Source organism: Cryptomeria japonica, chromosome 8 (genome assembly GCF_030272615.1).
Source record: "Cryptomeria japonica chromosome 8, Sugi_1.0, whole genome shotgun sequence".
NCBI lineage: Eukaryota > Viridiplantae > Streptophyta > Pinopsida > Cupressales > Cupressaceae > Cryptomeria > Cryptomeria japonica.
The window spans coordinates 485,361,985-485,434,073 of record NC_081412.1 but is presented as its reverse complement, the minus strand read 5'-3'; the positions used below and the strand labels follow the sequence as shown (position 1 = coordinate 485,434,073).

The 72,089-nt window shown below is 36.9% G+C and overlaps 1 protein-coding gene across 1 annotated transcript; it reads left to right on the top strand.

Annotated features, from left to right (window-relative positions):
• The first annotated feature begins 44,518 nt into the window (after positions 1 to 44,518).
• Positions 44,519 to 57,455, top strand: LOC131857743 (pre-rRNA-processing protein ESF2-like). Its single transcript, XM_059210451.1, has 2 exons — positions 44,519 to 44,525; positions 57,130 to 57,455. Exons 1-2 carry the CDS (start codon positions 44,519 to 44,521, stop codon positions 57,453 to 57,455), a joined length of 333 nt encoding a protein of 110 aa, XP_059066434.1.
• Positions 57,456 to 72,089: the final 14,634 nt, after the last annotated feature.

Genomic DNA, 72,089 nt, shown 5'->3' with positions numbered 1-72,089 from the left:
CAATTTCACCTGGACCAATAGAAGAACCAGAGTTGATCTGATTCAAGTCAAGCTTGATAGCAGTTCCCTTGCTTCTGTTATCAAAATTGGTTCAGACCATTACCCCATCTCCTTTACTCCCAACTCTTTTTCGGTAAAGAGAAACTTCCCTTTCAGATTTGAAAAAGCTTGGCTCTCCCATCCTTCTCTGGAAGCTTGCATTGCTGAACGGTGAACTCTGAAGTGGAGGGTAAGGCTCTTTTTAGAATTGCCAAAAAACTCAACATCATAAAAGCCAACATTAAAACCTAGAACAAAGAGTTTTTTGGGGACATATTCAAGAACAAAATTCAAGTCAAAGCTGAAATAAAGTATGTTCAGGACAGAATCCAAGAGGTGGGGTTGACCGAAGATCTTAGGATGGCTGAAAATGATCTTTTATCTAAATACCACTCCATCATTTCTAATGAAGAGACTTTCTGGAGACAAAGATCCAAAGCCTTGTTTCTGAAGGAAGGTGATAAAAATACCCGCTTCTTTCACTTAACTGCTCTAAAGCATAGGGCAGCCAACAAAATATCCAAACTAAATTGCAATAAAGGCATCTTAACTAAGGACTGTGACATTAGGAAGGAAGCTCTTGAGCATTTCAGCACCCTGCTGGGTGATGTGGATATCCTTGATTTCAGCAAGCAAAACACCCTTTTACAAGCTATCCCTCCTATCCTGTCGGAAACTGACAACCACCTTTTATCCTGTATTCCCTCTAATCTAGAAATCAGAAAGGTGGTGTTCTCCTTTCAGGGTGATAAATTCCCTGGTCCGGATGGCTTCCCCATGTTTTTCTTCCAAAATTTATGGCACATAGTGGAGGTTGACATATGCAACGGTGTCAAGGAATTCTTTGGCTCTAGAAGACTTCTAAAGGAACTGAATGCCACCTTCATTGTCCTTATCCCAAAGATCCCTGGAGCTAATTCTCTTAACAAGTTTAGACCCATCAACTGGAGTAACTCTGTCTACAAGATCTTATCCAAGGTTCTGACTTCCAGGCTATTGGAAATTCTTCCAAGGATTATATCTGTCCAACAGAATGGTTTTGTCCTCGGAAGATAGATTTTGGACTCCATTATTTCCGTTCATGAAAATATCCACTCCCTGAAAGTGGCAAATAACCAAGGATTCTTCCTAAAGTTAGATATGGCTAAAGCTTTTGATAGAGTGAACTGGCAATTTCTCCTTAGGATCATGATAGTGTTTGGTTTTGGTGACAAAGTTATTCAGCTCTGCTCTCAACTCATGGAAACTTCCTCCTCTGTTGTTATTGTCAATGGCTCCCCTTCTAGTTTTTTCAAAAGCTCTAGAGGTCTCAGACAGGGGGACCCCATATCCCCTATCCTATTCACCATTCTTGCTGAATGCCTGGGTAGATTCATCCTTAAAAATGTGGAAGATGGAAATCTTAAGGGTCTGAAACCTTCATCCAATGTTGTCTGCTCTCGTGAACAATTTGTTGATGACTCTATTACTATGGGGGAAGCCACCATCTTGGAAGCTAAAAATGTGAAGATTATCCTGAACACCTATGAATCTGCCTCTGGCCAAAAAATCAACTGGGATAAAAGTTCTCTGTTTTTCATCAATACCCTGGTCCAAAGGCAACTAAGGATTGGCAGGATTCTTGGCTGCAACATCTTTGAGTTTCCCTGTACCTATTTGGGGCTTCCTCTATGTCTCAAGCATGAGGATTCCTTCCGGAACAAGCTAATTGACAGAATTAACTTGAAACTTGCTGGCTGGAAAGGGGTTGTCCTAAGTCAAGCAGGTAAAATCACTCTACTCAAAGCCACTCTCCAAAATCTGCTGTGTATGCTCTTAGCTTGTTCAAAATCCCCTCTAAGTTTGTGGAAGCCATTGAAAAAATCCAAAAAAAGTTCCTTTGGTCGGGAGTGGAAGTTAAAAACAGAATTCCCCTTATTGCCTGGAATAAAATTTGTTTCCCTAAGGCCTCAGGTGGGTTGGGCTTAAGGAACATTGGTTCTATGAATAAAGCTTTATTAGCCAAACAAATATGGAGATTCAAAGGGGAGGAAAGAGAATGGAACTCTATCTAGAAAAACAAATATCTCTATATGCAACCTTCTGAGGAAGAATTCTTTGACAACTCTTTTAATGTTGAAGGATCCACCATATGGAATGTTGTGCAATCAACTAAAAGTTGGGCTATTGCTGACAGAAACTGGAACCTTGGAGATGGGAGGAAAATAATATTTTGGGAAGATAGATGGATCCTGGACAAACCTTTGGAGGAAATCCCAATCCTTAAAAATTGGAAAGACCGACTCAAAAGCAGGTATGGAGAAATGGTAAGAGATTATTGGAGAAATGGGAAATGGATTGATTTTAGCTAGCAGTGTCCGGGACTCAAGTTCCTTCAAATTGTTCTCTCTGCTAAAATCCCTAGAGACAACAAAGATGACAGATTGATATGGAGGGAAACTATGGATGGGAAATACTCTGTTTCCTCTGTTGTGGCTATACACAATGTCCTGGTGGAAGAAATTCCCATCTGGGCTAAAGTCTGGAACAAGAAGTTAGTTCCTAAGGTCAATATCTTCTTCTGGATTTTCATCCAAAATAAGGTATTAACCCTGGACAATCTTCATAAAAGAGGTATTATTTTTCCTAATAGGTGTTCTCTTTGCTGCAGGGAAGAAGAGACAGCTTGCCATATTCTCAATCAATCCATTTTTAGCCAGGATATCTGGAAAATCATCCTTACCAGGTAGAACCTGAGCTGGGTCTTCTTGAACTCTCTTGGTGACACCTGGCTTCAATGGCATTGCCCTAATTCTAATCCTAAAATTGTGGAGACTTGGAAACTTACTCTTTTGATTGTTATCTGGAATATCTGGAAAGAGCACAACAACAAGATTTCTAGGGATAAAAGGGCTATTCCGGAGGTGGTTGCAGATATAATCTTTAGGAGTATTTTTGAATGCCTCTACTACATTGATCAGGTACTTGCTGCCAAATATGATTTTAAAGACAGGTGGAACCTTTCTACCACTACTACTAGCAAGGAGACTGGAAGAGAAGGTCTAGTCTAGTGTTTTCCCTCGCAGGGATGGATTAAGGCTAACTTTGATGGGGCCTCTAAAGGGAATCTAGGTAAAGCTGGATATGGGGGCATTGTTAGGAATTTTGCTAGAAGTTGTCTTAAGGCAGTGACCGGTCCTCTAGGGAATCAAACTAGCCATTTTGTTGAAGCCCCTGCTGCCTTGAATACCTTAATTATAGCCAAAAATCTAAATTATGATAAAATATGGCTTGAGGGAGATTCACTTAATATTATAAAATACCTAAAGGGGGAAACAGAGCCTTCCTGGTCTATTGAAAATATCATCATGAAAGCTAGGGAGATCATTGCCAGTTTCAAAGAAATTATTATTCAACATGCCTTCAGAGAGCAAAACAACATTACAGATTGCTTAGTGAATACTGGAGTTAACTTTGACTCCCAAATGATTTTGCATGAGGAGGATCTCAATTTAAATATCAAAGAGTTCATTAGAAAGGACCGTCATATGGGGGGAGAAGGACAATTTAATCATGACAAGTAAAAAGCATCATTTATGCCTTGCTGGAAAGGCCATCATTACCTAGCACTGCGGCAGATCTCCTATTATCTCTAATAAATTGTCGCACGCTTTGTGGGTTACTCAATTTGAAAACTTGAGCAACATCGAGAAAGAAGGTTATAATTTGCAGAGAAACAGAGCAGATAGCCCGTATCCAAAGATGGGAGGAGACCTAAGGCGGGAAGAACCATACAATACGTCGACCTGGAAAGCGATGCCAAAAGTCTGGGCGAAATTGGAGAAGGGATCTCTTACCAACTTCATGGAGAAACTTGAGGACTATGACAAAGGTAGGGTTAACTTAGCCATTTCCAAGATTTTCGAAAACTGGTGTAATGGCTCTTTTAAACTTTATGGAGTTAAGTTTAAGCTGGACGTTGGGCTCATTTCCACTGTGACCGGAATGCCCCACACTGGGCTTAATTTATTTCGAGACCTTAAAGTCTCCAACAATGCAGTTAACCTATTCCCGCGAAAAGAGAAAGAGAGGGCCAAAATTGGCAAGGCTACTGGGGGATACTACGAAGCTGCAAACATCAAGAAGTTGTGGGGCTGGGTTCTGAACACAATTATGGAGTACATCACGGTTGAAGGTCATTTCTCTAGGGCCCACACCTACCACTTCGTGCTCTTAAACCATTTCAGACACGACAAAAAGGTATCCCTGCCCTACTACCTTTTTCAGTCCCTCTCCAGGTCCCTCAACAAACATAGGAATAACCCTTCCAGCCTAATTCTCCACTGCGAGCTTCTGTTGCTCATCTATGAGCATTACAAATCCCTCACCTTGTTGGAAAATAAGAGGATTTCCGCCTCTCCGGGCAAGAGAAAGATGGAAGAGGGAGAAACTAGCAAGGAGAAGGCGTCCTCCAGCAAAAAAAGGAAAAGCGTCCCTGGGTTGGAAACAGAGGACATTGTGAAGGAAAGCAGCGGAATGGAGATAGACGACTCCAATGGTGAAGACAGCTGGAAAGACGAGGAGCTGGGTAACAAGGAAGAAAGTGGCGATAATGAGCCTGGTCAAGAAAGCCCTACCCTCAGTGATTGCCCTGGTAAGGACAACAGCCATTTGATGGAAGAAGCAGATCCCAAGGACAACGAGGAAACCGGTGTGAATTCTAAGAAGGAAATGAACAAAGACTCTGAGAAGGACTTGACTGAGGATAGGGATAGTGAGGACAAGGAAAGTGTTGGTAAAGGCTTATCCTGGATAACCTCAAGAAGCTCTCCGAGGCTAGAATGGATTTCGATAGATGGACCTACGAGACCTTGAAAAACCTGGATATGGAAGGGATAAAAACGGATGAAAAGAGGGAGGATGAAAACAGAGAGCAGATTAATTGGAAGCAGGAAATGGAGAATAAGGTAAAATCGCTGGAAGAGGGAAAAGAAGCAATGAAAAATCTGATGGGAGTTATCCCAAGTATCCTCTCTGCTATCACTAAAAAGCTTGAGGACATCGCCAAGGTCATTGATCATACATGCACTCCAAAACTGGTCCTGGATCTTGACCTGGAGGAAGAGACCATCCAGATTGGAAGCGGTGATGCTACTCCGGTGGGCGATATAGCGAAGAGAACCAGGGCCAGTATCAAGAAAGTTGTGGCTGCTTCAGCAAAGGATCCCCCTAACTTCAAAGACAACATAAAGAGCTGTATGAAATCAACAACACCCTGGCTAAAGCCCTGGAAAAAATCTGAATGCTGGAAGGCCTGCTGGCTTTATGGGGCTTTTTTAGGTTTTCTTCGGTTTTCCGCTGGTTTTTTTGTGGTTATGTTCTTTTTTGTTTCTCGTAGCTTTGTTGTTTAAGTTCTGCTTGTAAAGGGTTTCAGGGCCCCTTCAAAACCTACTTTTTCCTTAATAAAAAACATAATGGTTATTCTTCCTTGTCTCCATGCTTGGGGGGCAAGAATAATATTTCAATTCTCTTTCTTTTTCAAAGATTGCCTTTTCATTTGAGTCACATTTTTCATATTTGAAGTCCTTTCTTACATAGAGTGGTCCTTCATCCGTGTACATATACGTCCCTTGGTTGGACTTGTTCTTTGTTTGGATTCATGTGTCTTCTTATGAATGATCTCTGTTTAGTGAATGTGCGCAATATTTTACTAAGAATCCACTTTTATCCTAGTAATGGAAGAAGGTGTGTATTCTTAGTTTCCTTCTCCTTTTTTAAGATGTTATCTTTATCAAATATCCCCTCTATTTTTGGAGGTTAATATCTTTGGATAAGGATCTCTCCCTCTATGCATCTCTCAAAAGGATCCATTTACACTTGTTGAAAGACATCTTGTTTATAACTATCTTTTATTTTCTTATAAGAGTTATGCCTTTTTGGCTTGGAGTTATGTACATTGTTTCCTAAAGGATATCTCTTTGGTGATTGAGATGTGTATCCATGTTTCTATATTCCTTAAGACATCAACATAGGGCTATGTTGACATCTTAAGGGGAGGCATACATCATGACCTTCTTGTAACATATGTTCATTTCAAGTTGTGGATTTCCTTGCATAATGTCTTTCTTTGTTAACCTCTTTCAATTTAGGTTGCAGATTTCCTTGCATAATGCCTTAATTGGTTATCCTTTTTAAATTCAAGGTGTGGATTTCCTTGCATAATGACTTGATTGGTTATCCCTTTTTAATTCAATTTGTATATTTCTTTGCATGATTCCTTTCTTGGTTATCCCTTTTCAATTCAAGATTATGGATTTCTTTGCATAATGTCTTGTTTGGTTGTCCTTTTTCAATTCAGGATCGTGTATTTCCTTACATGATACCTTGTTGTGTTATCCTTATTACAAATCTTATATATGTTGTTGCATGTTCTTAGATGAGATGCTTAACTCCTAAAACTAGACAACGACATATATAGCGAGATGAGTTTACTAGCATAACACAACTTTCTAGACCTTTCAACTCTTCATTTTTCAACTTTTTTAATGTAGGTTGACTAGTATAACACAACTTGCTAGACCTTTTAACCCTCACTATGTTGCATTTTTGGATGAGTGGAACTAGCATAACACAAAATCCTAAACTATTTTGACTATTCCTCTTTGCATGCACCACCTAGCATAACACAACTTGCTAGCCTATGGAATACATGTTCTTTTCTTTCTCTTCCTCATGAGCTCATAGCTTTTATAGTTGATTGGATCATGGTTCATCAATAGATTCATGATCTTTCTCTTTCCATTTAACCACTAGTGTTTTTGTAATAGAATTCCAAGATAAGATTAGTGGCTGAGACATTTTTACTATTGAAGTGTTTTTAATTAGTTTACTTGGAGCTTTCTATTTTAGTACTAAACCTTTTTGTCTTGTGTCTTTTGTCTTTGATTGTCTTTTTTTGGCTGTCTTTTTTTGTGTATCCTTGCATATGATTGTAGAAGTTAAGATCCTATAAGATCAGGGGCTTGATTCCTCAAAATTAGTAACGTATTATCTCTTTGTAATCTTGTTTCTATTTTCTCATATACCCATCTCTCTCTTCCTCATCTTTATACTTTACCATGAGTATTTTTATAGGCTCACACTCTTGTTAAAGTGGGCGCTAAAGGTAGCATTGTAAATTATAACCTCTTACAATTAATACCTTGTTCTTGTGCCCCTAATTTAGTGTGTCTCATCCTAGTTCTCCCCTAGGTCCATTTTGACCCTTTTTACTCCAAATTTGATGTCACCTGGTTTCATGATTAAGTGGACCCCATCCTAGATCATTCCCTCCTATTTGCTTGCTTGTTTGCTATGTTTTGGGAGGACAAGGGAACTTGGGGAACCCTTATCTAGACCAGGAAACCCTGGGTGCCATGGTCCTTCTTAAACAAATCCTATTTCAAATAGGTCAGGGCACTTCCCCTCCCCAATTATTTTTGCTTCTCGTCACTCAATTTGACCATTGGAGGTTGTCCTAATCGGTAATTTACCTAGGGAACCCTATATAAAGGTTTCCTATCAATTCATTTTGATATCACCTTCATACCATATCATTCAACATTCACTTCTTCAAATTCTCAAGCATTCGATGCAACATTTCATCCTACCATATCCTTTCAACATCTTCAAGCATCATGGAGAAAATTTACATCAATTTTTATGCAAGCATGTGTGTTTAATTAGGTCATTCATTTTCATATCAAGTCATGTTATTCCATCAACACTTGTGTTCGTATCTAAAGAGCATTCCATCATCAACTTCAATCAACCATTGTAGATATGAGGTATATCATTTACCATTTACTTTAGAATTTCATATTTTAATTCAAGATTAATTCCTAAATCAAGGTTGACCTAAGGAAATACCTATCAATAAACCTGTTTTCGTCATTCTGTGTGTAGGAAATTGACTCAGGAGTGTGAGTGAGGAATTTGACATATTAGACTACTACAATCAAGCTCAGCTTTTGAAGGCACAAAAAGTAGAAGACCAAGATAGTCGACCCGCCTTCATCTCGAGAATTTATGACGACCTTTTAATAGTATATTCTACAAGGTATCCTGATTCAGAAAACATCAAGTTTGTTTGCCCTTGATATTCAAAGAATTAGGATGGTCCACCCCCTTGGTCCCAACAATTTCGCCCGAACTTTATGTCATAGGCTCTAATCTATTTTTAAATTCTCAGATCAAAGCTTACAACCCTACATGATATCAGAAACATTCTATTACTGTTATTTTAGATTAATTACTCATTGTTTGTCCTAGATCTAGCATTGTAATTTAACCCTAATTCAAATTTAGTTTCAACTCTGACAAGGAGGATTAATTTGACATTGTTTAGTGTGAAAATGGAATCAAGTAGTCTTAGGACCTAATCCTACTTTCCTCAACCATTGGAATACGAAAGCACCTAGAGGAGTGATCCTCCTTGATTAAATATTGTGAATGAGAGTCAAGGGATACTTGTAGGTTTCTATTCCTTTACTGATAGGAAAGGGAATGTGTAAAATTTAAAGGTGATGAAAAGCTACAATGAGAATTTAAGCAAATGTATCTAGACAATAATAACAATTGACTAAATTCTGGTGTACACCAATGATAGAAAATTGAGGTTGATCTGATAGGATTAGGGTGTTGTATGCCTTGGTCTTAGAGACAATAAAGATCTATAAATTAGGAATTATAATTTTGACCTTGTCTGTGTGTAGGAGAAAAAGTGACACTAAGCAAACAGGCCCTAATCTCACTTTCAACCACACACTTGTGGAATACGAAAGAGCCTAGAGGTATCACACAATTGGCTACTTCTTTTTGTGGAAGAGAGAGCCACGGGCTACCTATTAGGATTTCTATTCCTTTGTTGTAAATGATAGATAGAATGATGCAAGTTCAATCCCTAACCCCAAAGTGCAAGTATGAACTAATAACAAGATTGAAGAATTGAACTTAAACAATGGAAAGCTGTAAACACAAGGACAAGACAAGAATGTAAATGTGTACCTGGTGTTAAAATATGAATGAAAATGTTCGGGACGGGGGCGCGGGCGCCACTGTCCTGATTCTGCCCCTGAAACTACTTCGGAAACTGCTGTTTTGCACTCTGGAAAAGCTGTCAAAAATGCTGAAAATGCTGTCTGTCAGGAGGACCAGGGCGCCCAGCGCCCCTGTCCCAGGGACCAGGGCACCTAGCGCCCCTGTCCTGGCAGGACCAGGGCGCCCCACGTCCCTGTCCTGGTCTTTTGCTCTGAGATTTGGTGTGAAGTTCGGTCTCCGTCTGCTTCTTCCGGATCTGTAACTTGCGGCATCGTCTGGATTTCGAAACCTGCACTTATATATGAAAAGGTGTGGTGGGCGGCTATATAGGGTTTTGCCTTAGTCAAACCCCCGCTTCGGTGATTTCCACCTCCACGAATAGCCAAGTTGTATTGTAAAATGTATTGTGTGTGCAGACCTAGTGTGTGTGCAAGGTCCTTAAATGCAAGAAAGCAAACTAGAGCAACCTAGAAAGTAAACCCTAATTGCTTGTAAATGATAATGTAAATGCTCTAAATCAAGATGCAAAGTGATCTAAAGCATGAATAAAGGATATATTGAAGCTTATGCAAAGACATGAAAACAACATGAAATCATACCCAACCCTCAAGGGAGGAGTACAAGCCAATCTTCAGTCGGTAATCTCCTATTGTTCTTCAAATGTCTTCCAAGCCCTAAATGGATGAATGAAATTGATAAATGATTGATAGAAGGATGTTGAATGTTGTCGAAGTCTTCAAAGATCTGCTCTTTCGCTACATATGAGGTCCTCCAAAGCCCAAAATTCCTATCCTTTCAAATGAAGAAAGAGAGCTCTTATGTATGAAACCCTAGGTCGTAATTTCGTCTTTTGGCCGACGTAGAGATTGAATCTCCCACCAATTTCTTGGGGTTAAGCTTTATTTTATGATTGGATCGCGCTCCTAAAATTTCGGGAAAAATGTCCGGGACCATGTTGCACTCCGGGCGCCATGGTCCCGACAACTTTTCACCAAATTTTCAGGACTGTCGGATATGATGATTTTAGAGAGAATCCCGAAGTTACAGGTGATTTCGAGATGTTTTGACCCCCGAAATCAAGCCCCCAAGTTCGAAATAGGACCTAATTAGGGTTTTAGATTAAATGATGTATTGGAAGAATAAAATGAAAGGGGCACACTTTAATGAAAAGGGCCCAATTTTATGATATAGGAAATGATAAAATAGAACCTTAGACCTAATTAATTTAATTAATTAAGTGCTAAAGGGGAAATGTAATGCAAAATGTAAAATGCGCCAAGGCGGGTGCTAAACTAGGTGTGAAATTGTACCACCCTAGCAAGTGCGTACAATTTATGACGCTACATTTAGCCCCCACTTTAGCGGTCATATGAACACTACGTGCATATGCAAGCTAAAGTACAGAAAAGTAAACATTATTTGAAAAGGATATATCCATAAGTCTTGTCGAACGAAGCCCCCAGCGGTATCTGCAGTACACAGTTAGGAACCGCACCCTACAAAACACACGTTAGATCACAAAATCACCTAATGCTTACTAAGGAAGGTGATGAAAATTCGAGGGTAGCTATATGCCCCCCCTGTTTCGGCTTGCTAATTTTAGTGAGTTGAAACAGGGTATCATGTTTACCACTTCGAATTGTTAAAGAAAATTGATGACAAATGCTCACAAGAAGATTTGATATGAGATCAAAAACTAATGGAGAATCATTTGGTAAGAAAGAGGACTAAATCTCAATTCCAACACAACAAAGAGTGTGAGGATTTGAGAGTTCTCTAACACGAGATGAAGGATGTAAATGGAAACAAAATGCAAAGAGAATAAAAGAAAGGAAAAAAAAGCATGAATACACACATTGGTGATCCATGAGAAGAATAGTGAGAGAGAAAACATGGACTTCTCGGCCCTAGATCTTGTCTAGGTGATCCATGGGAAAAAGGACATGGAAAACTAGCCCCTAGAGTTTGTCTAGGTGATCCATGTAAGGGAGGAGAGTGAGAAAGTCTAGCCTTATGCCGCTAGTTCCACTCAACCTTGTGCATGTGTGTGTAAGGGAGGTTAGAAGCACCTCATAGGAGTCTATGCCCGAGTATGCTACAACCTGTATATGTATAGTACAAAAGCGTGACATCTCGCTCTAAGAGTCTGTGCTCTGGTTCCGAGAATAATCACCTTGTATAAAAGAAAATGGAGACATCTCGCTCTAAGAGTCTGTGCTCTGGTTCCGAGAATGACCCATTGCTCAAAAAGTGTAATGTTTATGTCATAAGTAAAGTAGAACAAGGATACCTACCTTTATTACAAAAGAAGATACCCAAAAAATGCAACAATGTCATAGATCCAAGCAAGAGAGTTTTGCACTCTTTAAGCAAGGATAAGATAGTTGAAAAGGGATATCTTGTAATATGTGTAAAGGAGATCCTTAGAGGAGAAGAGATCTTTATACAAAAAGACACCTATCCCCGAGAGGACAAATATAACATCTTCTAGAATAAGACAAAGAAGAGAATAAGAATGCAATACTTCCTTCTTTTGCGAGGTGAAAGTGATTCTTAATGAAGGATGACGCTCTTTTTAACCCAATCGGGAGAGTGAATTCATTATGGATGTATTTTACCAAGTTCAAAAGAGGTTGTAGTCAAGGACTTACACCTCTTGTAAGAGAGAATCCTTGAACAAACAACAACAAATGCATACAAGGAATAACATCACGTAATAAAGTTCACACCATCCACAAAATAGGAAAAAGTGGATCCTTAGATAAAAATAAGGAAAGATCATTGCCTCAATGAGAAGGACTTACACAATCTTCTAGGGAGAGATTTGGACATAAGCAAAAGAAGAGATGTATGAAATCACTCTTGTCCCCATAGGAACAAGAGATAACATAGAGAATTAGGCTATTATGTTGCTTCAAAAATATGATTGCACTTGAAATTGTACTATCATGATTGACAATGAGCCCCTAGTAAATGAGCTACCAATGTCACATAATGATGAGCAACATAATAGCCATTAATGTTATTTAAAGACATGATAGATTGAATGAGGTATTTGACATGCTAAATGCTCAACTATAAGTGAGATCAAAAACATGTATAAAGTGATAAAAATTGAAGAAGGACAGTTACGAGAAATCTTAGAAGAAAGATGCGTGTAATTTATTAGAGCCTTATCCTGGAGGAAAGGACTTTGTGATGAATAGGAGATAAAGATTCATAAGTGGATCTAGAAATTTGAGGGGAATCATAAAGAGATTTGTTCATCGCCAAGATTTCCTTATGAGGGGAATGAGAGATGATAGAAGTAGAAGATGATTTAGTTGAAGTGAGATCATCATCACTACTAAATATAGCATTCACATTGAGAGATGGTCTTTTAGATGCTTTGGTACGTTTGCAGGGATTATAGCCGAGTCCAAAGGCATAATTGTGAAAATTAGTCTCTAGAGGAACTTTTATCCCTTGTTCATGAGCACCACAACCATTTCCATGATACCCATGCTTAGCAAAAATGCGAAAACCACGACCATAACGATCAGCCATTTCAGGAAGAGAAGGTGGTTTTTCATAAGACAAAGAATCAAATTCTTCAGAATTAAAGGTGTGAGGAGAAGAAGTTTGAGAAGCGGCCACAAAATTATTGTTCATAAGCTCAGGTAAGACTGATTGATCTCTATTTTCTTCCTTCTTTTTAACTTTAAGCTCTCTAGGAGGAACCCTATACCCACCTACAAAGGTGGGATTAAAGTCAAGAGATCCCCAATCGTCTTCTGCGAGAACCTTCTCAGGATCAAAAGCCTTTTCATGTGTAGACTCAAGTCGAGAAGGATCTTCTTCAGGAGCTTTAGACTCATCCAAAGAATTTTGATTATTAGAGGGTGATGATTCATCCATAGGTATCTTGTTTAAAGAGTCATCACTAAAAGAGGAAGGTTTAGAAGAACTCCCTTTGGAATTAGATGTTTGCAAACAAGCCTGAAGATTAGTATCACCTATCAAGGTATATGTCTTATTGTTATAAATGAATTTAACTTGTCTATGCAATGTAGAGGGGACAACTTGCATACTGTGAATCCAAGGTCTCCCTAATAACAAGTTGTATGTTAGATTTCCCGACATAACATGGATAGGAGTAGGCAAAGTAACAGGTCCCACTGTGATGGGTAAGGTGATAATACCTAATGAAGACTTAGCCACATTATCAAAGCCTCGAATGGGACGAGAGTCAGGCTCAATAAGGGATGTATCCACATTCATCTTATGCAATAGATTAATGCTACACACATTAAGGCCAGAGCCATTATCTACCAGTGTTCGTCTTATAGCAGTGTCATTTATGATAACCACGATCATCAAGGGATCATATTGATGTTGAATTTCACTAGTAGGCAACTCATCTTGAGTAAACACAATTTGAGCTTTAGGATTCATCACGGAGTTAACCAAAGATACTATATTACTAGATGTATTAGGTGGAGGAACATTCAAATCTTTCAAGGCATCTTGTAACATTCCATGATGAGCGGAAGAAGTTTGGATCAAATCCCAAAGGGATATCTTGGCAGGGGTAGCTTTAAGTTGTTCTATGAGATCATATTCCTTACCAAGAACTTGTGAAATACGTGGAGCTTGCGGAAGAATTGGTTGAGAAGGAGGAAGTGAAGTTGGGATAACTGGAGGAGGATTAGGTTGCCTATTGTTTCTTGTGTTATAGGTATGAGCAACCGCATGATAACTCTCTCTAGTCAGTTGCTTAGCATACTCATAAGGGCTCTTAGAAGAATAACCTCCTTGCATAGTAATAATAGGTTTCTTAGGAGTGCAAAAAGAATCATTAGCATAACCACCTTGAACCACTAAGATAGGCTTATTTAAAGGTTGAGAATTTTGAGAAGGACAAGCACCTTGGATAGTGAAGAGACGTTTGTTAGGTGTCTCATTCACATGTATCAAATTGATTGAGGATGGTTTAGAGGAATGAACAAAAGTGTTGGAAGGATTATTGATAGTCTTCTCTTGCACTAAAATTTTATCAATTTTAGGAGAGAGACAAGGGATAGGCATTGATGTTCTAGTAGGAAGAGGAAAGGTCATATCATCCTCTATCATCAAATGACCTACATGGGGAATAAAATCTCTAGGAGAGGGATCAACATTACTCTCTAAAGTCTCACTTTTGAGAGGGAGATCTTTGAAAGAGATGTTAACCATCTTGCTTTGAACTAGGGTATCCTTATGAGTAGAACCAAGTTGAGGAGAGGGAGATGCTTTTTTAGAGGGAGAATAATTGATATTCAAGGAAGGTGAGAAACTATCAAGGGAGAGAGAATAATCTACACCTTCTTCTAATGGTTCATCCCAAATAGTGAGGTTGTTGAAAGGAATGTTTGAAGTATTGTCAATTTCGGGAGAGGAGATAACATTGTTTATTAATTCCTCATCCTTAGGAGGGAGAGCATCAATAGATGTGTTAAACTCATCCTCTTTCCTCAAAATATGTTCAATATGATCTTTAGGGGAGAGAGAATTAAGGAAAGTGCTTATTATTTCATCTTCTTTCTCTAAGGGATGCTTATGGGTAAGACAAACTTTAGGAGAAGGGTAAGCATTTATCATTAATTCATCATCTCTAGTGGGAATTTTGTTGGAAAAGGAAATGCCATCACTAGGAAATGTAGGGATAATGTCATCTTCTTGCACAAAAGGATCCTCATGAAGGGAGTGTTTTTTAGGAGGAACATGAACATATTTCTCCAAAGATTCATGCTTAGGAAGGAGATCTTTGAAAGAAGTGTTCATAACCTCTTGTTGCACTAACATGCCCCCATTGGAAGGACCAACTTTAGGAGAAAATAATTTAATGTCCATCAATACCTTTTCACTTAGAGAGGCATCATGGAGGGAAGGTGAAGTAACATTAAGAAAGGTGTTTATGATATCATTCTCTTCCTCTAGGATAGCTAAATAGGAAGGGCACATTTTAGGAGAATTATCAAGATCACTCTTAAAGACTTCATCCTTAGAGCATGGGAGAGTCTCAAAGGGATTGGTAGAAACTCTTTTAGGCACTAAAATGTTGTTATAGATGGGGGGAGGTTCTTTAGGAGAAGGAAAAACTGAAACAAGGGAAGCTAACCCATTATCACATCTATGAAATGAATGCATCATGACAATAATTTTCCTCTTTCAAATGATAACACATGAAAAAAAGAAGGAAATGTTTAATGCAAGCGCTTAGGATGTAGATTTAGAAAAATGAAATTTATGATTCAAATGAGTTCCTAAATCAGATTTGAAATTATTGATCCAATTAAGCTATCCACAAGTTCAACTTTGAATTGAAAAATTAGGGTTTTAGCAAAAATTTCCTCTAAATTTTTTGAATCTTGCAAGAAATTAAAGCTTGTGAATACAAATTTGAATTTGAAATAGCATAAACACTCAAATTTGAAAACCTAAATCAGAATTAGAGAAGATTGGAGTTCACGTCAGGTTCACCAAAATGTGTAGGAGAAAAAGTGACACTAAGCAAACAGGCCCTAATCTCACTTTCAACCACACACTTGTGGAATACGAAAGAGCCTAGAGGTATCACACAATTGGCTACTTCTTTTTGTGGAAGAGAGAGCCACGGGCTACCTATTAGGATTTCTATTCCTTTGTTGTAAATGATAGATAGAATGATGCAAGTTCAATCCCTAACCCCAAAGTGCAAGTATGAACTAATAACAAGATTGAAGAATTGAACTTAAACAATGGAAAGCTGTAAACACAAGGACAAGACAAGAATGTAAATGTGTACCTAGTGTTAAAATAGGAATGAAAATGTTCGGGACGGGGGCGCGGGCGCCACTGTCCTGATTCTGCCCCTGAAACTGCTCCGGAAACTGCTGTTTTGCACTCTGGAAAAGCTGTCAAAAATGCTGAAAATGCTGTCTGTCAGGAGGACCAGGGCGCCCAGCGCCCCTGTCCCAGGGACCAGGGCGCCCCACGCCCCTGTCCTGGTCTTTTGCTCTGAGATTTGGTGTGAAGTTCGGTCTCCATCTGCTTCTTCCGGATTTGTAACTTGCGGCGTCGTCCGGATTCCGAAACCTGCACTTATATCTGAAAAGGTGTGGTGGGCGGCTATATAGGGTTTTGCCTTAGTCAAACCCCCGCTTCGGTGATTTCCACCTCCACGAATAGCCAAGTTGTATTGTAAAATGTATTGTGTGTGCAGACCTAGTGTGTGTGCAAGGTCCTTAAATGCAAGAAAGCAAACTAGAGCAACCTAGAAAGTAAACCCTAATTGCTTGTAAATGATAATGTAAATGCTCTAAATCAAGATGCAAAGTGATCTAAAGCATGAATAAAGGATATATTGAAGCTTATGCAAAGACATGAAAACAACATGAAATCATACCCAACCCTCAAGGGAGGAGTACAAGCCAATCTTCAGTCGGTAATCTCCTATTGTTCTTCAAATGTCTTCCAAGCCCTAAATGGATGAATGAAATTGATAAATGATTGATAGAAGGATGTTGAATGTTGTCGAAGTCTTCAAAGATCTGCTCTTTCGCTACATATGAGGTCCTCCAAAGCCCAAAATTCCTATCCTTTCAAATGAAGAAAGAGAGCTCTTATGTATGAAACCCTAGGTCGTAATTTCGTCTTTTGGCCGACGTAGAGATTGAATCTCCCACCAATTTCTTGGGGTTAAGCTTTATTTTATGATTGGATCGCGCTCCTAAAATTTCGGGAAAAATGTCCGGGACCATGTTGCACTCCGGGCGCCATGGTCCCGACAACTTTTCACCAAATTTTCAGGACTGTCGGATATGATGATTTTAGAGAGAATCCCGAAGTTACAGGTGATTTCGAGATGTTTTGACCCCCGAAATCAAGCCCCCAAGTTTGAAATAGGACCTAATTAGGGTTTTAGATTAAATGATGTATTGGAAGAATAAAATGAAAGGGGCACACTTTAATGAAAAGGGCCCAATTTTATGATATAGGAAATGATAAAATAGAACCTTAGACCTAATTAATTTAATTAATTAAGTGCTAAAGGGGAAATGTAATGCAAAATGTAAAATGCGCCAAGGCGGGTGCTAAACTAGGTGTGAAATTGTACAACCCTAGCAAGTGCGTACAATTTACGACGCTACAGTCTGATTAATGTCTATGAAAATTAAAGCCAAACTAGGAGGACCAAGGTGTAGAGCACCCTAGTCCTAGAGGACTAGGGCATGGGGTGCCCTGGTCCTTGAAATCCAAGACCAATTTATGATAGTGAATTTGTGCTTATTGATTAAGAGTTCTCAAAAATTGATCACTCTGACGAGAACCTGTAACTTCACATACAATTTGGAAAAATATTGTGTTTGTGGCTATATAGGGTTTTTCCTTAGTCAAACCCCTTGTTTTGGCGATTTCCACCTCCACAAATAGTTGATAATGCAACCGAAATTGTGTGTGTGTTGATCTTGAATCTTATGTGTTTGTAAGATTTCTACGAGCTAAATGCAAACTAGAGTTCTACCCTATGTTTTTTTAGCAAAAATCCTAAATGCTTCTAATTAGAATGCTTTAAATCAAAATTTTGATGCAAACCTAAAGAAATAATGAATGTTTGAAACTAATATGATGTAGATCTGAAGCTCAGCATAGAGACACGAAAACAACATGAAATCATACCAAATGCTAAGGAAGAGGTACAAGCCAATCAATAGTTGGTGATTTCCTTATCATTCTTTGATATCAACGAAAGCTTCTGTGGTTGATGAAGACTTAATTGATGAATGAATTATAGATTGCAGATTTGACAAAACAACACTTTCATTTCACAAGGATCTACCTTCAAATTGCTAGACTGGAATCCTCAAATGAGGGAAAGAAATGCCATATATATGAAACCCTAATTTTAAATATGATAAAATGCCAACTTATAATTGATGAAATTTGATACCAAGTGGGATTTGAATATGGAAATACTACCAAATTAAGCTCCCAAAATTAAGGGAAAAAAGTATGGACCAACTAGTATACTACTTGGTCTGACCAACTTTTTTTTAATTTTATAGGGATGCGAGCTATCGTGATTCTAATGCTAAATCCAACTCGATGGAACAAATTAAGATGTGTAGATGTGTGAAATATATCTTGAAGATTGAAATTAGGGTAATATTAGGATTAAATTGGGATAATATAAAAAGGAGCACACCTAGGATCGAGGTTCCAATATATAATTAAATGCCTAAAGAAGTCCTATAATGCAAAATGCAACATGACACACTATGGCGGGTGCTAACCTAAGCATGGAATTGGACAACCTAATTAAGGGCGTACAACTTATGATGCTTTATTTAGCCCCCACTCTAGCGGTCATATGACACTACACGTATATGAAAGCTAAAGTAGACAAAAAGTAAACATTCATGAGAAAAATGATATGTCAATAATATGTCGAACGAAAGCAGCAATAGTATCTATATTACAATGTTAGTGTAGTGTTATAAAATTGCAACCCTATCAATTTTAATCATATTTGAAGTCCTCACCTTGGCGACGACACCCTCCTTTCTGACCAAGACCTCTTTCTGCATTTTCACCCCTTGACCCCTTCCTCTTTGAGCCCTAAGATAGACTCAGGACCTTGTCTGGGCCCCAAGATAGGGTAGGATAGGGGCGTGGTGCCCTTGTCCCACGCTCTTAGGGTGGCCCCAAGATAGGTCCCCCGGCCCTATCTACACTTCGAGATCCCAAATCTCCCCGATATTAGCCTTTTGTGAGATGAATTAATCTTATGAGGCATATATAAAAAGGGATTTGGTCTTCTAATTTGCAAGGACAAGGAATTCAAGTAGAAGTTCTTCATTATCATCATCAAGCATTCAAGTCTTCAAGCATTCATCAATTCTTCTTTCTTCATGTGTCTTCTTCATTCATCCATCAAAGCAACATTACAACATTCATTTCCAAGCATTTATGTGTGTGTTAAGTTTTTGTCATGTTAAATGCCATTTCACGCAACACTTGTGATTACATTCAAGAAGCAAAGCAATCATCATAAAAAAATTACAGATCTACAAGGTATACACTTTCATTATTTACATTTCAGCATTTGCAATTACTTTCTTTCAAGGTTGATTCCTCAACCGGGGTTTAACTAAGGAAAACCCCTATCCATAACCCTTATTTCCCTCTTTTCCATGTGTAGGTTGTAGGTGCGCAACTGTAATTGCAAGTTTGGGTTTCATTTGCAGAGACAGAAGAACCCTTTTTCATCGGATTTTGTGGAGGACCATGTACATTGTCGCCATGGTCCCGATGACTTTTATCCAAATTTGCAAGGCAGGTCCATATCAGTCTAATTAGCTTAGATCTAAAATTATATCATGATCCTAAACCGGTAGCTCCTCATTTCACTCAATTTCTCTCTTTGTTCCACATAGTCAACAAGTCAACTCTTTTACTTACAAAAGAGCGAAAATTGCATTGCACCCTTGCAATTCACTTGATATTCAGATCCTTATTCACTCTAAGGTTTTCATTTAGTGAATTCAATCCCTCTTTTGAATGTAAAGTATTTCCCAAGTGAAAATCATCCTAGTGATTTCCTTTCTCTCTCTTAGGTGGGGAATCACTAGGGTTCAGTTTTCCACTTTACAGTTAGGAACCATATTCTACAAAACCACATTGTTTGTTGAAATCACAAAATCTCCTAAAATTATTACTAATGGTGATGAAATTCGAGGCCCTATTTCGGCTTGCTAATTAGTATGTTCAAACAGGGTATCATGTTTACCACTTTGAATAGTGAGGGTAAAATCGGTGACAAATGCTCGCAACAAGATTTGATACACAATCAAAACTAATGGAGAACCATTTAGTAAGAAAGACAACAAAAACACAATTACAATGCAACTAATGAGGTGAGAATCAAGGCTCTCTACCTCAAGATGTGAAAGATTGGGCATAAATGCAACATTAGGTTTTGTAAAATAATTACCTTTATAAATAATGAAAACAACGCTATTCACTTTTCCTATTCACCTTTTTGTTTTGTAGTCTAAAGGAGGAGTCCACAAAGTAGAAAATGTCATGTAGATGACCTGGAGTGCCTAATGAGATGGAGGAACTGGGGCAATCGGTCTTGGAAGACATCCCACTGGATGAGTTAGGCCCACCAACCTATACTTTGCTAAGCTGTTATATTTTAATTGGTTGATTTAGCTATCAAAACCCTAATGTTTACATACGCCACCAAAATGGGCACCATAGTCTCATCTGGGCACCTTGGTCTCTTGAGGCGCCATGGTCCCATTCGGGCACCCCTGTCCCCTAAGGGCACTCTAGTCCTATTTGGGCGTCATGGTCCCATTAGAGCATCATGGTTCCCTCTGGGCACCATGGTCCCAAAAAAGAGGATACCAGGTGGTAATTATACAGTTAGGACATAATTTGATGTTTATGATGATTAGTGTGTTGATACATGATGTTTGATTCTTGTGAGAGCTACCATATTTATGGAAGGACACCTCACACCATATATACAACCATCTACAAAGTATGGTGGGTATGTTGCATGTCAGTGATCAAATTTCATGGGCCAATGCTTATAGCCTTGATGGATAGATGGGATCTTAATACATCCACATTCATCCTTCCTGTCGAGGAGATGAAAGTTATGTTAGAGGATGTATACTACATCCTATGATTACCAGTGAGAGGGAGGGTTGTGAGATATGAGTTGTCGCAATCACGAGCAAAGATGAGGAGGGATTGTATGTATTGTGTTGAGAGAGATACACCCAGAGAGATGAGAGGTTGACTATTTATCTGATTGCTACCGCATCCTACATATATCACCTAATTGTTGAGGAGATTGATGATAACCACAGTGGTGCTAGCCATATGTCTAGATGGTCAAGGTAGTCACATGCATGGAGGACTGACCTATGCCATACACAAGATGGAGGAGCATCACAAAGTGTTTGCATGGGGATGCAACATGTTAGCACATCTATACCATGACTTAGGAGATTACGTTTACTATTAGGGGAAGAGTTTGATGGCATGCACTCTTTTCTAGGTCTATATGTACGAGCATATTTCATTTACATGACCCACAAAATTTGCCATAGATATGGCACTCGATGAGCCCAAAGCACACACATACCCATGCATAAGATCCTGAAAGAGAGGAGACTTATTATATTGGAGTTATGATAGATTATCTGTAGCTTGATGATATCATATGGAGACCTTACAGATGGATGCATGATTGGCCAAATTTGCATCTTCATCATATGCAATGAGAACGACTATTTTAGGGTCACAATAGTTATGTGATTGTCTCATTTTACTTTGATCGAGTCATGAGGTAGTTTGGTTTAGAGCAAGGTTACCTCTTGGTGGTACCGATCTACATACGACACTCTCGCAGTGTCATGAGACGAGGAGCTAGGCCTAGACCTACACAATAGGATGTAGATATTACAGATGGTGAGGTGAAGAGACGTGATAGATACATCCCCCCACTAGATGATGATGCAAGTTTACAACACAGTTACACCAGATATTGGGAGACTTCCTATCTAGGAGCCATATTTGCTTTGGACTACCCAAGAGGGAACCCTGATCCATGGGTTAGAGCGACAGATTCATGCAGTCAGGAGGGAGGAGATGAGGCATCTGAAGAGCCTAGAAAGGTAGATGGGGAGGTAGAGGAGCGTGAGCAGGATGATGACAGAGGCCTACAAAGGCCTACCTAGAGGATTCGTAGGTCATCACCACCCAGGACACACTCCGAGGTATCGAGGCAATATAAGAAAGGAGAGAGTAGTAGGGTCATGCCCTCAACCATAGTGTCCCAGACTCCTCCCTCTATTGATCCTACATGGTAGGAAGGGGATTTAGGTAACAAATTATTTTTAAGTTTGATTATTGATGAGATATATGTATACATGTATAGCTAATATGAAATTATTTCTCTCTCTACAACTAGCGTACAAGGGTGGCATGACTTCATCCGTCATGTACTTGGTGATACCATCACATCATCATCCATTTCATAGTCCTCACAGATCACACATAGATCTCAGTAGAGTGTCGGGTGACATGAGGATGTCTTTGATGTTGTTAGAGTAGAGCTAAAGTGTAGTACCCCTACCTTGTTCAGACCCTGTTTGATCTCGTTGACCAAGGTTGACTTTTTTGTGGCTTATGTGGATAGTGGATTTATTGGGATATGTATTCTGGTATTATGCTTGGGAATGTGATTAGGTGAATTTTATTATACAATATTGCTTATTGATGAGTAGTTGTGAACCCTGCTTTTGTATCGTATTTTATTAATGAAAAAATGTTAATCTTATTAATTAAATATAAAATTTATAATCACGAGAGTTATAATCAAGAATAGGGACAAACAGAATACTTTTCCGTTGGCTGGTCAACTAGAAGTAATAGAAAGAGCATGAATGCAATATGATATTGTATAAAAAAAAGTGTAACAAAAATACCTTATGTTCAAGTGGGTATAGATCTGGTAGAACGAACTATATTCTAATCTTTAATGGATGTCTCATCTTTGTGCCAGAGTCGCCCATACCTTGATGTAACTCTTACTCTGTGATTCCATAAATTCTCAACAATTTGACATTAAAAGAAGATGGTGTGATGGTACATGGGAGTCAATGGACTTAATGTAGAGAGTGGGTTAGAAGCTAGGCACATTGATGGTGCAATTAATCGAGTATGGTGTCCCCAACTTTAGTCAGCACCGACCACTGACCACCGACCACCTGCAACTGCTAGAAGTTTCTAGAGGGGGATGTCCCTTCATTTTTTTTTGGGTCCAGATCGGGTAATCAGGGCGTTTTGGGGAGGAGGCCATAGTCTGAGGCATTTTGTCAAATGCTATTAATTATGGGTAGCTTGGATAGCTGTTCGTCCTTACCCAGAAATAACAGCATTAGTTATGGGTAGTTTTGGACAGTTGTTCGTCCTGACCTAGAATTAGAAAATGGTTGTTTTTGTCAAACAAGTATCGTTACGATAAAAACAATTGTTATTTAATAGTGGCTCTTTTTAGGTGACACCTCATAGCCAAAATTAGTTATTGGTTATTGAGTTGTCTTAATCTCAGCCGTTGGTTTGAATTAATCTCGGCCGTTGGTTTTCCAATAGAGTAGTATAAAAAGGGGTCATGGGTCATTTGGAAATAAGAAGTTTTGAGAAGAATTTGCAGTGATAGCAAATAGTCTTGCAGTGTTAGCAAGAGGTGCAGTGATAGCGTTGATATAGCAGTGGAGGATATCAGCAGGAGATATTAGGAGTTTGTCAGAGTTCTGCCAGTAAGAGGCAAGGAATTCTTTTGTAATTCTTATATTGCTGAAGATTAATATATTTTCCATCTGTAGAACTGGTTTTCCCTTAGGGGTTTTTTCCAGGGATGATTGTCCAAAAATATTGTGTCCTTGTGTTGCTTATTTCTTTCCGTATTTTTAGTGAAGTTGCAGTTGTGTTATTTTTCGATATTCAGCTGTAAACTTATTTTCAGCAGTTAAATAATTTTTATGAGATAGGAGATTAATAATTAGTGACTGCAATAGAATTTCTACATGCTATCAGAGCTTTGTTGAGGGTAGAAAAGGTTTACCCTAAGCAAAGGAAAGAAATTTGAGTTTGACCTCTTTCGAGTTATTGTTTTCCTTTATTTCTTTGAGATGGCCTCAACAGGTTTGAGAGATCAGGACAGATTGGATGGTGCCTCAAATTTTGGTGTCTGGAAAGCCAGAATTTCTTTATTGCTGGAAGAGAATGGTATCAAGGAATATGTTACCAGTACTATAGCTGTACCTACAGATCGAGTACAACTTGCAGCATACAAGAAGGATGATGCCAAGGCGAGGAGGATAATCCTTGATGGTGTCAAGGACCATTTTGTTCTACATATCGCAAAGTTAGATACAGCGAAGAAGATGTGGGACGCCATTCTGAATTAGTACCAGAATGCTACCACTAACCGGAAGCTGATTCTCAGAGAAAAATTGAGGAATACCCGGATGAACAAGGGAGAAGATGTTACAAGTTACCTCACCAGGCTTAGACTTGTCAAGGACGAGTTAGCAGCTGTTGGAGATAAGCCAAATGAAGACGAGCTAGTAAGAATAGCCCTAAATGGGTTTTCTAAGCAGTGGGATGTCTTTGTTCAAGTTATTAATGGACGAGACACCTTACCAAGTTGGGATCGACTTTGGAGTGATTTCACTCAAGAGGAGCTTAGACTAAGCCTTGTCAATGGAGCCAACAATAAGAGTCAGAAAAGTGAGGTAGAACAAGAAAATATTGCCCTAGCGGGAAAGGGGAAAACAAAGAAGGGATCTAGCAAAGGAGCAAATTCACAAATTGAAAAGAAGAAGGACCTATCTAAGGTCAAGTGCTTTGGTTGTCACGAGTTTGGCCACTATGTCAGCGATTGCCCACAAAGGAAGAAAGATAAGAAGGGAAAGAACCAAGTGGCAGCTTCAACAAGTACAAAGGAGCTCTCTAGTAGATTGGAGGATGAGTTTGCACTCATAGCCTGTATGATTAGCTCAACCTCATAGAGTGTCTGGTATATAGACAGTGGGGCGTCATTTCATATGACAGGAGTTCGAGAGTACTTCTCCAGCTACAAGGAGGAGAACACCAGAATCCAGATCTCTATGGGGAACTTGTCCAAGCTCAACTCAGTTGGGAAAGGGACTGTTCAGCTTCAGAGGGAGAATGGAAAGGTAATTCCTCTTCATGATGTGTTGCATGTGCCAGGCTTAGGTATGAATTTGGTTTCTGTATCTGTCCTTCAGGATAAAGGGTATAATGTTCTCTTTAGAGGGATGCATGTTTTGATTAAGCATAAAGATTGGAAATCACCCGTATCTATTGGAGTTAGGAGTGGTCGCCTTTATAGGTTGCAGTTTGATACTCCTAAGGCACTCATGAGCAGCAATAACCCTAGAGATCTTGGAGAGCTATGGCATAGGAGGATGGACCATATTCATCATGGAGCACTTAGATTGCTTCGTGAGACGGTGACAGGCGTTCCAGAGGTGAGCACAGAGCATGATGATGTATGTAAGGGATGTGTGTTGGGAAAGTTTGCGAAAGCATCTTTTCCAAGGAGTGACACCAGATCTACGAGTGTTCTTGATCTAGTACATTCAGATGTATGTGGACCAATGTCGACAAAGTCTCTCAGAGGATATGAGTATTATGTTACCTTTATTGATGATTTCTCCAAGAAGACCTGGATATACTTCTTGAAGACCAAGGATGAGGTTTTCAGTCACTTCCAAGAGTTCAAGGCTCTTGTGGAGAACTCAACAGGAAGGAAGATAAAGGTTCTTCGGTCAGACAATGGAGGCGAGTACAAAGGAAATGACTTCCAGGATTTATGTACCAGAGAAGGAATCAAGAGAGAGTGGACTGTTCCAATCAATCCACTGCAGAATGGAGTTGCTGAGAGGAAGAACCGTTCTATTTCAGAGGCAGCAAGGGCTATGCTACATGACCAGGACATGCCCCGCTACTTATGGGCAGAAGCGTGTAGTACAGCAGTCTACATTCAGAATAGGGTTCCACACAAGGTACTAGGGAAAATGACACCAGAGGAGGCTTTCACGGGGAAGAAGCCAGATGTTGGTCACTTCAGGATATTTGGGAGTTTGGCATATTGCCTTATTCCCGGAGACACACGTACCAAGTTAGATCAGACTGCAGAGAAGGGGTACTTTGTTGGGTATAGTGAAACTTCAAAGGCATATAGGATGTTTATTCCAGGGACTAGAAGAATTATTGTCAGACGCGATGTCAAGTTCATGGAGGACAAGGCATTTAGAAGATCCAGAGATTTACTAGCAGATGATCAGAGTGAGCAGCCAATGAAAGCTCCAAGTCCAAGTCAAGTACAACAAAGCTCAAGTACAGTTACTAGTACAAGCATAGACTCAAGTAGTGAAGATTCACAGAGTATGGAGCAACTGGTGCAGCAGGATATGCATCTAGATGATATAGAGGTTGATATTTCATCCTCTACAGTTGGCAGTAGGAACCATGAGGTTCAAGACATACAAAGGGATACTCAGGAGTCTGTGGGAGCTCCTAGGAAGAGTACAAGACAGAGGAGACAACCAGCCAAGTTCAATGACTATGTGGCATTAGTCAGCCAGTTGGTAGATAGTGAACCTTCTAGCTATCAGGAAGCTACAAAGCATCAGGTATGGTGAGATGCTATGGTTGAGGAATATTACTCAATAATGCAGAATGATGTATGGGAGGTAGTGCCTAGACCAATTGATAGAGCAGTAGTTGGATCGCGCTGGATCTTCAAGATAAAGCATGGTGCAGATGGTAGCATCAAGAAATATAAGGCGAGGTTTGTGGCCAAGGGGTTCTCTCAGAAGGAGGGAATAGACTATGAGGAGAAATTTACTCCTGTGGCCAGGTATACTTCTATACGAGCTATAATCTCATTTGCAGCACAGATGGGATGGCAGATCCATCAAATGGATGTCAAGATAGCATTCCTTAATGGAGAATTGAAGGAGGAGGTATACATAGAACAACCAGAAGGCTTTGTAGCACACAACAAAGAGACCCACGTGTGCAGATTAAAGAAAGCCTTATACGGACTCAAGCAGGCTCCCAGAGCGTGGTATGAGCGCATTGATACATACTTGCAGGAAATAGGCTTTGTGAAGAGTGAGGCTGATGCGAACCTCTACTACTTGGTGGTTGTGGGTGAGGTTCTCATTCTTGTTCTATATGTGGATGACTTGTTTCTTACTGGTGCACTAGGGCTCATAGAGGATTGCAAGAGGGACCTTGCAGAAGAGTTTGAGATGAAGAATTTGGGACTTATGCACTACTTTCTAGGCATGGAGGTGTGGCAGACTGATGGAGAGATTTTCCTTGGTCAAGGGAAATATTGCATTGAAATCTTGAAGAGATTCGAGATGGAAGATTGCAAAGCCATGTCTAAACCCATGATCACTAATTGGAGGAAGGTAGATGCATCCAAGGAAAAGGATGTTGATCCCACCCTATACAGGCAGTTGATTGGTTCGCTCATGTATTTGGTCAACACCAGGCCAGATATAGCCTTTGCAGTAAACTCTCTTAGTCAGTTCATGGTAGAGCCAAAGAGAGTGCATTGGATGACGGCTAAGCATGTGTTGCGTTATCTTCATGGTACAGTTGAGTACGGGATCAGATATGTTCGAGGTGAAGGTATCAAGTTGATAGGCTATACTGACGCAGATTGGGCAGGCAGTACAACGGACAAAAGGAGTACTTCAGGATGTTGTTTCAGCTTGGGATCAGGAGTTGTTTCTTGGTTCAGCAGGAAGCAAAAATCTGTGGCCTTGAGTTCATCAGAAGCAGAATACATAGCAGCCAGCATGGCGACGTGTGAAGCTATATGGCTTTGGAAGTTGCTAGTAGCCTTGTTTGGTCAGAAGGTTGAGACTACGGTGATACACTGCGACAATCAGAGTTGCATCAAGTTGACTTAGAATCCAGTGTTTCACGATAGATCGAAACATATAGACATCAGGTATCACTTCATCAGGGATTGTGTATAGAGGGGGATTGTTCAGCTACAGTACATACCTACAGAGGAGCAGGTAGCAGACATTCTAACAAAGGCATTGGGGAAGGCAAAATTCATCTTCTTTAGAGATAAGATGGGTGTCGTGCAGAACAGCTTCCTCGCTAAGAGGGAGTGTTAATTATGGATAGCTTGGACAGCTGTTCATCCTTACCCAGAAATAACAGCATTAGTTATGGGTAGTTTTGGACAGCTGTTCGTCCTAACCTAGAATTAGAAAATGGTTGTTTTTGTCAAACAAGTATTGTTAGGATAAAAACAATTGTTATTTAACAGTGGCTCTTTTTAGGTGACACCTCATAGCCAAAATTAGTTATTGGTTATTGAGTTGTCTTAATCTTAGCCGTTGGTTTGAATTAATCTCGGCCGTTGGTTTTCCAATAGAGTAGTATAAAAAGGGGTCATGGGTCATTTGGAAATAAGAAGTTTTGAGAAGAATTTGCAGTGATAGCAAATAGTCTTGTAGTGTTAGCAAGAGGTGCAGTGATAGCGATGATATAGCAGTGGAGGATATCAGGAGGAGATATTAGGAGTTTGTCGGAGTTCTGCCAGTAAGAGGCAAGGAATTCTTTTGTAATTCTTATATTGCTGAAGATTAATATATATTTTCCATCTGTAGAACTGGTTTTCCCTTAGGGGCTTTTTTCAGGGACGATTGTCCAAAAATATTGTGTCCTTGTGTTGCTTATTTCTTTCCGTATTTTTAGTGAAGTTGCAGTTGTGTTATTTTTCGATATTCAGCTGTAAATTTATTTTTAGCAGTTAAATAATTTTTAGGAGATAGGAGATTAATAATCAGTGACTGCAATAGAATTTCTACAAATGCTTCAGTTTAGTGCTTTAATTACCCTTTCAACATGATGTGTTTACCTTCCAGTGGGAGGCGTGAGGAGTAGGGAGGAGAGCCCAAATCTCATTTAGTGTCGATAATACTTCTTGAAAATTTCAAAAGCTTTTTCATCAAATTGATTTCTTTTCTGCACCATCTTCCAATCATGGCATTCGATGAGACAACAACACCTTGAAGCATTTTGGAAAATCGGTCATGTCACCTCCACATCTTGAATGCATTACCAGCAGAGCATTTCTGAAGTTGAAATTTGACAAAATTCCATCTTCATTATAACTGGAACGGATGCCTTTTACCTTGTTCCAAAGCTCCCATTTTATTAGGCGTAGAAAGGGAGCCGACAAAGGTTGTCAAATTTGGCTATATGCCTGCCAATTTCAATCTGTTTGAAAGTTTTAAAAGCATTTTGAATTCCATGCCGATGGAGATTCACTTTTTTTTTTCATGTGTACCCCATTGACAGTTAGTGTGCCTGGTCTGTGCTTCCTTGTTTTTGCATATCTTCCAAACCATTAAAGACTCTTACATAACCATTTATGGTTAACTCACCTTTGACCTTTGGTTAAAGACTTTCATGTAACTTAGCCATCTTTTTAACTCATGGGTCTCTTCAAAGCATTTATTGCTTTGACTGAGGTAACCATTTAACCCTTGCACATTCATTTATCCCTTGGATAAAAGGAATATCCATTAACCTAATCCTAACCCAACCCCCTAGGGTAACCATCATGTCCCCTCAAGCATTTAATGTTCCTTATCTCTCCTCTCAAGCCTCCTCACGGTGACACTTGTCAACATGGGATTGGGTTGAAAGTATCACATAGATTGATTATCCTTCAATCGTAACCCTTGTTAAGATTATTCAATCCAATTTCCCATTTCTTCAATAAATAAACCTCATTTCTTCATTATCATCATCCAAGTCTTCATGCATCTAAGTTATAGTCTTATTTCATCAAGCATTTTAGCCTCTCTTTGATAATAACAATTAAATCATTTAGTAGTATTATAATCTTAGAATAATTCATGTTTAACATATCATAGCATATCACGTTAATAATATATCATCTTAGTATCATCTTCATGCTAGCTTAAATATCATACTAATCTCATCATCTTGCACCATACCATAGCTAATACCATAGCATATCATAGCATTTAGATCTTTGAACACATATCCCTCATTCTTTAGGTAGTCATCTTAGAGATCAAGTGCTCATCCAAGTTAAGAGCCACCTTGATTTGAAGGATCCTTGAAGAAAGAGAAAACAATGGAACAATCTTAGGAGATGGATGATTAACTTGTTTTGTCATTTAGATATTTGTTTTGCAATGTTTCATTGGTATACATGCTTGTCTATGTTGCTTATTGGCTAACCCTCATTTCAGGTATACATATACATATACATATATACTTTCACACACACACACACACACACACACACACACACACACACACACACACACACACATTTGTGTGTGTGTGTAAATGTATACATATACACATGTATACACATATATACATATGCATATACATGTGTATATGTATACATTTACACACACACACAAATATATATATATGTGTGTGTGTGTGTGTGTGTATACATACATACATACATACATATATATATGTATGTATGTATGTACATATATATATACATACATGTATGTGTATATATATATGTACATACATACATACATACATACATACATACATACATACATATATATATATGTATATATATGTATGTATGTATATATGTATATGTGTGTGTATGTATGTATGTATGTACATATATATATGTATACATATATGTATGTACATATATATCTGTATGTATGTATGTATATATATATATACACACACACACACATACATATACATATATATGTATATATACATATATACATACATACATATATAATACACATACATACATACATACACACACATATACATATATACATACATACATATATAATACACATACATACATACACACACATATATATGTATGTATACATACATACATGCATATACATATACATATACATACATATGTATGTAGACACACACACACACACACATATATGTATGTGTGTGTATGTGCATATGTATATATATATATACATATACATATACATATACATAGATACATATATATGTATGTATGTATATATATACATGTATACACATGTATATATATGTATGTATATATATATATATACATGTATACACATGTATGTATGTATACATGTATATATATACATACATACATATATATGTATATATATATGTATATGTATATACATATACATATATATATATATACATATGTATATATATGCATATATATACATATACATATGTATATATATGCATATATATATATATATATATCTATACGTATGTATATATATGTATGTATGTATGTATATATCTCTCTGTGTATGCATATATATATGTGTGTGTGTGTGTATGATGATAATTTTATAAGGCATTGAGACGGGGGTGAATCGGTGCAAGCAAAAATAATGAGTCTGATCACCAATTTAAACACTTTAAAACTTAACAAGCGTAAGAGGAATATCACCACATAAGCTAATGCCCAATAAAACAAATTTCACATAACACAAGAGATTTATACATGAAAACCCAAAAGGAAAAAACCACGGTGGGAGTTAATACCCACAAGATTCACTATTTGCATAATAGAAATCTTGACCGGTTAAGGTCCTACAAATATACCATGTTAGGAGCAGACCTGGTTAGGAGTCACCCGGTTAAGGGATTCAAGTGATAAGCCCTATTAGGAGCTATGACCTATTAGGATTAACTTCACAATAGGATTTAGCACTCTGATACAGAGCTACCTTGTTAGGGGATTTACAAGTTAAGGCCTGTTAGGACCTACCCGATTAGGGGATTTTACAATTGTAATTGTTAGGATAACAACAGTCAAATGATCTTCATATAACACCTCTGTGTCTAATAAGATCCGCTTCAGATCTTCAAAACATCAATAACAAATCAATACAGAGCTTCACAAAACACCACACAACCAACTTCGCCTTCGATCTCACACACATACTCATGTTTATCTCATAACTCTTCACACTTTTTATAGACATCAACTTATTCGGCTACAACCTTGGAACAATTTCGTAGGTTCAATAAATCTAGACAAACTAACATTGCACGTCGAACTTATGTCGACCACCGACATAACAAATCAAAACCTGTGTTGTTTTACCAATTTAAGTGACTATATCACTACCAGTTGAGTGTTCATCATAATACTTACTATGTACATCAAATCTCGCTTGTCCAGTTGAATTTGCCAATGCGGTCAAGAACATAGCTCCAAATGCTTGTCTCCATCACTACTGTAAAACTGCATCATCCAACTCTTCATCCATCGCTTGTACCGGTTGTCAGAGTGCAACTATGTTCATAGTTTACCGGTTGAGATCTTAATTACCGGTTCTCTGCTAAACTGACTTTTGTACCGGTTAGACCTTACCGGTTGGCTTCCAAGACTTAGATGACCACAAAAACATTGTTGCCATCAATGACAACATAAGACTTAGTCATCAAACATGAATCTCTATCTCTTCATCACATTCACCAATCAATCATTTACCAGTGGCAAATCACCAACATTCTTTACCGGTCCAGTCAAATGCCAACATTCTCCCCCTTTGGCATTGATGGCAACACTTAGGAAAATTTTTGTCAACTAAGTGTGCAAAACAAAAATTGACTCCATGACATATACTCCCCCTTAGCAATTACATGTTATTACAAAAAAATAAATTAAAAGACTTATACTACTACCTCCCAATATAATTACATCAAAATTTTGACTTTACAACTACTCCCCCTTTGACAACAATGGCAAAGGAAAGTAAATACATACAATTACATCGAAAATATATTAAAATTGCATAGCATATATATAGATGTAAGAGTTCAAAATGTTCTTACAATGCAATCTTAGAAAAAGTATCACTAAAATGTGATTTCAACTGCTTCAGATCATTATGCCAGGTTTCCAAAATAGTGTCGGTAATCTCCACAAGTGTATTGATTTGTCTAGAAAATTCTTCCATGGCATCTATGGTACTCATCTCAAGGGTTGCAAGAATAGCTTCAGATTCTTTATAGACTCTATGCAAGGTTTCCACCTTCGTTATCAGCTATGTCTGTAATACCTGCAGTGATCTGATCCTCTTAACCTGTTCATTCTCATAAGCTTTCAGCTTATGTTGAAGTTTAACAACTAATTTTCCAAAATTGATAGCAGAGTCATTAAGGGGCTTGAATGACTCACTAAGAAATTCAAGTTCTTGCTCATCTTCCTCCTTCTTCTTCTTCAAATCAACACAAAATAATGAAAATTTGGCAACAGTGGAGAGTATTTTACCTCCAGTCTCAAGTGCTTCTTTCAAATAGTCCTTATTGACAGTAAGAGCAACTTTTCCTTTATCAATATTAGTCATTAAGTGCTTTGTTCTTGTCTTCTTGTAACCCTTCTCAACACTAACATAAGTTGCATCCTCAAAATATTTCATCAGTTCTCCAACATCATTAACAAGTTGTCCAAGCTTGTCAATAGGAGTAACAAAATTATCAGTATCAGTCTCCGTTAGGAGACTTGACAAAATCTCAACATCACTTCTTCTTGTTTCTGCCTCCTTCTGCTGTTCTTTCATCCTCTTCTTCTTGGCCCAAGATTGCATGGCAGTTGTAATCTCCATCAACTCAGTTGAGCTCATCATATCTATATTAATGCGTCCTTTAATACTTATTGCATCATCGTCGGCTTCATCCACAATTTTCTTTTTTAGAATCAAGTGACAAAGGTGTCACTTTAGGTTCTATCTTCACTGTCTTCTTCTCCTCTTTCTTTTCACTATCCTTATCCTTTATAGTTTCCTGTACTGGTGGGGGTTGTGTATCAACAGTTTGAGTTACTATTGGTGGCTCCTCATCCTTCTTTTCTTCTTCATTCTTCTTTTCTCCCTGTCCCTATTTCTGTTCATGTTGCTCGGACATTTCAACATCAATATCTTGTATATTTATATTGTCAGGAGCACCAGCATCATCATTATTATTACCTGTATCATCATCATCAAGGATAATCTCAGGTTCAGGTTGTGTGTTCATTGGTTGATTATCCAACACAATTTATTCAGGGTTTAAATCAGTTATTTTAACACCATCAGGAAGATCTTTAGCCTCAAATTTCTCCTGTTCAACTTCCTTAACTTCTTCTTCTTCATCTGGAATGAGACCCAGTACCTTCTTCAAAATTTGTTCAGCCTCCTCATGGACCGATTGGGTTTCTTCAACTTGAAAGATGACTTTACCTTAGCAATGATTTCATCTAGCTCTTCCTTAGTAGCTTCAGGTTGCAAGTTTTTCAGAATATATTCAATGAATTCCCTATCTTGTTTTATGGTTGCCTGCCATCTAGCATCAATTATATTATACAGTGAATTTGGAATTTGCCCTTGCAACTCAAGTAGGGCCTTGTTTTATTTATTCATCATATAAACAATTGCATCTTCTATCTGTCTTTGTTCATCTTCATTAAACTTATCATATAGTTTCTTCACATCAGTCAATAAACCATACTCTTTAATGTTTATCATTAAATTTTCAAGAGGTGTGAACTTTGTTACCGATTTCCTCAAATATTTCATAGTAGAAGTACCAACACCCTTTGACCTTTTTCCATTGGCCCTTAGGGCTTTCTTTTCTCCTTCGAACTTAGTCACTTCTTCATCAGTATCTACTGGTTTTGGTGCTTGTCGCTTTTTCCTTTTACCAGTCTTAACCGATGCAACAAGAGGTTCAACAATCTTACCTTTCCTTTTAAATAGAATCTTAGAAGGTTTTTCCTTCTTTGTTTCTACTGGTTTCTCCTTCTTAAGAGCTACTAGTTTTTCATTTTGTGCAGCGTTCTCCTTTCCAGATCTAGTCTTTACACCGGTGGGGGGGTACCGGTTGGAACACTTGATGTTCCGGCCTGTTGAGCAGCATGCTTTTCTCTTGCTTCAACAATGGCTTCCTTTGCGAATCATGCTTGCTCTGCAAATGCTTCAAATTCCTTTCTAACCTCCTTTGCAATTACTGGTTGGTTAAGTTTTGAGTGTACTTAAAGGGATTTCTCCTTGTAAGTGCCAAAACATTTTGTTGTTGTATCTACTGGTTGGGCAAGCAAATGATCAGTATATGCAACCAAAAGATCTTTGTCTACTTCATATCCCATGGGCATTACCCATGTAGTTTGGGGTTCAATTGCCTCCATCATGCATAAAGAAAATTGTGTTTTCATACCGGTTGACAACCTCTGCCGGTATCCTTTCCCTTGCATGCAGTTTCTTCTGAAAATCTTTAAAGTGTCAAAATCATTACCAAGCATTCTAATGTTGTACTTCATTTGCATCAATGTAGGAGTGCCATCTATCCATTGGATATACCAATATTGGGGAAACATTTCTGAAAATAAAAGAATAGACCAAGGATTAATTGACCAAATTTAAACCTTAACCTCTTATCCTTCTTGATGGCTTCCAAGTTTAGCACAAGTTGACTCCTCAGTGCCTCTGACAAGTCATAGTCAACATCTTCTTCGATCATCCAATGGGCAGTGTGAATAGAAGCAACAAGGATGTCGTTCATCCTACTAGAATAATAGATTCGATAACCAATTACCATAGAAGCATACTTTATTGTCAGATCATTGATATTATTCACCGTCATTGCTCTTCCATCCCATTTAGATTTGGTTGAATTTTCTACATCATTCTTAGGAATGGATCTCAAAACTGGAACCTCATAGGTGGCACAAAATCTGGTGACTGTGTGAATAGCTTCCTTGGAAATTTTATGTGGTCGGTCGAGCCACATAAACTGGTCATGAATCCTCCTAAGCACAAATCTCACAAGTTCATCATAAAAATAATTAATGAAATTTAGGGCATGGTGAAACCCTTTCTCAGTAACCCTTTTGAACTGTTCCTTTATTACACCATTCTTATCACACAATGCTTTATACTGATCAAAAAAAGCAGCAACACCAAGATCCTCTAGTTTGCAATGATAGAAAGATCTAATATCTTCAACATGTAAGACACCATAAGGAACTCCAGATAGGGCTCCAACGGGATCAGTTTCCTCAGATTTAAACAGGTGCCTCTTAAATTTAGGATGGGGTCTATCGGTAACATCAACTAAATGCAGGTCCATCTTCAATGATATTTACCGCTTCTGCACTAGGGTTCCAAACACCAACAAAAGTTATTCACCGATTCCCAATCACAGATCATACCAAAACACTTCAATCTCTATTAAATAAGTTAAATACTACAAACACAAACTTTGCTCTGCTCGCTCTCTATGTGCTCTCAAGTATGCAATGTGACAAATAACATTCAAAAAGTTCCTTTTATTTTCCCATTTATCTACCATATTAAATGCTATTACCGATAAAAACCCTAAACTGTCTTATAACACAATACCGGTTCACCTAGCACATCAAACCTACCGGTTTGATCACAAAATCACTTCTTAACATCATAATACATCAAAGTATGCATATTTAACATACCTTATGGTCCTTTAGGGGATTATGAAATGGATCTAACATTAAGTCCCCCCTAAGCTTTTAAACAACTTAGTTTGTCAGTGAAGGGTTCTCCACACTAGGTGAAGAAATAGGATCTTCAGATGGTTTGACTTCAGTTATCTCATCATCCTTCTTTTTCCAGAATTTGTTCATTTCAACTCTGGTCTCCTCCACATCAACTTTCATCTTCCCTTTCCAGTCAGCAGATTGATTCGCCTTTGCTCTGCAAAACTTTCCAATATGTCTCGGTTTATGACAATGATAACAAGCCATACGAGATGCTCTCCAAGGTCCAAAATTGCCTCTACCAGTCCTTCTTCTATAGTTCATAGCTACATGACCGTAGTTATGACAGATTGTGCAAACCACATTCATCCTCTTTTCCATCTCATAGGGACTAGACCAGTTAGCATAGGGTCTTTGCTAGTTAAGACTTCTCCAGTCATCAAATGTTCTTTGCCAACCACCACCAGACCTCTGACTCATGTGAGGAGTAGGATAATTCTCTCCATACCTGCACTCAACAACTCTATGTCCATGCATGTTGCAAGTAAAACAATAACCATTAAAGGTTCTAGGCTTATATCCTTGATAAGAATTGGGTCTATAACCATTAGCAACATCAAATTCTGCTTCTACAAACATTAGCAGTATGTCCAAGTTTATGACATTTGAAACAAATAGGCTTATAGGATTTCTTACCGGTGGGTTTCCTAATCTTAGGTGCAGATTTACCTTCATGCATGTTGTTCTTTGTACTGGAAGGCTCACCTTTCTCAAATGTATTGTAACCCAGTCTAGTTGTATCACCGTTCATCCTTTGAGATTGGATCTGTTCATCAAGCATGGTAGAACTTTTGTTAAACTTTGCAAGCTTCTCATTAGCATCAACAAGTTCTTTTGTAAGGTCTTCATTCCTTTTCATGAGAGTCTCTCTAAGAGACATTGTCATATCCAGTTCTGCCTTTATCTCTTCTTTTTCCTCATGCCAATGTGCATATAGAGTGCCATTTTGCTGATTTATCTTGAAGATGTCATGTTCGTTCTCTTTGATTTTGTCTTCTGCTACCCTCCTTGCTTCAAGTTCTTGACTCATCCAGATAGTTAAAGCTTCTAGCTCTCTCCTCAAGTTAGTCTTCTCATCATTTAGTTTCTCCACCTCATTAACCAATGCACCTATATTTGCTTCATCAGAAGAACTGCTCTCAGAAACCTCCAATAGTTGCTCGATTAGCTCTCTTCTCTTAACAAGGGAATTTTTATACTTGCCTCTCAATGTTTCTAGGGCTTCCTCAGTTTCTGCAGGTTTATGAGATATCTCTCTATAACTCATATCCCTCATGTTTACCTTAGGAATCCTTCTCAAGCGGTTAAGCCTCAAAGAAGGTTTTCTCTAATACCAATTGATAAACTTATAAGGCATTGAGGGGGGGGTGAATTAGTGCAAGCAAAAACAATATGAGTCTGATCACCAACTTAAACACTTTAAAACTTAACAAGCATAAGAGGAATATCACCACATAAGCTAATGCCCAATAAAATAAATTCCACATAACATAAGAGATTTATACGTGGAAACCCAAAAGGGAAAAACCACGGTGGGAGTTAATACCCACAAGATTTACTATCCGCGGAATAGAAATCTTGACCGGTTAAGGTCTTACAGATATGCCTTGTTAGGAGAAGACCTGGTTAGGAGTCACCCGGTTAAGGGATTTAAATGATAAGCCCTGTTAGGATCAACCTCACAAGAGGATTTAGCACTCTGATATAGAGCTACCCTATTAGGGGATTTACAAGTTAAGGCCTGTTAGGACCTACCCGGTTAGGGGATTTTACTTCTATAACTGATAGGATAACAACAATCAAATCATCTTCATATAACATCTCTGTGTTTGATAAGATCTGCTTTAGATCTTCAAAACATCAATAACACATCAATACAGAGCTTCACAAAACACCGCACAATCAACTTCGCCTAATCTACCTTCAATCTCACACACATACTCGTGTCTATCTCATAACTCATCACACTTTTTATAGACATCAACTTATTCGGCTGCAACCTTGGAACAATTTCCTAGGTTCAATGAATCTAGACAAACTAACATTGCATGCCGAACTTATGTATGCCATTGGAATAACAAATCAAAACCTGTGTCGTTTTATCGATTTAAGTGACTATATCACTACCGGTTGAGTGCTCATCAGAATACCTGCTTTGTACATCAAATCTTGCTTGTCGAGTTGAATCTGCCAATGCGGTCATGAACATAGCTCTAAATGCTTGTCTCCATCATTGTTGTAAAACTGCATCATCCAACTCTTTGTCAATCGCCTGTACCGGTTGTTGGAATGCAACTTTGTTCATAGTTTACCGGTTGAGATCCTAATTATCGATTCTCTGCTAAACTGACTTTTGTACCAGTTAGATCTTACTGGTTGGCTTCCAAGACTTAGAGGACCACAAAAACATTGTTTCCATCAATGACAACACAAGACTTAGTCATCAAACATTAATCTCAATCTCCTCATCACATTCACCAATTAATCATCTACCGGTTGCAAATCACCAATAGTCTTTACCGGTTTAGTCAAATGCCAACATATCTGTGTGTGTGTGTGTCCACACACACACACACATGTATGTATGTATCTATATATGTATATATATGTATGTATGTATATATATACATACATATGTATATATATATGTGTGTATGTATACACACACACACACATATATATACATACATATATATGTATGTGTATATGTGTGTGTGTATGTATACATATATATATACACATATATACATATATTTGTGTGTTGGGTTGTGTGTGTGTGTCTACATATATGTATATATGATGAAGTAATGCAATTATGTTAAAGTGCATGGCAAATGTGATCTAATTTAAGTATGTTTTAACTAAAATCAACATGATATAATCTCACATAACACGAAAAAAATGAAGTGAATGCTAACATAAAGAAATGTAAATTCCTAAGAAAATGCATAATGAATTCAAGACAACTTAATTTTTTCAAGAATGAAGCAACACATATTAAATAGCGACTACTTAACACAATATTGCTTTAATGAAGACATGCTAGCATACCATTCTATAATTATGGAAGAAAAACAAAAAGGAAGAGAGAGAAGAAGATTTAAGCATAGTATCTACAAAGATGAATAACATTTATGGGTTCCTTAAGAGGCGTACCTTCCATATTTGCTATCTTGTAAGCACCTGATCCATAAACATCAATGATGATGTATGATCCAGGCCAATTTGGACTAAAATTTCCTTTCTCACCTGGAAAAGTATTCACATTTATCTAATTCTTATAGAGTACCAAATCACCCGCTGAATGAATGCTGAATAACTTTGTTATCATAGCTTCATTGTACGGTCTTCTGATAGGCTTGTATATGCTCAACAACGTGTATGTGTTGTTCATCAAGCATTTCAAGTCATTAAAGGCATTGTTCTCTATAAGAATCATCGTCAATTCCCCTTATGAGAAATTATCGGTGAAGGAATCTCTAACTCTAAAGGCATAATTGTGTCAACACCATAAACAAGATTATAAGGGATTGTAACATAGCTATGCAAACACGTGTCCAATAGGCCCAAAGAGAATAGGTCAACCAAGTATGTCAATCCTTACCATGCTTATTTATAGTTTTATGAAGAATTTGTTCAATGATCCTATTAGAAGCTTCAACTTGACCATTTCATTGAGGATAATACGAGGTAGAAAATTGATGTTGGATATGGTATTTCTCAAGGAATTTCTTCACATCTTTATTCTTAAATGAAGTAAGATCATCAAAAAGTAAATTTAAGGTATACCAAATCTAGAAATGATGTTATCTAGAATGAACTGACAAATTACATCAATGGTAGTGGATCAGAGAGGAACAACCTCTACCCACTTTGTAAACTAATATTTGGTGGTAAGAATAAAAGTTTGTCCTTGTGATGGATGAGAAACTCTTATAATAATATCCAAATCCAATGATGAAAAGGGCGAAGAATCCACTTGGGACCTAAGTTCATGAGTGGAAGCATGAATCAAATTGTTATGTTGTTGACTCTAGTGACACTTTTTGACAAAATCAAAGGAGTCTCTTTCCATGGTTTGCCAATATTATTCCATTCAGAGCAACCTTTGAACCAAAAAAGGAGGCCATTATATATCCTCGTCGATAAAGGACATTTGAAAGGATAAGTATGGCACAATGAGTTTATGAATCGAAGCTTAAGTGTTTTTACTTGTATAATCTAGGAAGATATCATTAGTCAAGTATGAAAAGATATGAGAGTACCATTCATAAGAGTCTAAATCATAACAACAAGCTACCTTGTTAAGATTGTTAGTAATAGCAGGTGAGTTGAGATTATGAATGATGTCATTTATAATCAGCAGAAGTATCATCAAGGGATATAAGGGAGGTTGCACTTTCCATAGCATCAACGTGTCGATTGTCTTTCCTAGGAATAGGATCTATGGTGTATGAAGCAAACTTCTCTAACAATGATAAGGCCAAGTAATGATATTGTGATAGTTTGTCTTGTTTAGCCTAATAGGTTCCCATAAGTTGTCTTATAATAACCTGTGAATAACCATAGATACACAAATGTTGAACATTAAAGGATAAAATGACTTTTGAACCAGAGATAAGGGCTTCATACTCAGTGATATTGTTAGTACATGGGAAATTTAGACAATAAGATAAAGGGATTGGTTCTGGAATGTGGTGTCAAAATAACACCAGTGCCTAAACTAGTTCAACACTTAGATCCATCAAAATACATTTCCCAAGTACTATCAATACCCAAAGGAAGAATGAGATCATCAGTAAATGAGTCATGATTAGGTAAGGTGAGGGGAGAAGGAGCAACAATCAAATGGTCGGTTAAAGCTCACCCTTTAATTTCTTTTTGGGAAACAAATTTCAAGTCAAATTCAGTTAACAACATAACCCATTTTGCCAAGCATCTTGAAAGAGAAGTTTTATAAAAGAGATGTTTTAAAGGATCAAATCTGATGATAACATGTGTCTCATCATTCAAAAGATAATGTATTAACTTCTAAGGTTAAAAAACAAGAGGAAGACATTACCTTTCTATTGCATTATATCGTACCTCATAATCAAGTAAAGTGCGACTTATATAACAAACTGGATATTCTCTACCATCACTATTATGTTGTGCCAATAAAGTTGTGAGAGCATGAGAAGAAGCGACAATATAAAGAAGGTAAGGTTGACTAGGAAGAGTGGGTTGTAAAATAGTAGGATTAGCCAAATAAAGTTTCAAATCTTCAAAATATTTTTGACAATCCACATTCCATAGAAAAGTAGTAACTTTCTTAAGCAATTGAGTAAAAGGGAATGTTTGATCCACAAGTTGTGAAACAAACCTACAGATAGATTGAATTTTTCCTTTTAAACTTTGTAATTGAGATATATTCTGAGGAGGTGGAATGCTCACAATGGCATCCATTTTCTTCGTATCCACCTCAACACCATGATGCAACACTATAAATCCTAATAGCTTTCCACTATCCACACCAAAAACACATTTTTTGTGGATTCAACTGCATGTTGTATTTGCGAATTCATTCAAAAATTTGGTGAAGGATCCTAACATGGTCTTGATGAGAGATAGACTTATCCAGGATATCATCAACATAATTTTCCAAGATTTTATGTATGTAATCATGAAAGATAAGGGTCATAGCGCGTTGATAGGTGGTGCTAGCGTTTTTCAACCCAAAAGTCATCACAACCCAACAAAACGTACTTTAAGGAGTTGTAAAAGAAATTTTCTATTGATCTTAAGGATTAATAAAGATTTGATTACATCCAAAAAAACCATCCATGAAATATAATAAAGCATCACCAGCCATAGAATCAACGATCATATCAAATTTCAGAAGCAAAAATCATCCTTTTAAGAAGCCTTATTGAGATCATGAAAGTCGATATATATTCTGATCTCATTGTTAGGTTTGGAAACAACAACAATATTATAAATCTAATGGGAATAATCAATAGAACAAATAAAGTCATCTTCTAGAAGTTTTTCTATTTGAGCCTCGACAAGCAAGGCTATTTTAGGGTTCATTTTCCTAATATTCTACTTCACAAATTTAGCATTAGGAATTAACACAATGTTATGAGTGACAATATCAGGATCAATGCCAAGTATAACTGAATAAATCCAAGCAAAGATCTTGAGGAAGCCATGTAAGAGAGAGGAGTATTGATTTTTTTCATCATGACTCAAACATTTCTCAATCTTTATAAGTTTTTCCTTATTATAAGGATCAATTTTGACATCAATGGTATCACTTACAAGAAGGTTACTTTGTTGAAGTACATCCATTGGTTGAGGAAAGTCATGAAGTATCTCTTCATTATTGCCCCCTAATGCAGTGTCTTTCCCAAAGTATGCCTTGAAATTTAAACAATAATGAAATACATGATTATGGTGAAAACGAGGAGTATCATAGACTCCTAAGAATTCAGCCAAAGAATCATTCGTAGGAAAGATATCAAGGGAACGTGATGATTCATAATCAACTAATTCAAGATGTATTACAGAAAGCGCATTTGAAGAAAATATGATATTGAAATTAAGGGATGGCCTCTTAGATGCTTTGGTGGGCTTAAAGGGAGTATATCCAAGTTCAAAAGATGCCTCACATGCATGATTCTCTAAACTAACTTTTATCCCATGTTCATGTGCACCACAACCATTGCCATTATATCCACTCTTGGCTAAGATGTGAAAACCAAGACCATAAGGGGTAGCCATTTCTGTAAGGGAAGGTGAGGCCTTGTATGTCTCAATATTATAAATAATTGAAGTGGAAGAACTTTTTGATTTTGAAGCAGCCAAAAAGTTGTTACTAGGCTGGTTAGACAAAGTGGGTTGCTTTTTAGGTTCAACCATATCATCCTCCTTTTTAATCTTAGGGTCTATTGTGGAGATTTTATATTCTCCTATAAAACAAAGTGTAAAATCTAAGGATCCCCAATCATCACCTAGGAGTACCTCTTCAGATGAAGAAGTATCTTCAGGAGGAGATGGTGATTCATTTTGAATAGAAGAAGAAGTAGGAGTATTTGGAGAATATTTGCAATCAGATGAGGTTTACAAACAAGCTTGTAAGTTGGTATCAACGTGAAAAGTATACATTATGTTGTTATAAATAAATTTAATTTGATGATTAAGGGTAGAAGGAACAACTTTAATACTATGAATCCAAGGTTGTCCTAACAAAATATTGTAGGTTAGGCTATCGAGCATGACTTGAATAGATGTAGGTAAAATAATAGGTCCTACCTTATTAGGCAAGGTTTTAGTACCTAAAGAAGTTCTAGAAACATTTTCAAAACCATGAATAGAAAGAGATTCAAATCTGATAAGAGAGGTATCCACATTTATCTTACACAAAAGATCAATGATACAAACATTAAGCCCATATCCATTGTCCACAAGACTTTGTCTTATAGTATTACCATAAATAAGGACAACAATTATAAGAGGATCATACTGATTTTGAATCTCTTGAGAGGGCAACTCATCTTGTGAGTACTTAATTTGAGCTTTAGATGTTTTGATAGAATCAATCAAAGAATCCATCTTATTAGGTGTCACTGTTGGTGGGACATCTAAGTTCTTTAAAGCATATTGCAGCATTCCATTATGTGTGGATGAAGTTTGAATTAAATCCCAGAGAGATATCTTAGTCGGAGTAGCTGTAAAATGTTCAATAAGATCATACTCTTTACCAAGATGTTATGATATATGAGGTGTTGGTGGAAGAATAGGTTGAGAAGAAGGATGAGAAGAAGGAATCATCGAAGGGGGATTTGGTTTCCTATTGTTCCATGTATTAATTATAGGTATGGGCAACTAAATTATAACTCTCTAGTAATTTGTTTAGCATGGTCATAACAAATTTTGGTAGGATAACCTCCTTGCACGATAATAATTGGTTTATTAGGACTACAAAAGGTATCATTACTATAACCATCTTGAACCACAAAGAGAGACTTGTTAAGAGGTTGAGAAGTTGGAGGAGAAATAGCACCTTGAACCACATAAAGAGGTTTATTGGGTGTTTGAAGATTATGTTCATAACCAGTTAAATTTATCATGTTAATCAATTTGTTGGATGTTTTAAGATTGTTCAAAGAAGTTTTAATAGAAATGAAATCATCAAGAGCATCATCTAGCGTAACATAGTCATGACTCCTAAATGGTTGATCATTCGATTGAATGGGAGGTAAGTCATCATAAAGAGGATTGTCATACACCACCATTTAACTAGATTTGGAGGATGATTTGATGGGGATGACTTCTCAAGGAGAATTGTCCAACTTATCTACATGATCACTACAAAACGACATAGTAACTATGTTGATGAATTTTTGGCAAAATGTTTGTTTAGAAGGATTATGATAAAGAAACTCATCAAGGGCCTTATCAAGTTCTTCCTTACTAAAAGTTTAATCATCATAAACAAATTAATTATAATATGAATGAAAATATTACAAATAACAATCTGACATAATTGAAAAACTAGCTTTTGAAATGAATAATGCATATGAAACATAAAGACATATAATACATACAACAACATGTTTTTGACATTTTTTATATTTTTGATATAAAAGAAACATGCAATAACAAGATCTAATCAGAAAATGCAATGTAAGAAGGTCGGGTTCACCAAAATGTTTAGGGTGAAAATGGAATCACGTATTTTTAGGACCTAATCCCACTTTCATCAAACATTGGAATACGAAAGCACCTAGATGAGTGATCCTCCTTGACAAAATCTTGTGAAAGAGAGTCAAGGGATGCTTATAGGGTTTCTATTCCTTCATTGATATGAAAGAGAATGTGTAAAATGTAAATGTGATGAAAATATACAATGAGAATGTAAGAAAATGTGTCTAAACAACAATAACAATCGACTAAATAGTAACAAAATTGAAGCAACAAGTACATCTCTCATAATAGAATTTTGGTATACACTTGTGACCAAAAACTAAGCCTAATCTTAATAGGACCAAGGCATTTTATGCCTTGGTCTCAGAGATAGTAAAGAGTTGCAAACTAGGAATTTGAATTATGAGCCACTCTAAGCAGTGTCTGTGAAAATTGAAGTCAAACAAAGATGACCAGGGCATGGGGCACCTTGGTCTTGGAGGACAAGGGGGTGGGGCACCTTGGTCATTGAAATCCAAGACCAATTAATGACACATAATCTATTCCTATTGACTAAAACTTCCCAAAAATTGGTCACTCTGACGAAAACCTGTAACTTCACTTACAATCTGAAAAATGGTGTGTTTGTGGCTAGATATAGGGTTTTTGCTTATTCTAGCCCCTTATTTTGGTGATTTCCACTTGCACAAATAGCCAATAATGTAACTAAAAACATGTGTGTTCTCTTGAATCTTATGTGTTTGTAAGATTGCTACAGGCTAAATGCAAACTAGAGTTCTACGTTGTGTTTTTTTAGCAAAAACGCTAAATTCGTTGTGAAAATGCTTTAAATCACAATTGTGATGCAAACCTAAAGAAATATTCCAAATTTTAAACTAATATGATGTATATCTAGTGCAGTCAAGGTAGGGAGATCCAATAAAGGACAACCTCACCTTGCAGCGAATAACATAATCACCATGAAAGATACTGGTAACCAGTTCACCCAACATAAGATATAATCGAGAAAATAGAAAAGAGAAATCCTTATAATAGTTGATTAGTTACATATGCCCTTGGGCATTACACATGATGGACCACAACCCAGGATTACAAAACAACTCTTACAACTCAAATAAATGATCTGCAGATCATCTTTTCAGCAACTCGGCCTCCGGTAACAGTCTGCACTGATCGAGACCTCAATCCCTCTGGACTTCAAATCCCCCAAACTAAAATCACTCTGGAAACTACATCTGCTTTGGATCTCTCCTTCCTCGGACCCTTGTCCCCCAAAATGAATCTCCAAACTTCCTTTTTATACCATCCGCAAGCAATAGCAACTAAATCAAGTCGGTCAAAGATCAATCGGTTCATGATGAAACATGCAAACAATAATATGTCGGCTCAAATCACCAAGAACACCTCCAATAATGCATAGAACTTCACAAGAACATCGGTCAAGTCCAAAATACCATCTCCCAATGATCCACAAGCTATGGAAAACATTTGCAACCCAATTCATCTTTGCTTTACTCATGACAAGAGCAACCAGTAAGAACGTACCAACACCGGACCAGAATCAAATGCAAATGCCATGAATCCCGAATATGACTAAGACAACGATCTCAAGGTGACAAATCCAAATCCGCAATGCTAAATTCTCAAACATGAAGAAATACAACAATATCCAAGCAATTCCACTGCTAACTACTCCAACTGGTTGAACCACTCTGGTGCTCGTGCATCAAGATACAAAGCTCAACATAGAGATGCGAAAACAAAATAAAATCATACCAAATCCTAAGGAAGAGGTAAATTCCAATCAAGATTCAGTGATTTCCTTATAATTCTTCTATATCTTCTAAAGCTTCCATGGTTGATGAAGACTTGATCAATGAATGAATTATAGATTGGAGACTTTGCAATACAACAACACTTTCACTTCACAAGGATCTCCTTTCAAATTGCTAGATTTGAATCCTCAAACGAGGAAAAGAAATGCCATATATATAAAACCCTAATTATAATTTTGATATAAGGCCAAATTAGAATTGATTAAATTTGGCACCAAGTAGGATTTGAACATGGTAAGACCGCCAAATTCAGCTCTCAAAATGTAGGGAAAAAAGTACAGGACTAGGTAGTATACTACCTAGTCTGACCAAACTTTTTCTGATTTTCTAAGGATGCAAGCTATCATGATTCTAATGCTAAATCCAGCTCAATGGAAAGAATTAGGATGTGTATATGTGTGAAATATATCCTTAAGATTGAAATTAGAGTGAGATTAGGATTAAATAAGGATAAAATGAAAAGGGGCGCACCTAGGATCAATGGCCCAATTTTATGATATTATGAGAGAGGACTTAGGTTTAATTAAATTAATAATTAAATGCCTAAAGAAGTCTTGTAATGAAAAATGCAATGGGATACACTAAGGCAGGTGCTAACCTAAGTTTAAAATTGGACAACCTAATTAAGGGTGTACAACTTACGACACTATAGATATGTATTCAATCCTTTTAGGATCACATCAATCAAATTCAATTCCCTCCTTAATTTAAGGTCGGTCCCAAGTGAAATTAGTGGCATTATTAATCTAAGTGGTGAAACCCTAATTTGACCATGTAGCATCCTAAATTGTACTTGCTTACAATTTTGTCCTCACCTAGGCCTCACATTGGTGTTTCAACTTTTGATGCCTAATTGCAGTGTTGATTTTGCTCACACCCTATTCCAATCTCACATTTTCATAATTTGTCAAGTCCCCCCCCAATATGGAGTCCTAATTTTTAGGACCAGAGCGTACCACACCTTTGTCCTCTTAATAAGGCCCTAAATTGGCGCCTCACAATGGTCATGACAACTGAGCAGGAATTTGGATCCCATTTCGGCTTGTTCCAGAAATCCAATTTGATTTTTGAGAAAACAAGTATAAATTGAGTTCTACCTCTCTCATTTGAAACCCAATAAAATCACCTAACCAAAAAAGAAGATCTCAATTACAGTCTAGAAAATTCAAGTGAGCAATCAATCAATCATTATTCAAGCAATGGAGTAGAAATGAAGTCAAGTTCAAGTATCGAAGATGGCATCCATGATCAATAGTTTTTGAAGACGTCCTACATGAAATCCTAAAAGCTTTTGTGTGTATGCCAAGAAAAACTTAATTAATGTATATATTATTGTTTCAAGAATTTTCAACCTTTCCCTCAAAAGGAAAGTATTTCATTATAGTCTTTCATTACATTTATCAATTCAATTTCATGGTTAATTACAAAACTGGGGTTTGACCTAAGGACATTTTCAACCTTTCCCTCAAAAGGAAAGTATTTCATTATAGTCTTTCATTACATTTATCAATTCAATTCATGGTTAATTAAAAAATTGGGGTTTGACCTAAGGCAAACCCTTATTTCCAACATCTTTCTCTCTCTTTTTGTGTGCAGGAAATAGGTGTAGGAGTTATACTTAGGGAATCCAACAGTGTCGACAACAAATAATGAGTTCAACTTTTGACAATGGAAAATTTAGAGGACTAGGGTGGATTTGTGCTACTTGGTCCCAAAAAATCAGGCTGAACTGCTGAGTATAGGTCCTAAACATCTTATTCTACCTAGATCTTTGTTGGTGGCATTTTGGGACATCTATAGCTTACTATTTATATCAGTTTACTTCAATTATTCATGGTTTTGCCATAATTTCATAATTGCATTACAAATTCAACTAAAAAAGAGGATAATAATGATAAACAACAAATACCTTAACTGGTACTGAGAGGCAAGGGGTGAATCAGTACATACAAAAACTTCTCAGCAACTTATCAAGTTAAAATAATGCTAACCAGCTGTCTTCATTACTAAACTTAACCATGGCAATACCGGTTAAACATAGTAAGACTACAGACAACATAAACCGGTAAAATCAAATGCTTCAAATACATTCAATACTTGATAACTACTTCACCCATAAACATATGTATATGGCGTGTCAGCAATACCATAACCATTAGCTCTGCATGCATAATCACTTAAACAAAGAATACTTAATCATCACATGACAAATGCACAACTCATGACACACAAATTTTTCACATGGAAACCCAAATGGGAAAAAACACAGCGGGGATGAATACCCACAAGCTTGTTTTGAACTTTTTTGATGCTCGCTCTGTTAGGAGCCTTGTCCGGTTAAAGACTTTACAATAAGGTTCTGCTAGGAACCGATCCTATTAAAGATCACCCGGTTAAGGAATGGCTATATACCCCGTTAAAGGTTGAAACCCTGTTAAAGGTTACCTTGCTAGAGGATTTAAAGGACTCAATGAACTTGAGTCACCTAGTTAGAGGATTTACAGTAAGCATGTTAAAGCTACCTGACAAAGGGATTTTCCTTCTATTGAAATGGTTAGAAGACAATAGGTAAAACTCTGATTTGATAACAACACTATATGCTAAGGCAGATCCTTTTCAGTTCCTCTACTCTGCAATCACACTCTGCAGTTTTCATTCATTGGTCTGGCAAGTATCTCATCACTCGGATACATACACAACTTTTCCCAACAACTTACAATAACAAACATCATCGACCTTATAGACAACAATTAGCTCGGTAACATAAACCCTAAACCCTAAGCATCTTAGGTTTACAATTACAAGCGGTCCAATCCTGACCGCCCAAACACTTTTCATCGAATGAAACAATCTTAAACAGATCACAAGTCAATTTGCATCGTCCATTTTTCACCGCACATAGAAATCAATAACCCATCACGCTTTCTTCTTATACCACTAAGAAGAATGTTCATTCCTGAGGTAGACATTTAATGCACTCGATCTTCATATGCAAGATCTTCAAGGAAATCCTTCATGTGCACAAAATTGATGTGGCATCTCGATCTCATCCTCGTTTCTTAGCTAACTCATCACAGAATATCATCGATTGCATCGCACAAGCTAGATTGCCAAACCAGAAACCCTAGAGCTGAGACTACCAATCGGTAGTCACACTTAGTGAAACCCTGACACTAGTTCACTACATCTCTTCATACCGGTTCTCCAACTTGATCATTAATAACAACTTCTTCCAATCTTCATACTGATTGACCTATACTTATTGACATCAATGATAACATATATTATTATCATATTATCATACCGGTTCATCATATGCCAACAAATAAACCCTAAGTGGTTGAATCCAATCAGAATCTTAGACCTTTTGCCTTTGGGATTGAGCCTAGGTCTATTGGTTTTAACCCACTTCAATGTAATGGTGATTATTGGGATATTTAGTGGATTTACTTGGTAAAACCCTAATTCCTAACTTTCCTCCATTACATTTTGGTGAACTTGACATCCTTCATGCTTAATTCCAATTTCTTGTCTCAAATATGATTTTGTGTATTTTAAAATTCAAATTTGCACTCAGTTTTTATTTTCAATGGAATTCATAAATTTAGAGCTTAAAATTCACAAAATAACTCTAATTTATAATTCTAAAATTAACTTGTGGGTTGCATAATTTTTCAAGTTTATTTTAAATCTTATTATTATGACATGTTATGTTATGATTTAAAGGTATTTATTGTTCAAATTCACAAATCAAATTGCTTAATTAATTGGTCAATCAATCATTGTTACAACATTTTGTATTGCTTAATCATAATTTTCAATCTCTACATTCAAATTTCTCTCCTTTGTGCATGAGTTTTGTTACCATTAGTCCTACATATAATATTCTCATGTGAAGAAGTTGTAAACTTAAGGCTTCCCAAGGTTTAACCACTAAGGATATGGAGCCTCAATTAGATCATGTATTCTATGAGAATGTTGGTGCTTCCTCTAATCCAACAAATGTCATCATTAATCCCCATTCTTCTCATAATTCTCATGATGTGGATGAATCACTAACTAGGGTCACTATTGACCAATTGGAGAATATTTACAATGAATTTGAAAATCTTCAACAATGGATGAGTCAACAATACTAGGAAAGTGAGGCAATTGCTCTACTTGAAGAATTAAAAAGAATGGTACAAAGTGATAAAATTGATGTTGATTTGTTGCATGGGCTTGCTCATATTGTTGACACTAATATCATGCCAATCAAAAGTTGTGTTGAAGTCCTTGGTTACTCTCAACCCTATAGTGTAGTTAATCATTCCATTCCTATGCCTACATCCTTGCCTAGTGTGTCTACATTTACATCCTCTATCATGACTACTTCCATACAAAATCTTAATCCTACACATGTTCCTCATGTGGGCAATCTCATTAATTATTATTCTTACATACCTCCTTCCAAGAGTCTTCCATTTGTATCCCAATCATCTCACATACCCACATACCACAATGTTCCACCTCCTTATTCTCAACCTTCACGTACATATAACAATGGTAATCCTCCATCACATGTCCAATTTAAATCCATCCACCGAAGCAACCATCAATAATATAGCCCAAATTTTTACATCCTTACAACAACAATTGGCTTCCATTACTCAATCCAAGTTCAATGTTCCCACAATTGATGTAGCAAGCCCATTATTCGATGACATTGTTTGTGTGGTTCCCCTCAAACATATGGAAGTCCCTCAATTGGAGTTTTATAATGGAACAAGTGACCCTTTGACTCATGTGAAGACATTTCAAACTCTGTGTAGTGATTTTGCTTATGACCAAAGACTTGTGGCTAAATGATTTATTAGAACCTTTAGGGATAAAGCTTTGCAATGGTATTGTTATTTGTCTCTTTATTCTATTACTTCATTTCAAAAATTAGCTAATTCTTTCATCCAAAAATTTCAAAAATAATAATGGTCCTAAGATTACTTTGAGTGATTTGATTCATTGTAAGCAAGGAGTTAAAGAAATAGTGACTGATTTTATTGGTAGATATAAACATTTCCATTCTCAAATTGCTTATCAAGTGCCTAATCGTGATGTTCAAAGAAATTTTATTGCTAATATACAAAAATACATTAGAGATAATCTTCTATTCCTAAGTTTACTTCCTTTACATAATCATGTGTAGTGCTTTATAATTATCAACTTCGAATGAGTCAATTTGAATCATCCTCTTCAATGGCTTCGGTTGATAAGAATGAGGGTGCTCAATAATCATTTGTAAGTTTAAACCCAACAAAGGTTACATCAAGATAAATGACAACATCAACACTCAAGTGGCAACCAAGACATCAGGTGTTGCCCCTTTATCCAAATACTTTAGAAAATAATTAACTCCTTTTTTTCAGTCTTTGCATGGTATAATGGTGAGATTGATAAATTCTAATGTGTTGAAACTTCCTCCCATCAAGACAATTGAAATCTCTAAACCATTGCCACGCTATCATGATTTTGAAAATTCAGGGTGAACTTTCGAGAATAGGTCCTAAACATCTTATTTTGCCCTGATCTTATTTGGTGGTTTCATGGGACATTTGTAGCTTATTTTTTCTGTCAATTTACTTCAATTATTCATGGTTTTACCCTAAATTCATAATTACATTACAAATTCAACCAAGAAAGAGGATAGTCAACCCTAACCAGTTGAATCCAATTAGAATCTTAGACCTTTCCCCATTGGGATTGAGCCGAGATCTATTGGTTCAACCCTCTTTCAATGTAATTTTGATTATTGGGTTATTTAACGGATTTACTTGGTCAAAGCTTGATTCCTAATTTTCCTCTATTAATTTTTTGGTGAACCCAACATCCTTCATACTTAATTTTGATTCCTTGTCTTAGATATGATTTTTTATGCATTTTGTACACACACACACGCGCATGCGCGCGCATGCACGCATACATATAGATGTATATGTGTGCACACACACATGCATGCATGCATGCACACACACACACACACGTGTGTGTGTGTGTATGCATGCATGCATACATACATATATATAAATAGGTATGTGTATATATACGTGTGTGTGTGTGTGTTTCTATATGTCTATATGTATGTATGTATGTATGTACACACACACACATGCATGTATATACATACATGCATATATGTGTGTGTGTGTGTGTGTAGCTCCAGTTTTTGTGTGGGTCGAATGAGCATAATAAGGGATATTTTTTTCTTTGTTTCTCACGTGCAAAGAACTCCATCAACATTTAGTTTAAGTGCATCCAACAGAAGAAAAGGAAACCCACATTTTTTGTTGCAAACTTGCAGGAAAGAGAACAACACTTAATGGGAGCTCAAAATGGTGGAAGAAGCAGCGTTTTCCCTCATATTTGGCAACCCAAATCAATAGTCCGCCTCTTGCATGAAGTTTAGGGAGCTACAACTTTAGTTTTGGATCTGTGCTACTTGGTTTCAAAAAATTGGGTTGAACTTCTGAGAACGGGTCCTAAATATCTTATTTTGCCCTGATCTTAGTTGGTGGCTCCGTGGGATATCTATAGCTTATTATTTGTGTCATTTTACTTCAATTATTCATGGTTTTACCTTAAATCCATAATTACATTATAAATTCGACCAAGAAAGAGGATGGTCAATCCTAACCAGTTGAATCCAACTAGAATCTTAGATCTTTCCCCATTTGAATTGAGCCAAGATCTATTGGGTTCAACCCTCTTTCAATGTAATTTTGATTAGATTTACTTGGTAAAACCTTGATTCCTAATTTTCTTCCATTACATTTTGGTGAACCTAACATCCTTCATGCTTAATTTTGATTCCTTGTCTCAGATATAATTTTTTATGGATTTTGTACACACACACACACACACTCATGCACACAGATAGATGTATATACGTATATACACACACACGTCTATGCATGTGTGCATGTATGTGCATGTGTGTGTGTACATATATACATCTATGTACACACATGTGTGTGTATGTATGTATGTATGTATGCATGCATGCATGTATGCGTGTATGTATATGTATATGTACACACACACACACACATATATATATGTATGTATGTATTAGTGTATGCATGCATACATACATATATATAAATATGTATATGTGCATATATGTATATATACATATGTATGTAGATATCTACATATATGTATATATATATACATACACACACACACAAATATATAAGTATATATATATGTGTGTGTGTGTGTGTATGTACATATATATGTATATATGTATATGTATATGTGTATGTATATATACATACATATGTATATGCACACACATACACATGTATACACACACACATATATATGTATGTATGTATGTATGTATGTATGTATGTATGTATGTATGTATGTATGTATGTGTATATATATCTATATATGCACACACACACACACACACACACACACACACACACACACACACACACACACACACACATATATCGTAGGTAAGGGAAAAAAAAATTAGGATGGTTCGAGCGAACAAGAGATCTTCGCTCAAACCACCCTTTGGGGTTCGAGGGAACCTATTGACGAGGTGGGGTTCGCACGAACCCATTTTTAAATTTGGGTTCACTTGAATCCCCCCTTCGAGCAAACCTTTTTCTGCCAATTTTTTTTTAACTGTCTATATAAAGCCAAATGACAGTTGAAATGTCATTTTCAATTGTTCATTGGGGCTCCACTAAGGCGGTTTGAGAAAACCTTATGTGTAGATTTCGTCAGCGACTCTAGTCAACACCCATCAGCGCTCCTCAACACTCGTCATTCGACCTACATTGTTCTAGGTGCACAAAAATACCCTTTTTCTTGTTTAATAATTTTATTTTTTCATATCTTTTATTTATTGTTAAATTTATTCTTAAAAAATAGCAAATAAAATAGTTTTCATTTGTTAATTTATTTTCTCAATTAAATAATTGTATATTTATTATTATTTTTTCAACATTTTAAAAAAACGTTAGGAAAAACTTAGAAAACTTACATACTGAATTTAAAACAAAAAAAAAACAAAAAATTAGAAAAACATTAGAGAAATTAAAACTTAGATAATAAATTAAAACACTAGAAAAATTAGATAATAAATTAAAATTTAGAAAAACGTTAGAAAACTTAGATAATAAATTAAAACGTTAGAAAAATTAGATAATAAATTAAAACTTAGAAAACTTAGATAATAAATTAGAACTTAGAAAAGCATTAGAATTTTTTATAAGAAAACGCGATTTAAATTAAATCCTTGATGACCCCTTTTAACGGTTCACTTGGGTATGAAACCCAACTACCTTGACCTTCCAGGCTATTATGGACAAGGGAGAGGTAGAGTGGATGACACAAATTTATATCGTAGGGGTGATAGACAAGTGGTGCAGGAGTGCCTAGTTGGCCATATGCTTCTTTTTGGCCATTATGAGTTATTTTCAATTTTTATGGTAGTTCAAGTTGCAATAAGGTCGTGTGGATAATTTTATGTCATCTCATATCATTTGTAATCATCTCATATCAAATTGTAAGGCCTTGGTGCCATGGGAGTCATATTTGTATTGGGTCTTGATAGGGTCAAAGTTGGTCAAACTCAATCAAATGTATCCATATGAGTAGAAATTGTGTAATAAATGTTCTAGGGTCTATTTTGATGTGTCTTGAACGTATTTGTGAATTTTAGAGTCCATATGTTGAGTAGATATAAAAAAAAAATTGTCAAAAGATGAAAAGTTGCTTAGCAACTTTTACATCTTTTTAATGAAAAGTTGTTTCCAATGGTTACCCCTTTTAAAAATCAGTTGGGGGAAGTTGTTTTGGGTCCAAACAAGTATAAATAACCCCATTTTGGTCGAGGTTGGGTTGTTGGCATTGTATGTGGTGATTGGAGGAAGATATCAATAAAATTTGAAGGTTTTCTTTGCAATTTTCTAGAAAATTTGCTGCTATTTTGGTCATAACTTCTCTGTCTGTATAAATCAGAATGTCAGGCTTGACTTTTTGGAAATATATGTGAACTACCTTTCATTCAAGACCCATTTTGTGATATTTGGTGAACGTTTTTTTAAAATTTGTCCTAAAACCCTACTTGCAAGGGTTTGTTCAAAGAAATGTAAACATCTCTCCATTCCAATGAGGGATATTAACGAAACTTGGTGGAATGGTAGGGATAGGTCTTGTACAAGTATTTTTTTCTTCATTTTTGTAGGGACCAAGGTTGGATGCGTCTTTGGAGTAATGAATGCCTAGCATCTTCATGTGTTAGGCCAACTAAGCATGGAAGTGAGGGTTGAAGTAGGTCTGAGACAAATCTGAATGTTTGGAAACTTAAAATTGGTGGAATTGATGGTTTTGATACATAATAAAATTTTTGGATCCATTGTTTTGTTGTTTTCATAAGTTTTTGAGGCACTCCCTTTGAAAAAGTGACCTAATTGCCCTTTAAAAGAGTGAGGACAACGTTTTTTTGACTTGTTTGATCCAAAGAAACCCTAGGAAAATTTAACATATGTTGTTAAAAATCAAAATGGATATCTAAATCAAGTTTCATGTTTGGGAGATCTATTTTTATTTGAAAGTTATGGCCAAAATACACATGTTGCTACTCTAATTAGGCCTCGGGATAGAATTACCAATCAATAATTGAGCCCTATGTTCCAAAACAGCCTATAAAGGTTTTGACATATGTTATGTAACTCTAAAAAGGGTATCTAAAAAGTTTTAAGTTTTGTGTTTGTGATCAAGGGATTGTAAGTTGTTTTCAAAATACCCTCACCGTAGGGCTAGTAGAGTATAGGAGCCATTACAAGGCAACCCTCATAAGGAAGTGTTTTGGGAATGAACCGTTGCACATGGAGAGTGTATTTGATGTCCAAAAATGTTTGGTAAACCTTCCACAAGTTTTCTTGGTCTTTTTGTGAAGTTATGCTAAGTTTGGTGCAAACCGGGTTGAGGGAGTATTGGCTAGTGAATGAATGAATTGGTGTATTTTTCCTTGATCCTTTGAAACTTGCTTTGATATATGGTTTGTGATTTGTTTATCCACCTATGTCCTCTGCATCAAATTCGTATCAGAGTAAGGAAGTAGATCCTTGAAGGAGATAACTAGAATTTGAGAGAAGAGTGAGTAAGAGGTGGAAGATAAGATTCCTCCTAAGAATGTTGCTACTGCCAGAGAATTGCAAGAATTGAGAGAGAAGAATACCAAGTTTCCAAAGTACTACAATGTTGTTTCTGCAAGGCTAGAAGCTTTAGAGTCCAATCAATGAATAAATGTTGACGTGGGAGATGTGAGTGATGAAGAGGAAGAAGAAGAAGAAGAAGAAGAGTTCCAAGAAGCAGAAGGGGAAGAGCAGATAGATCCTGAAGAGCAGAGGACAATCAGATTATTGAAGGCAATGAAAGGTGATCAGTATAAGGTAAGAGTTGATTTACCTGTGTATGGCGGGAATCTGAATGAGGAAGAACTACTAGATTGGATTGCAGCCATGGACACTTACTTTGAAAGTGAAGATATACCTGATGATCAAAAGGTCAAGGTAGCAAAGAACAAATTGAAAGGACATGCACCTCTATGGTGGGACTATGAGAAGGCAGAGAGGAGAAAGAAATGAAAATCCAAGATAACATCTTGGGACAGGATGGTTGCAAAACTAAAAGGTAAATTATGAAGTTCAATTGTTTAAGAAATTGTAAAGTTTAAAACAAAAGGATTTAGATGTGAAGGCATATACTAATGAGTTTTATAAGTTAAGAATGAGGGTAGGAAGAGATGAAGATGAAGTTGAGAAAGTGGCTAGATACCTTGGTGGCCTTAGGTTTAACATACAAGATGAATTGGTTGTTGCTAACACAAGAACTATAGAAGAATGTTTTCAATTGGCTATTAGGGTGGAGGAGAAGCTAATGAGAAAGAAAGATAAGTCTAATAGAGGAAGAGGCGACAATACAAGAGGAAGAGGATTCTTTTCTACAAGAAAGCAACCATATGAGGACCAAGAAGAAGCAAGCAAGGGTAAGGAACAAAGTGTTGATGCAAGAGGTGGCTTTAGGGGTACAAGGGGCAGATTTGGAGGTGGAAGAAACTCAAATGTCTTTACAGGTAGATGTTACAATTGCCAAGAGGTTGGGCACCCAACATTCAAGTGTCTAGAAAGACAAGGGTCCACATCAAGTGGTGGTGAAAGAGGAATGAAAAGAGAATCCATTATGTGCAAGAAGAGGAGGGTGAGATTGTCAACTCTCCAATTAGATATGTTGATCATGAAGTAGAGGAATCATTGATGGTGAGAAGAACTTTGTTAAAGACAACTAAGGAAGAAGATATCAGTCAGAGGAGGAGTTTCTTCAAGACTGCATGCAAATGTAGAGGTAAGGTATGCAAAGTTGATATTGATTCAGGTTCACAAGATAACATGGTATCTAGGGAGATGGTAGATAAGTTGAATCTAGATAGAACACCACATGAAGCACCCTATCAAGTTTCTTCGGTACATGATAGTCAATCATTGTTGGTAAATTAACAAGCTTATGTAGACTTTCAGATTGGTGATTACAAGGATAAGGTTTTATGTGATGTCTTACCCATGGATTGTTGTCATTTGTTATTGGGAATACCTTGCCAATTTGATAGAGAATCAATGTATGATGGTAGAGAGAACACCTACCTTATCAAGAAGGATTGAAAAGATTTTAGAGTCACTTCTTTGTAGGAGAAAGAGGAAGGGAAAGTTCAAACTAATATTTTTATGTTTGGAAGGAGAGAACCCTTGAAGAATGAAGAAGTTGCAACCATTTCAAGGCTTGAATGCACTAGGGCAGCAGGGTTAGATGATGGTAAACTCATTGGGGCAGTCCTTTTTCCATTTGTGGAAGATAAGAAGAATACCCAATCTGAGTTTGCAGGCACAGAGGTTCTGGTCCAAGGTGGAAGGACTGAAGATGACAAGGAAAGGGTGCAAGTGCAAGTACCAAGTAACACCTATAGGTGTGAACCATAGTTGGCAATGGTTCCTAACCCCATTATATCATATATTTTTTTGTATGTTGGTTTCTATCTTTTTGGTGCAAGTGTTCAAGGAGTCCCATGGCAGCATGGAGTTGGATGCAACTCATGGGACATGAGTTTTCCCTTAGGGGGGGTTTATGGTATAGGAGAACCTAGTTGGCCATATGCTTCTTTTTAGCCATCATGAGTTAGTTTCAAATTTTATGCTATTTCAAGTTTTAATAAGGTCCTATGTACCATTTTATGTCATCTCATATCATTTGTAATCATCTCATATCAAATTGTAAGGCCTTGGTGCCATGGGAGTCATATAGTTGTATTGGGTCTTGATAGGGTCAAAGTCGGTCAAACTCAATCAAATGTATCCACATGAGTGGAAATGGTGTAATAAATGTTCTAGGGTCTATTTTTATGTGTCTTGAAGGTATTTGTGAAGTTTGGAGTCCATATGTTGAGTAGATATAAAAAACAATTATCAAAAGATGAAAAGTTGCTCAACAACTTTTACATCTTTTTAATGAAAAGTTTTTTCCAACGGTTACCCTTTCAAAAATCAGTTAAAGGAAGTTGTTTTGGGTCCAAGCAAGTATAAATAACCCCATTTTGTTCGAGGTTATGTTGTTGGCATTGTATGTGGTGATTGGAGGAAGAAATCAATAAAATTTAAAGGTTTTCTCTACAATTTTCTAGAAAATTTGCTGCTATTTTGGTCATAACTTTTATGTTCATACAGATCCTAACATATTCATGTGTTAGGCCAAGTAAGCATGGAAGTGAGGGTTGAAGTAGGTCTGAGACTAATCTTAATGTTTGGGCACTTAAAATTGGTTTAATTGATGGTTTTGAGACATAATAAAAGTTTTGGATTATTGGTTTGTTGTTTGCATAAGTTTTTGAGGCACTCCCTTTGAAAAAGTGATCTAATTGCACTTTAAAAGAGTGAGGACAACGATTTTTTGACTTATTTGATCCAAAGCAACCCTCGAAATTTGACATATGTTGTTAAAAATGCAAGTTTGTATATAAATGAAGATTAATCTTTGGGAGATCGATTCATATTTGAAATTTATGGCCAAAATATACGTGTTGCTGCTCTAATTAGGCCTCAAGATAGAATTACCAGTCAATAATTGAGCCCTATGTTCCAAAACAACCTATAGGGGTTTTGACATATGTTGTGTAACTCTGAAAAGGGTATCTAAAAAGGTTAACATTTTGTGCTTGTGATCAAGGTATTGTAATTTATTTTAAAAATGCCCTCTGCGTGGGGCTAGTAGAGTATATGAGTCGTTACAAGGCAACCCTCATAAGGAAGTGTTTTGGGACTGAACCCTTGCACATGGAGAGTTTATTTGATATCCAAAAATGTTTGATAAACCTTCCCCAAGGTTCCTTGGTCATTTTGTGAAGTTATACTAAGTTTGGTGCAAACCGGGTTGAGGGAGTATTGCCTAGTGAGTTGATGAATGGGTGTATTTTGCCTCAAGCCTTTGAAACTTGCCTTGATATTTGGTTTGTGATTTATTGATCCACCTAAGTCCTCTGCATAAAATTTGTAACAAAGCAATGAAGTAGATCCTTGAAGGAGATAACTGGAATTTGAGAGAAGAGTGAGTAAGAGGTTGAAGACAAGATTCCTCCTAAGAATGTTGCTACTGCTAGAGAGTTGCAGGAGTTGAGAGAGAAGAATACCAAGTTTCCAGTGTCCTACAATGTTGTGTCTGCAAGGCTTGAAGCCTTGGAGTCCAATCAAAGAAGAAATGTTGACATGGAAGATGTGAGGGATGAAGAGGAAGAAGAAGAAGAGTTCCAAGAAGCAGAAGGGGTAGAGCAGATAGATCCTAAAGAGTAGAGGACAATCAGATTATTGAAGGCAATGAAAGGTGATCATTATAAGGTAAGAGTTTATTTACCTGTGTATGGTGGGAACCTAAATGAGGAATAACTACTAGATTGGATTGCAACCATGGACACTTACTTTGAAAGTGAAGATGTACTTGATGATCAGAAGGTCAAGGTGGCAAAGACCAAATTGAAAGGACATGCACTTCTATGGTGGGACTATGAGCGGGCAGAGAGGAGAAAGAAATGAAAATCCAAGATAACATCTTGGGACAGGTTGGTTGCAAAACTAAAAGGTAAATTCCTTCCTATAGATTATGAAGTTCAATTGTTTAAGAAATTGAAAAGTTTAAAACAATAGGATTTAGATGTGAAGACATATACTAATGAGTTTTATAAGTTAAGCATAAGGGTAGGAAGACATGTAGATGAAGTTGAGAAAGTGGCTAGATACCTCGATGGCCTTAGGTTTAGCATACAAGATGAATTGGTTATTGCTAACACAAAAACTATGGAAGAGGGTTTTCAATTGGATATCAGGGTGGAGGAGAAGCTAAAGAGAAAGCAAGATAAATCTAATATAGGAAGAGGCAGAAATACAAGAGGAAGAGGATTCTTTTCTACAAGCAAGCATCCATATGAGGACCAAGAAGAAGCAAGCAAGGTTAAGGATCAAAGTGTTGATGCAAGAGGTGGCTTTAGGGGTACAAGAGGCAGATTTGGAGGTGGAAGAAACTCAAACATCTTTACAGGTAGATGTTACAATTGCCAAGAGGTTGGGAACCCAACATTCAAGTGTCCGGAAAGACAAGGATCCACATCAAGTGGTGGTAAAAGGAGGAATGAAAAGAGAATCCATTATGTGCAAGAAGTGGAGGGTGAGAGTGTCAACTCTCCAATTAGATATGTTGATCCTGAAGTAGGGGAATCATTTATGGTGAGAAGAACTTTGTTGAAGACACCTAAGCAAGAAGATATCAGTCAAAGGAGGAGTTTATTCGGTACGTACAAGCAAATGTAGAGGTAATGTATGCAAATTTGTCATTGATTCAGGTTCACAAGTTAACATGGTATCTAGGGAGATGGTAGATAAGTTGAATCTAGATAGAATACCACATGAAGCACCCTATCAAGTCTCTTGGGTAAATGATAGTCAGTCATTATTGGTAAATGAACAAGCTTATGTAGACTTTTAGATTGGTGAGTACAAGGATAAGGTTTTATGTGATGTCTTACCCATGGATTGTTGTCATTTGTTATTGGGAAGACCCTAACAATTTGATAAAGAATCAATGCATGATGGTAGAGAAAACACCTACCTTATCAAGAAGGATGGAAAAGCTTTTAGAGTCACTTCTTTGCAGGAGAAAGAGGAAAGGAAAGGTAAGACTAAGATTTTTATGTTTGGAAGGAGAGAACCCTTGAATAATGAAGAAGTTGCAACCATTTCAAGGCTTGAATGAACTAGGACAACAGGGTTAGATGATGTTATACTCATTGGGGTAGTCTTTTGTCGATTTGTGGAGGATAAGAAGAATACTCAAGCTAATTTTGCAGGCACAGAGGTTCTGGTCCAAGGTGGAAGGACTGAAGATGACAAGGAAAGGGTGCAAGTGCAAGTACCAAGTAACACCTATAGGTGTGAACCACAGTTGGCAATGGTTCCTAACCCCATTATATCATATATGTGTTTGTATGTTGGTTTCTATCTTTTTGGTGCAGGTGTTTAAGGGGTCCCATGGCAGCATGAAGTTGTATGGAACTCATGGGACATGAGTTTTCCCTTAGGTGGGGTGTATGGTACAGGAGAACCTAGGTTGCCATATGCTTCTTTTTGGCCATCATGAGTTATTTTCAAGTTTTATGCTATTTAAAGTTGTAATAAGGTCCTATGGACCATTTTATGTCATCTCATATCATTTGTAATCATCTCATATCAAATTGTAAGGCCTTGGTGCCATGGGAGTCATATAGTTGTATTGGGTCTTGATAGGGTCAAAGTCAATCAAACTCAATAAAATATATCCACATGAGTGGAAATGGTATAATAAATGTTCTAGGGTCTATTTTTATGTGCCTTGAAGGTATTTGTGAAGGTTAGAGTCCATATGTTGAGTAGATATATAAAAAAAAAATTGTCAAAAGATGAAAAATTGCTCAGCAACTTTTACGTCTTTTTAATGAAAAGTTGTTTCCAACGGTTACCCTTTCAAAAATAAGTTGGGGGAAGTTTTTTTGGGTTGAAACAATTATAAATAACCCCATTTTGTTCGAGGTTGGGTTTTTGGCATTGTATGTGGTGATTGGAGGAAGAAATCAATAAAATTTAAAGGTTTTCTTTGTAATTTTCCAGAAAATTTGCTGCTATTTTGGTCATAACTTCTTTGTTCGTACAGATCAGAATGTAAGGCTTGACTCTTTGGAAATCTATGTGAACTACCTTTCATTCAAGACCCATTTTGTGAGATTTGGTTGATTTTTGTGCATTTGGTGAACATTTTTCTAAAATCTATCTTGAAACCCTACTTCCAAGGGTTTGATCAAAGAAATGTAAAAATCTCTCCATTCCAATGAGGGATATTAATGAAACTTGGTGGAATGGTAGGGATAGGTCTTGTAAAGATGGTTTTTTCTTCATTTGTGTAGGGACCAAGGTTGGATGCATCTTTGGAGCAATGAATGCGTAACATATTCATGTGTTAGGCCAAGTAAGCATGGAAGTGAGGGTTGAAGTAGGTCTGAGACAAATATGAATGTTTGGGCACTTAAAATTGGTTAAATTGATGGTTTTAAGACATAATAAAAGTTTTGGATCCATTTTTTTGTTGTTTGCATAAATTTTTAGGCACTCCCTTTTAAAAATTGACCTAATTGCCCTTTAAAAGAGTGAGGACAATGATTTTTTGATTTATTTGATCCAAAGAAACCCTAGGAAAATTTAACATATATTGTTAAACATCCAAATTTTTATCTAAATCAAGTTTCATGTTTGGGATACCAATTCTTATTTTAAATTTATGGCCAAAATACACATATTGTTGCTCTACTTAGGCCTCGGCACATAATTTACAGTCAATAATTGAGCCCTATGTTCCAAAACAACCTATAGGGTTTTTGACATATGTTGTGTAACTCTGAAAAGGGTATCTAAAAAGGTTTAAATTTTGTTTCTTGGAATCAATGGATTGTAAGTTATTTCCAAAATACCCTCAATGTAGGGCTAGTAGAGTATAGGAGCCATTACAAGGCAACCCTCATAAGGAAGCATTTTGGGACTGAACCCTTGCACATGGAGAGTGTATTTGATGTCCAAAAATGTCTAATAATCCTACCCTAAGGTTCCTTGGTTGTTTATTGAAGTTATGCTCAGTTTGGTGCAAACCGGGTTGAGGGAGTATTGCCTAGTGAATGGATGAATAGGTGTATTTTGCCTTGAGCCTTTGAAACTTGCCTTTGATATTTAGTTTGTGATTTGTCTATCCACTTAGGTCCTCTACATCAATAGGTTCCTATACGTAGGCAACTTGTTGGCTAGATATTTCCGGTGATAGCCCCAGCCTTCGCCCCCATAACTGATCATGTAGTGATTACTTCTTAGAGAGAAGAAATTGATACCATTGGAGATATTGCATCAACAGTAGCCACAATTTCTTCTGATTAAGGGTAGATATATGGTGACTCGACCACATTCAAGATCATCCACGGGTGCATGATGACATAGCAGCTATAGTAGCAGGTGTTTGATATATATTACAGATGTCTCAGTATTTATCTGAGGACCTCTTACATGCATATCGTTTCATTTCATCCCCACTTTAGATTCCATTGGCTAATGTTAGAGAGGAGATTATTAGAGACGCAGGTTACTACATCGACTCATATGTTGAGACAGTCACAACATTCTCATCGCTCTACGTATGCTCCGGGTGACCCACCTACAAATTACTCTTCTGATGCAGAGGAGGAGATACGAGTTGATTAGGTTCATATCACAGTAGAGGGCTTGGATTCATTTGAGCAACAGCTTTGAGATTTGGGCCAAACTAGTTATATGGATATGCTACTAGGATCAGACACTTCATCGATGCCCACTCATCCACATAACCCCTTACACTCCTCACTTATTCATACTGCCAGAGAGAGATATGCAAATGCAGTTGATGTGGCTAATATGATCGTAGCAAATGATTCGTCTATACCTCCTGATACACAGGTATGTACTATTTGATAAATAAAAATGTCAATATATGCTTATAGTTTTAATGGATACAATTTTTATAATTTAAAGTTAGAGTATCATTTATTATTCAAACTAATCTTAAAATGTACATATGTAACAGTTACCTCATGTCACTTCTAGCTTGAGCTTAGAGCGTGTATGTAGGCAAGATTCTTTCGATGCAACACCTGCTAGTGGACAGGTTGGTTATGGATTTTGTACACGTACATTGTATATTTTGATAGTCTATATTTAATTTAATATCCATACTTGTAAATATATTTAATTTATATTCTACTTTTGTAGCGGTTGATTGGACATCCATCAGATCGGGACTCTCACTCAGAGGGTTTCTCTATTTGTGGCCGACATGATTCAAACCAATCTACCACTTTCTAGCATGTGTTGGGCTGCAGTGCACATGTTTATCTTTATATATTTATGGACTTTCTTAGACATATTGTTAAATTTAGACTTACTTTATATAGACATTCTCACACATGTATTGTTTGTTTACCTTTATATATACATTTGATATACTTTATATGTTTGGAATTTATAATGTATGTGTGTTTGATGAGACATCATCTCATGTTTATTTCATGATCTACATATACTTTATATGTTTTCCATATATATATATATATATATATATATATATATATATATATATATTACATACATTAAGGTCCATTTATTATATATGTTTGAGAGTTAGAACCATTGACATGTGTTTAAATTTATAAATATTATAGAGAAATCATGTGTAGGGCTTTGGATATTTGCAACCACTATCATAGGCTCAATTGACATGAGCTCAGGAACTTCAACCCCTAGCACCTCTCCAATAGTATAATATGTGTATTTGAAATCATTTTCAAACAGGTCTACATTGAATGGTGGCCCATCATCATCCTCCAAAGGCACTAGTAGGCCATCCACTCTATGTCTATACAAGGAAAATTTCCATCCCTTGTAGGTGGTATCCAGCCTCCAATATTCCTTGCTCGGGTCTTCATATATAATTTAATAATCACAACTATCCTCAAAACCAAAAACCTCCTCAATTGCAACCTTGGATAAATCCATAAATGGTTTTCCTTGTATATCACAGATAGCTTTGAGGTCTAAATTGTAATGTTTGGCCAAAAGCTTAACCAGGTCCACGTTTACAAATACATCTGGGATAGTTATTTTTCCCAAGTTCATCTTCCAAGGGTTACGTATGGGCTCATGTATGGTTCTTATGCAATAATGGAAGAATAACAACTCAAATCCCCTAATGTTGGTCCATATATCTCCCACATCTTGGTATTTGTCTTCAAATTTACTAGCACTAGGGTTTAGTTGAACTGATCTTTTAGGTTTTACTTCAGAACCAGGCTATTGGTCAATTAAATCTTGACACAAACTTCCTTTCTTTGGCCATTTTTTTTAGTTCAATTTCCTCTGGTTGTTTTTGAGGTTTTTCTTTATGTGTCTTCGGTCTTTTGCTTTTCGTCTCACTGGTTTCCCCCTTTTGTCTTTACCCCTTGGACGTTGTAGGGCTATCCATTTTATATGCAACATAGTGCAATTTGAAATGAATTTCATAGAGTTAAGTAAAGATCACAATTTCTTACTTGTTATTGCCTAAGTGCTCCTGATTTGTTTTCATGCATCCACTGCTCGAGACGCTTTATCAATTTGCCCTGTTTGATGTGTCTGCAACAATTCTTTATAGAGTATTCCTTTTGTGTAGCATTAATGTCATCCTCAACGATTAATTCTTCAATAAATTTCAAATTTTGAATTATTAGAATGATGTGACAACTTATTTTATCAGTGTAATGTCATTTGCTCACACATCAGCAAGACGAGTAATATATTGTCGATGGGGGCTGTCATTTGGTCATCTTCCTTTTGCTTAGGTTAACAACTCGTGGTCCTCCCGATTCATCTAGAGACCTTTCACTTTGATAAACTCTTCTTGTCGGGATGACTTTCCCCAATCCCCTTTTATCTTTAAGTTTCCTTCCCTTTTGATCATCCCTAAGAGTCATAGCGATCAAATTTCATTAGTGGGACAATAGTCGTCGAGGTTACAAAGGAAGTTTCTGGCCAATGGTCATTTTCTTGCTGATGTATATTACCTTGGGCATAAATCTGTCTAGTACTTTCCTTCTATCGGCATGACTCTCGAAGTTGGGTTGACCCTAAATGTTTCTTTCCAATCTGGGTAAGTCTGGCCGATAGAACAAATCTCTTGTTTTTCCTTTTCAGGAGGAACAAGTGGATGTCATACCAATATACTTCATGTTTTTTGTTGTCAGGGTGACTCACCTAGTCGGCTTGCCTTTTGTCATCTCCTCTCGACAACATCTATTCTTCCCAATATTTTAATTTTCCCTGTGATGCACATCGAGGTGACTTATGCCAATGTATCTTTCTGCAGCTCCATCGGTGTGTCTTTCATCAATGGGTTGACCACTGATATGTTACGTTGGCTTCATAACTCATGTCGGTGTTGAACTTGTTGGACAAATTCTTTCCGATGTCCTTTCCTTATGTCTTCCATCGGGGTGACCTATAAAATTGGTGTGGTCATTATGGTCTTATCTTGACGGTGTTAGTCTCTCTGATGCTTCATAGCTCTCCTCATTGTTGATATCAGGTTGGGTCATCACAATATGTTCACTTGTATTATCCATTGGTGCGACTTTTGTAACCAGGTTGACTTTTGTGGTCCATCGAGCAGATTTCCTCGATAATCTTCTTCCCGTGGACATATATTGGTATGATATGAAAAATGAGTTTGACTGCTTTACGCTTCCTTTGAAGATGGTTTTCACACTGATAGTATGTCTCCACTTTTGTCGGCATGTCTCTCTCCGATAGAAGTGCAGGTTTGATTTCCATGACTGGATCTCTTATCGATATGATATAAACATGTCTCCCTGAAGAGCTCTCATGTTGCTAATTTGAGAGACCATAATGTGATCGGTATGACTTTAACAGGGTCTTGCCGATATACTATTTTTGAAGTGTTTAGTCAAAATTGTATGCTGAGTATATTCCTTAGGCAAATTGCTCATGCTTCTCATGACCCATATTGACTTTCTTCTGGAGCTATATGTTGGGCTCAACCCTTATGGGAGCCACATTCACCCCACACATAGTTTTCATAGTTATGTGGAAAGGCATGTTCTTGTGTTTAATATGCAACACAACACTCTCAATGATCTTGACTGTTTTGTTGTTATGTCTTTCATTAATGAGCTTGTAACAATAATAATTTCATCAAATAAACCATTCTTCTCAAATTTAGGTTTATAAATAGGGACAATTTGTGACACACTGAACCAAATGAATCCTTTTTCTTGTGTGAATACAAAGACTTGATGATGACGAACCTAGGAAGGTGATTTTTTGAAGGATTTACTAGTCTTGAAGTGTCAAATTTTGTCAGAAATTAGGGTTCTAATAGTGGCTTTGTCTGGGGATGCATGCCCCTTGTCGGCATAACAAGAGTTCAGAAATGTCTCTGGGAAATCAGACCAAGGCTAAGGTGGGGGATAAAATGGCTAAATGTACATATGGAATGGTGAAAGTGAATCATATTCTACTATGTATGGAGCATATCTTCTCCTGATGTGTTTTGTAAATAATATGAGTCCTCTCCTCCTTCGTCTACAATCACCAATGGTCTGATCCAAAGTGATTCAAACTTTCCATGTTTTCCCTCATCTCAATTCCTTGCATTCCACATAAGGACCCAATCTCCTTCCTTAATTTTTCTGTCACTAGATCTTTTATCATGTAGGGTCTTTACCTACTACTGAATTTTGAAGTTATGTTTCTGGGCTTCTCTTCTAACTTCATCAAGTTCAACCAACTGCACAAATCTCTCTTCCATAGGATCTAGAAGCTCTATTTCTTCATCAACTATAAATTTGTGAATTGGTAGTAGATTCCCTAATGGTAACTTTACTTGTTTTTCATACACCAATTCAAAAGGAGACTTACCAGTAGATTTCTTAGTAGTAATCCAGTCTGTCCATACTACTAAGTTTAACTTAGAATCCCAAGACCTTTTGTTTCTGTCAAGCATTCTCCTTACAATTTTCAAGAGATTTTTGCTACTGGATTCTGCCTGTCCATTTCCTTGTGGGTGATAAGGTGATGCGTATGAAACAGTGATGCCATAATCTTTGCAAAAAGTAGTAAACTCCTCTGAATTTGAAACACATGCCATTGTCAGTTATAATCCTAGAGGGTACATCAAACCTAGTCAGGATATTCTCCATTAAAAACTATCACTACTTTACTAGTTGTGTGCTTAGTAGGAATCGCTTCCACCCATTTACTGAAGTAGTCTTTAGCATCTAGTATGCATCGATGACCCCCACTTGATTTATCAGATATCTCCCCTATGAAATCCAAGCCCCGTTGCTAAAAGGGTTCATCAACTTTCATTGGCCTCATTGGTAGTGCTCCCTGATATTTTAGCTTCCCTAAGAACTTCCGGCAGGCTTCGCACTTCCTAACATGTTTGTATGCATCATTAAAGACATAAGGCCAATAAAACCGCCTTAAGTATTCTATGAGTTGTGGTAATAGAAGAAAAGTGACCACCACACACATCATTATGAACTTCTTTAAGTACCTTTTCTGCTTGATCTTCATCCAAACAAAATAATAGAACTCCATCTTGATTTTTCCAATACAAGTCCCATTGAGTGAGAACATATTTGGAAGCATGTAACTTTAGAGATCTCTTCTAATTATCCTTCATACCTTCTGGACACTTTATGTTTTTCAAGAAGTACACAATGTCCTCATACTAAGGGATTGTTTCAATACTCAGAACAACCTCTTCCCATGTCACATTGTTAACTTATGCAACATCTAAGTTGGTTTCAACCATTAATTTTTCCAGTCCCTATCCTCTGACAAGATTAGTTATCTAAATGTCAGTATTGAAATCTTGTATCTGGTTGATCCACCTACACCCTCTCCTTGTCAGCTTAGTTTGTCTGAAGACGTCTTTTACAACGACATTGGGTACATATGCTACAATGTCTACCCAAACCAAGTATGGCCTAAAAGATTTGACTGCCTTGACAAGTGAATAAGTCTAGTTCTCATTTATGTCATATTTTAGTTCTGCATCATGTAGAGATTTACTAAATAGGGCAATTGGTTGTTCATTTCCCTCATCATTCTTTTGCAACATGACAACAATAATTGTATGAAAAGATGCAAATGAGAAAATTTGAAATGGTTTGGAAAATTTAGGTGACTTTAGTACGAGGGCTTCTTTGATTGCTCTTTTAATATCAACAAAGGCATCAAGGGCCTCTATTGTCCAATCTAATTTTGCTCCTTTCTTCAACATTTTGGATATTGGCTTAACTATTTCTGCAAAATTTGAAATGAGTCTTCTTACAAAATTGATTTGTCCAAAAAAGGATTGGATTGCCTTCACAGTTTTAGGGATAGGAATCTTGTCTATGGCAGCAACTCTCTCAGGGTCAATCTTAAGTCCATCCTTAGATACTATGTTCCCTAGTAGTTTTCCTTTTGTGACTGCAAACTGACATTTTTTAGGATTTAGGGATATCCCATATTCTAATTCCCTAATGAATATCTTTTCCAGGTGTAGGCAGTGCTCTTCCTCCTTTTTTGAATAGGAAGTTAAGTCATCTTGATAAACCACCATGATAGTGTTAATCAGATCTGCAAATGCCACATCCATGGCCCGCTAAAAAATTGCCCTTGCATTGGTTAATCCAAAAGGCATTCTAACATAGACATATGTTCCCCATAGAGTTGTGAAAGTAGTTTTATATTGTTCATATGCTTTGACTTTAACCTTGTTATAACCTGAAAAGCCATCCAACATAGATAATAATTCACAACTTGTAACCTTTTGCAACAATGCCTACATATTTGGTAGTGGATAGTTGTCTTTCAGAGATGAGATATTCAGGTTTCTGAAATCTACACAGAGCCTAATGTCTCCATTTTTCTTTCTGACTGGTACCAAGTTTGAAACCCAAGAAGAATGCCTAATAGGTTTTATTATTCCTCCATCTCTTAACTTCATGTGTTCTTCCTACATTTTTGGTGCTAAAGTTGGGTTTGTAGGTGTTTGCTTTTGTTTGAATGGTTTAGCATTAGGTTTAAGAGGTATCTCATGTTGAAATAGATCCTCCCTATAGGCCTTCAAATCATCATATGACCATGAAAATACATGTCTATACTTTCATAATAGTGCTATCAACATCTCCCTGACCTTGGGTGTTATCCTTTTTCCAATGTACACCTTTTTTGGGGCATGTTTTGTTCCCAAATATATTTCCTCCAACTGATCATTTTGCACTACTGTAGTCTTAACTGGGACATCATTTCCATCAAAAAACCTCTCCAATGAAACTAATCCCCTATGGATCTTATTTATTTTCAATTGAACTACCTATTTCCCAAAAACCATATCCTTTCCATCAATGTTTTCAACAAATGCGTTGAAATCTATTTCTTATGCTCCATATTTGTCAATGCACTGCAAAAACTTTTCTAAGTCATCATCATCTTCAAATACCTGACAACTGTAAATGTTATCTGGGATAGAGGGTATGTTCTTGATTTCAATTTCAGATATGTTTTCCATGGTAATGTCATCCCTTTTTAATGCTACATTTGCAACAAAATTTGTTGTCATATTCTTAGCTCTTTCCACCCAATTGATAGAGAAGGCATCAAATATTTCAATACAATCCCATACCGCATTTCTATATTGATTAATTCTATCATTTTTTTATGCATACTTTGATTTTATTTGAGAGATGACCAGATCTGAATCTCCAAAGACACTTAAGATTTTTACTTTATGTTTGATAGCAAGGTTTAGTCCAACCAGAAGGGCCTCATGTTTTGCAACATTATTAGTGCATTCAAAGGATAAAACAAAGGAATACCTGAACGGTTTCCCTTCAGGTGAGGCAAAAACTACCCCTGCCCCATTTCCTTCTTTACTAAATGCTCTATCAAATAACATTTGCCACATATCATCGGGAATTTTCTGAATATGAATTTCCATTGGATCACTATTTCGTAACTCTAGTTTTTTATTTGTACAGTAAAATTACCTGCCTCTGTATCAGAAAAAATTATCATGGGACCATCATTTGGATATTC